This window comes from Aythya fuligula, chromosome Z (assembly GCF_009819795.1).
Source record: "Aythya fuligula isolate bAytFul2 chromosome Z, bAytFul2.pri, whole genome shotgun sequence".
Taxonomy (NCBI): domain Eukaryota; kingdom Metazoa; phylum Chordata; class Aves; order Anseriformes; family Anatidae; genus Aythya; species Aythya fuligula.
In genome coordinates, this window is record NC_045593.1 from 56016783 (window position 1) to 56077730 (window position 60948).

Below are 60948 nucleotides of genomic sequence, written 5' to 3' on the forward strand. Positions count from 1 at the left end.
GGGTCCTACTATTTAAAATAGATTAATTTTAATTAATCTATTAATTAAAGCAGTGGTGGGAGCGTTAGTATAAGTTATCAGCAAGGGGGGGAATCATTTACTGGAAGGAATATGATCTTGATGATTTATTTCTTATTCCTCAGGCTAGGATCCACTCAGGGTTCTTTTTGTATGTTTCTTATATGCTTTTACACCCTGCTTTTTCTTTATTGGTCTGCAGCTCTAGATTACTACTTAATTTACTATAAATGGTGCCTTTTACATACAGTAATTTTTGCTCTTTTAATTACTCTTGAAACAACCAGTTCTGTCCATGTCCAGGTCTTCATTTCAACTGCTGTCTGTTGTCAGCCCTGTACATCTCTTATCATTGCATGCCTGTGGTCCTCTACACAACAGCCTCTGTGCCCATTTCTCAAGACCTTTTTTGTCATAGTAAACCTGTTTTACTCTATGCTACATCAGTATGTCAAAGTGATAAAATCATATCAATGTAAACAAAAGTAAAACAAATTAGCCATAGACAATCGCTCAATTAGAAAAAATGCTGCTACTGATGAATCAAGTGAAACAAGTTGCAGGCATATCAAGATAATTCCAGGCAAAGCACTCCTGGTAGGTCTCAGGCTATTGCCTTTACAAACTTAGTAAAGGCAATGCTGAATTATAAGGCTTTATAGTAAAATATTGCCACTTAACACCAGTCGGTACAGCTCTTGATCCAAAGGTCATCTGGCCCAGGGTCTCATTCTGCAGATATGTGGATATCTGTAGAACACGGGAAGCCCAGAGCAATCCTTCCTCAGGATATTATTCCAGCCTCCAAAGGTCTGTACCTCAGGGCTTCCAGCAAAGCTGAATAAAATCTACACATTCTGCAGATAGTGGCATGGACGCTGAGCTTCCAGACTCTGCGGAAGGAAGAAGAAAGATAAGGATCAATCCTAAATTTGATTATCGTATCCTTTCTAGGGGAGAATAAGTGGAACTGTGAGGCAGTTGCCATCCATGTCAGGGAGGTCATCCAAAGGGGAGGTCTCTGGAAGTTCATTGACTGACGTTTTTACACTTAGGCAATGCCAGGAACTGCACACAGAGTTTTGGCTGAATTTAATCCATGTGTCCTTTGAGGACTGAGTACTCCCAAAAGGGAGAAACAGCCCAGCAGAGGAGACAGGCAGAAATATCCAGGGTGTTTATTTTGCTGCCCATGCGCAGATGTTTGCAGGAAGGATACTGAAATTATCAAGATACTGATTTGCTTCTTTAAACTGTGCCCTCGCCACCAATCCCTATTTTGATTTCCCTACTGAGATATATAGCAAGAGCATAGGATGTGCAGGTCCCAGGAAGCTGAGGTGATAATCTCCTGTTTTGTATTGTTTTAGACAAAGAACATAACTGTAAGAAGTAAGAAACTCAGTGTTTCAAAATCCACTTCCAGAAGAAGTCTCCTCCTGTGACTAAAACTCCAAATGGCCTTAGTTGTCTTGTATTTTGCATCTTTGTTCTGCGGCAAGAAACAGTGTAGTGTGAGAAAGGCAACTTTTAAGTGTTGCATGGGCAGCTTGATGCAGTCCATGAATGAGGTGGTTTGGATCCACAGGAATTTCACATATCAACCAAAGTATCAGAAATCACAACCATAGCAGGATTTTAATGCCCTGGATATAAAAATACAATAAGGTGTGATGGTTGTCATGGTGAATTTCCATCACACTGGGCACTTGCAGATACTTGAGAATAATGATTCAGAAGTTGAAATGCAAGATGCTTCTTCAGAGGGAGGTATTTTTAAAAGGCACTTTTTCCCTGTGTTATATAAATTCATTTTTTTTTCAGATTGTCTTTTCTGATTTACCATGGCAGCTTAAAAAATAGCCTGAATATACTTGAATCCCTTATTTGTAAAGAAGCAAATCTCCTCTTTATATTCCCGGCAACAGATCTCAGGTTTCTGAGCCTGTAAGCTTTCATGAAGGTAACCCCATGGAAAGACTTCAGATATCTCTAATATTCTTTGGTCATGACGTAAAACTTTAATGCATAGCTCACTTAAAGAATAATAAAGGATAACAAGTAAAGGTTCTTTTTGACAGCAGCATCAAGATTTTTTAACTTTGGAAAGAAGAGGGGCCCTGAGGACAAACCACTCTTTCTTTTCAGAGAAAAGATTGACTGGATTCATGTACAGAGATAACAGAGATCGTTTGTAGCAGTGGTAATTGTACTGTAAGACTGACCTTGTCACTCATCCAGACTTGAATGACGATTTTTCTTTGCCAAATTCCCAGAGTTGTTACACGCACTGCAGACATTTCCATCAAAGACAAGTATATCCTTTTGTGTTACCAGGACTTTCCAAGGTGTGACTTTGTTTCCTGACTGGGCACAGAAGGAGGACTAGAACTGCATATGAGAAGACCAAACGCAAACCCTCCATGACTAGAACCATAACAGATGCATGTTTCTCTGACATTTGCCAACACTGGTGAGGACATGATCCACCCACACAAGTAGACCACTGTTTTTACCCCATTCTGCAGCAGGGTGTTGTTATCAGGAACACAAAGATAGCATAGAAGTCTCTCACCAAACATAGGAACTAAGGTCACTGCAGTTGCATGGCAAGCTGGTACTTTATGTCCCAAGAGCTTCTGCATACATGGGTAACTCTTCTGCAGTGCTCCTCTGAGCAGTGCTTGCTTTCCTCTAGCAAACATCTGCAGCACAAGCAGACTTTGCACACCCCATCTGCCAAAGCTCCTATGTCAAAAATGTGACAAGCTGGAAAAGGAGAGCCTCATCACCCTGTCTTGCTCTTCCACCCAGAGCTGGGTGACCTGGGCAGAGGTGAAAGGAGAGAAGGGCTCAGTCCTGCACGGGGATATTATTCTGTTGCAGAAGTCATCTTTGGTACCCCTGGCCTTTCCTGGAAGAGATCTGCTCAGGGACATACAACAGGTTGCTGGCATGTGTGGGAGCAGCAGTTTCCCAAAATACCCCCAAAGTGAAGCATTCACTCTCGGGTTGCCTTGGCACTTGACTTGTCAATATGCATGCATTTCGAAAGATTTTTCAGGCTCCTTACAGGAACGCAGGATTAGCCCACCCCATTGTAAAGGGAAAATTTAGGGAATCGCCCTCACATAAACAAGCGTCTCACACCAGTGGCAGAGTCAGATTGAAGCAAATGAAATCACCCTACAGTTTCCACACTGGCAGCCAGTTTTGGGTACTAGCCCACAGCCCTGTCTATTTCACCAACAACTGAATCATGAGGAGGTGTCAGGATGCTGATTGCTCGAGGAGTGATTTGCCAGTTCTGTCACTTTGCTCTGGGTGGTGTCTGGAGAAGTCAGAGGCACTGGGGACAGAGAGTTGCCAGGAAGGTCTCAGTCAGAGATGTACAGGACTATCACTACAGAAACAGGAAGGGAAGGAGTTGTGTAGTACTTGAACTACCCATTTGGGACCATTTGGGAAATACGATATGGGACAACTGCCTACACAGCATAGCAAGACCTTCTGTCCAGCACCATGATATCTAATAGTGATGTTTCACTTGATCAAGAAAAACTGCCATGTAGGCCCCTTCTACACAGCCTTTAATTACCCAAAGCACCAAGGCAGAAAAGAAATCTGGGTCAGACTAAATGGGCCTGTGACCAATTTCCACTAAACTCAGCTGGAAATATCCTTGAGAAGAGAATTAAGACAAGGTCAGGAAGTAATGATTTTGAAACAGAAAGACTAAAAGCAAGAATGAGCCCAAGAGAATAAAATCCAAATGGGTGGGGCCCAAAAAAAAACTGAAAGCAGAAGACGGATATTCTTTGGGGAAGATACTGGAAAATACCTGGGAAATACTACGTGGAAAGGTGCTGCTACCCTTGGCAAGGCGTGTGTGTGTGAGAAGGAGAGGAATGACTTGAAACTATTTCTGATATGTAGACATCTTATCAAGAGCGATAATCAGGGACAAAGTAGAAGTCTCAGTAATAGATGGGTTTAAAAAAGGAATCAACCCACTCTGACAAATGCAAGTGCTAATTTCAGAAAAATCCTGGTTCAAAGCTATGTGATGAAGGAAATACCTGAACAAGGACATTGTAAAGACAGAGAATGTTCTCTAAACAGGGATTCAGATCTCAGCCTGAATTCCAGCTGTTCAACATTCAGGTTTTTCACACTCTGGCTTCACATGGAAAATGGGAGCAAAGGATCATGCAGCGACTGTTTTGACAAGCCGTTTTTCCAGTTGCCTGGGATCTCATGAGTTCTGATAACTGTTCAGTTTATGTGACCATGCAGCCAGGTTCCTCTAGATGAGTTACATTTACCACAAGTTAATTACATCACTTTTCTGTAGATTGCTTCCAAGTTTTACCAGATATTCTGTACTAGGAGAAGGAGACTTTGCCTCCCAAAATCCATTTTGACCTTGCCAATTTTCATCAATTTAATTCAGCTGCAGGGTCTCACTCCTGAGTATCCCTTTCTTGATGGGGATAATGTGTTTAATGAAGGGATGATGGGGTTAACGTGTTTAATGAAGGGAGCTCAACTGAGACGGTTGTTTCTTGATCCCCTGTAGGCTTAAAACATCCATGATTCTCTGGTCGCCTTACATGCTTAGCCAGGTGGGTTTGTAAGGAGGAAAAAGTATTTTTAATAAGACCACCCAGTAGCACAAGAAAAGCAAGGAAGTTTTGGGGAGCAGAAGTTCTCCACATTTAGGCAGTCATTTGGAGAGACAGAGACAGACAGACACACTCAGATACAGACACAGGCACTGACACAGACAGACAGACATGGGATAGAGAGGAAGGAGAGAAGGGAGAAGAAGACAGAGTGGAGAAGAAGGAGAGAGGAGGGACAAAGGGTGACAGAGCAGTCAGAAAAACACAAAGGTAGAAAGAGAAAGAAGAGGGAGAAAGAGAAAAAGTAAATAGAGAGAAGGAGAGAGAGAAAAAATAGAGGGAGAGACAGAGGTAGACTCTGAGAGTGACTGAGAGACAGGGACAAATATTTTGGTGTTCATTTTTTATTAAGTAATGTCATATATAAATTTTGTCCATGTGTTATTATAAATGCCTGAGAGTTTACATGTTATTCTAATTATTTCCTTACAGTCCTGCATTCTTCTACAATGAACTTGGTGTAAACCTATCAAAGTCCAATCTCTTTTTCCACAGATATTTCTTTTCAGCCTTCAGACTGTTTAAGGAGTTTAATCTTTACTTTTATATATAAAGATCCATTTTTAGCGCTTCTTAGTTTTCAGAAATTATAATATCATTTGAAATTCTCATAAACTCCGTTCATAATTTCAGTCACCCAAGGAAGTAACTCAATATTCCAGTGGGGCCTCCAGGACTGATCAAAGAGGGTTGTGAATTCTGTGAATCAGGGTTAGCTACAGTTCAAAAAAGGCTTGCCAAAAAAAATAAAAAATAAGATTTCATTATCCATTCACAAACAATTCATGAACTAGAAGGGTGGGCAGGGGGAGGTGTATTTTGTAATATAAATTTTTCCCTGTAAGTCATTATTTACTTATATCTGAAAGATACAAGTCTGGCAGGAAAAACCAACAGGCAGAGGTTAGAGAGCTTTAGCAGGAATATCAGCTCCCTCTATGGAGCTTAGCAAATAATTCAGAGTAAATATTATAGATGATGAATTTTATCTTTTTCTCTGTTTGCAAACTGCCTTGAACAGCTTACAGTAAATTAGAGTTAAGTCAGATTCTGCAGCCCAGTAATGGAGAGGGCTTTTTAGACTTGGAAATCTTATTTCTTCAACTTCCAAGAAAACAGACATACTTTTTTCTTTTTCTTTTTCTTTTTCAAAAATACCTATTTTTATGATACTTCTGAGAAATCGTTTAGGCTGCAGAACATACCAGGAAAAAATCCAAGGAAAAAATCATACTTCATAACTGTCTTCCGTCAAATCCCATAATGAAATGGTTATCATTTTCAAGCTAACACTATATTCTAAAAATCGTATCTTTGACTTTGGTGAAACTGTTCACAGAGGTATATTCAGTTCAGGCAGACTTTTCTGCTCAAGAGATCAAATGAGCTCATGTGGTAGTCCCACTTAAACCTAATGAGTATAAGCCCACAATTTGGTGCTTTTATATTCTAAAACTTACATGAGCTCTCAGTGTGAGAAGGGGGGCAGAAAGTCACTTCATAGCATTTGTATGCTGAATCTTTGGTATCTTGTAGCTATGAAGGTGCACAGGAAATAGAAGCAAGGGCACTTGCAACTTGAAAAAAAAGCAGAGTCAGGAATCATTCAGGTGGGCATGCAGTAAAATGAAAATTCTACAATTCTTTAAGAGGCTGAAGGAACTGGATCTGTTCAGCCTAAAATGAGAAGGTGAAGTGGCTTCATGGCTGTCAGCAACTAAAAGATCAGAGGGTACAGAAAAGACAGAGGCAGACTCTTCACGGAGTTGCATGGGGATAGTACAAAAGGCAATGTGTACAAGTTACAATGCAAGAAGTGCTCATCAGATATTATAAAAGCATAGAATCAGAACATCTGAGTTGGAAGGGAACCCACAAGGATCATCACATCCAACTTCTGGGTCCCTGACAGACCACACAAAAATCAGACCATGTGTCTGAGAGTGTTGTCCAAATACTTCTTGAACTCTGGCAGCTTGGTGCCATGACCACTGCCCTGCGGAGTCTGTCCCAGTGCCCGACCACCCTCTGGGTGCAGACCCTTTCCCTAACCCCCATCCTGATCCTCCCCTGTCCCAGCTCCATGCCGTTCCCTCGGGTCCTGTCGCTGTCCCCAGAGAGCAGAGCTCAGCGCCTGCCCCTCCGCTCCCCTCGTGACGAAGCTGCAGGCCGCCATGAGGCCTCCCCTCAGCCAACCTCCTGGCAGGATCATTGTCAGCCAGCACCATCAACTCAACACCAATGTGCAGCTACACCTCAGCAGAGCTGAATTTTATAAACGACATTAAAATACATTTCAGAAACAAGTGCTGAACTCCAGTTTCATCAGCAGTTCAGTGAGCACCAAACCAAATTAAATAATGCTTAGGGAGACCATACCTCATAAAAATGGCTAATACAAATGGGGCTGTTAGAGTTGGCCTAAATAAAATTATTTGCTAAAATTAACTTCTCATGAGCAGTGACCTTTCTCGGCAGCATTCATTAGCTGGATTTTGAATTGTTCCCTCCAGCCTTGCTGTTAATGCAGTTTTGCTGGAGTTGAGTGAGGTGAATTGGGTTCTGAGCTACAGAATAATTTATAGTCACTGGATTGGAGCATATGTCACTCAGGGTAGCAATGATCCCACTGGCTTTTTTAATGGGGTAGGGATATGTTCCCTGCAGAGGAAAAGAATCCAGCTGCTATAATGAAAGAAAAAATCTGGATATCCTAGGCACATCATAACTAGGTACAGCTACAGATAAGACAACTCTCTCCTAACTTTTCTGGCAAACATTACAGTAGTTTCTTTTTCTATCTGGAAAGTTGTCTTCCTTGGATACTTTTGGGTTATTTAATAGCAAAACCCTTGAGATCCTCTTAAGCGGTTACAGAGTTTGTCATCTAGCAGTTCTGGGGAAAAAAAAAAAAAAAAAGATCTAGTCTTTTTTCAAAGTCTGCATTTTCCTCCTTTGGAATTCCACCAGACCATCCCTACCTAAAGAATAGGAGAGAATTGTTCCTAGGAACACTTTTTGCCACAAGCATACTCCAGAATGTCAGCCCTTTCTGCTTACCTGCCTGCTATTCACTGTTCTTAAGATGACACTGTGGTTCTGTGGCAGAACTAAAGACAAACAAATACTGTTTTCCTTATGACTTAAGTGAAGACATGAACAAAGGAGCAAGTCTGCATATCATTTCTCTACATCAGTAAGAGAAAAAAATACTTAGTGTTACTTGTGTACCTCATACTACTTATTTTAGTATTATACTACTGTGACAACTCCTCCTTGACCTTGTTGTGGTAGATGTCATAAAAAAGCAGAAAAAAAATACTCATCCCAGTCCTCTAAAGTGTAGCATTCAAGCATGAGATAGGAAGAGGCCTGGGGGAAGCATTTTTAGGTAGTCAGTGTCAACAGCTGCAGTCTCAGCACACCACCAATTTCATCAGTGTTGAGTTTTGGGTTTATTCTAAGTGTAGAGAAAGCTCCTCTGTGAGGACACCTACGAACGGGAAGAGCTGTGGCTTAGGAGGTATATAGAGATGTTGTCTGATCATACAGGAATAGGATTACAAAAGCCAAAGACTATCTGGAGATAAACTTGACAAAGGACATGAAGAGCAATGAGAAGAGATTCTTCAGGCACATAAACAGCAAAAGGAAGGCTAGGAATAAGTGAATATGAACGATGATGACAATGGTCATAGAAAAGGCCAAGGTACTCGATGCCTTCTTTGCCTCAGTCTTAAATGTTAAGACTAGCACTCAAGAGTCCCAGGCCCCTGAAATTGAAAGAAAGCCTAGATCAAGACTTTCAGGGGAAAGTGACTTTCTGCATTTACTGGCCACTTGGTGTCACTGTTACACCACAAGATGTAATTGCCAGTCATGATAATAAGGGTTGGTAATTTCAGCCTGGAAATGTAGCTACGCTGTCAATGACAGATACAAAAGGAACCGGGTTGCTTGGGCACTACTGCACCTGCTCAGAGAAGATGTCTCTCTTTTTTTTTTTTTTTTTAAAAAAAAAAGAACTGGGACAGTTGAAGGGGGTGAAAGTGAGGTGGAAAGGAGTAAGGTCTTTGGAAGAACAGGTAATAATTACAAGGCAGGAATGGTGTAAGGGGAGAGCACTGGAGTTCAAGGTGGGGTAAATATTCAGCTTAGTTTTCTGAGTGGGTGTTTCAAGTGAGCCACCAGCAGACAAGCAGGCTGTCTTCTATGGAAAGAAGGGCAGACCTGGAGAAACACACATTAATAGGACTGTGGCTTTCCTGTGAGAATTACCCGGTATGGTGTGTGTGTTTGCACGTCCCGTGACAGGACAGACTGTGCAATATCTCACCCATGCACACTGCAGCTGTGCTATTGCTCAGGGTGGCCTCTTCATCAGCGGGAAGCGGCCTGGGCCCCCTCAGGCCTAGCTCTCTGTACCTGCCAGCCAAGCCATGGACCAAACAGTCCAACCTGCATCCCATGGTCTTGCCATCCCAAGTGACTACTGAGGTCTTCACAAGGCACTTCCTGGCATCATCACTTCCCCATTCCTCGCCTGTAATCTTCCACCCTCCTCCAATATGTTCTTCATCTGCAACACCTCCCCTACTCAGGCCTGGCTGCCCTGTTCCACAAAACATGGTACCATGGGTGCCCAGCACCCTGACATGTTATTGACAAAGCGTTGCCACAGTCACTAGCACAGCTCTCAAATGAGAGAACAGCACTCTGATGAATTAGGTGCAAGAGGATGCAGGACTGCCATCTGCAATTAAATTCTTTAGCTGTGCCAAAGCAAACCTTAGTTAGTGAGGGAGGGAAGAATTCACCCAGGTGGTGGATCAGCCCTGTGAAGCCCAAAGTGTGCTATTTATGTGCACTAATGCAAGAAATCCAAGGTGGCTGATGCTGGCATGTAGAATAGAAACTCTTTTCCTGACAAAAGTTTGGTTCCACAGCTGTAAAGCATTTTACAGAGGACTTAAGGCTAAGGGAAATCCTGGCATCAGAGATCATTTTTGAACTAAATAACACAGCATAAGGAGAGAGAAGAACACAAAATGTAGGACTGAAATTCATGGTGGAACACACACAGCCCCACTGTCACTCAGCAGGAACCTGCACAGATTCCGTTTCAGTAGTTTGGGGCAGCTCGGCGCCTCCTGATTTTCATTTATGTACAGCCTCTGGGTGTCTGCTTCCTATGACCAGAGTGACTAGCCAAAATCTAAGGCCTTGCAAAATAGTTGCATTAAGAAAATAAAGTAAGTGGGAAAAATGGTAAATCTGTGATCTCGTTTCCAAAGAAGGCATAACATATACCTATCCTAGAGCACAAGAGGAGGTAAGATATTTGTGTTAGCCTCCACACCCCCCAGTCATCACTTGAACCCTAATTTCTCCACTTCTTCTTGGCTTACCCTCAAACTAGGACTCTGTGCCCAGCTCTGCCTTTCCCACAAGTTGCTGTTTGTGCTATGGGTGGGAATGTGCCCCTGTCTGGGCGGGTGCCCCTTCTGTTCCAGCTTTCTGACAGCATCAGGGAGCGTGAGGCCATCAGACGAGGGTGGTGACCACAACTTTCCTGAGGCCCAGCCCAGCCGAGCCATGACGTGCTTAGCATGAAGCGTGGGCCAAGGGACTCTGCAGGATGAGTGGTGAGCTACCAAAATCTTGTGCCTCACTCTCACACACCTGATGGTTTCTCCCTGTGCCTCTGAGAGGGCAGGCTCTGCCAATCTTACAAGGTAAGGCCTAGTGTCCATGCTTTCCTCTCCCTCCACCTCCTTCTCCACAGCCAGCAGCCTAGGGAAGGAGGGGACTCTCCACCAGGCTGAGCTGTCTGGTCTCTGCTCCCACTTTGGCTTGCTGTACTGTCCCTTTGCTCTTCCTCAGGCCCAGTGTAAGCTGAAACTTCCTGCTCCTCCTGTCTGCAGCAATGAGGACAGTTTGCCAGCTCCTCACAGCAAGCTAAAGGAGCCATCTCCTGGCTCCATGTACAAAGGGAGGGCTCCATTTGGCAGCCACACACTGACTCTTGTTTTTCATTCCTCCTCCTGGTGAGGAAAATGTTCTGGAAAAGCATTCCAGTGTAAGTAGGGAGACCAGTTTGTTGGACTGTGGGAAGCATACTCAAGTTCTGCTTGGTCCTGTAACAAAACAACCTTCAGCTCTCTGCAACTGGTATTACAAATCTTGTGAATTTTTAAGAAAATCCCGTTCAGGTGAACAATTCTTCTTTTTTTTTTCAAAATAAAATAAAATAAAATAAAATAAAATAAAATAAAATAAAATAAAATAAAATAAAATAAAATAAAATAAAATAAAATAAAATAAATAAGCTTTCTCACACCAGTAATGGAAAACGAGTTTCTGAGGGTTCAGAAATGTGTGGGTTGAGTACCATTTTTGAGCACCATCATGGAGTTTTGAAAACCTGAGGTGGGAGGAATGGTATGTTTGCCAGCTAGGCAGGAAATCATTTTTGCCAAAACAAATAAAAGGCTTCAGCTTTATCAAGACCAAGAACTGTCTTGACTCCCAGCAGCAAACTGAAAAGGTCAAAAGCAGAATTGCATTCAGCTAAACTCTTTAATTTCATTAGTACTACACATTTTAAATTATTTTCGGTACAATTAATGGACTTTTAAACAATATCTTTAAAGAAGGGAGCTGAGAAATCTCTGAAAATATCTCTCTTCCACTAGCTTACAGCACAGAGGTTTGCTGCCTGTGTCTCCCCATCAGCATAGCATTTCTCAGATAAGGGCACAATGAATTGATGACTCCCCACAATTTTTGGAGTCTTTTGCACTGAACACAGCTGTTTTCAGCCCCCACAGAAGGGATTTGCTCACACCCCTATGATAGCAATGTGGACCCAATAAACTCCACTCCCTCTGTAGCACACCCCACCATCGGAAAATCAAAGTAGCATTCAGGAACCTGTGTAATTTCCCCATACTCACCTAACTGAGGTTAGATCCTGTTCCGCAGTCTCACCCCCTACAAAAACACTCCTCCATTGGCCTGAGTGTGTGGAAAAACATTTGTGCTGCCACGTGGGCAGTAGCAGCCATCCCTGTTCATCAATAAGTGAAATCAGCCCTGTGTGCTTTTCATACAGGTCTATCTGGATAAACCCTGAAGTCCTGCCTACAAAAGTTAGGTTTTTTTCCTGGCCCTGCTCCAGATGACTAACCATTAGTCCTTAGGAATTCTATTTTGATAAGACATAAGAGAAATATGATGCTTTTCCTTGAAAATAAACATGAGAAGGTGTGGGTTAGCTGTGTCAATTCACTGCTGGGCACCAAAGAGCACTAAGAGCAGTTTACCAGCCATTCCCCTTGCACAGCAGGAGGTCTCCTCCGCATGTTCTGATGTTATCTCTGCTGTGTTTGATTTAACCCTCCACCATTAGACTCTTGTAATCACCTGAAGACAACTGTGACCTCTAGCTTCAAAGCACAGGTGCCAAACACCAGAAAATAACTCTGCTATGATCATGGCTGAGATCCGCATCCCAGGACTCACGGTCCCAGGAGCACCCTAGGAGATGACCATCACACAGTGCTGTTCTCACTTGCAAAATACCACCCTGGCTGTAGTGGCACAACAGACCCAATATACCTGCACCATCACCTTCACTGTCTAGCCTGTCTGGTTTCAACGGAGCAGGATAACCAATGAAAGTCTCATTTTCTGCTTGACTAGTTCCTTGAAAAATTCTTGCTATGTGCTATTGCACCATATTGGCAATGGATTTTGGCAAGGAGGGAAATATTCTGTGATTCAATGCTACTTGGACAAAGCGCAGAATGCTGGGAGAAAAGGAGAAGCAAGCCTTGACTGAGGGTTTCCATCGTTGAATGAGGGACTTCAGCCTTTCAAGTCTCAAAACACAAATCTGCAATAAATATTTCTTGCAAACTTGTAACATTTATTGTTACAATATGCTGTTTCTGTTCTTGAAGTGATGCTCTACATGAAATGTTTTACTGGCTGACCATTCCTAGGAAGCAAAATGGATTTTCAGGGTACCCAGCTGTAGTGACTCAGACCTCCTACAATGGGGAGAAAAGCTATGGTAAACACTTGGCATTGTATAGGAAGAGTTTTTCATCCCAAATTGGGATAGAAAACACCATTTTGGAACCTAAACATTTTTCGTTTCTGTAGATTCTAAGCACCTTTCTACAACACCAATCTCCCTTTTCTGTTTTCTTCAAATGGACGTCGTCAAATAAAACTAATTCACATGAGAGATCACAGTTTTTAGGCTCAACTTTTTATCTGGATTTTTCCTTAAATTAAATATTGTTGAAACTGTAGCAATTTCATGGATCACTCCTTCAAAACTTTATTTCCCGGAAGGTATTACTCTGACAGAAATGTTCTATCCAGCTCTCAGTGACCTATCATTGAAAAAAGACAAAAAAAAAGAAAAAAAAAAAAAAAAGAGAGAGAGAGAGAGAAGAAAAGGAAAAAAAAAAGCCAAAAGCAAAGTTATTTCTCTTCCTGACTAGTCAATGCACAGTGACATTTAGCTCTCCCTCTAGAGACCTAAGCCTGACAGAAACCAAACATACTGCTTTAATTCATCAACAGAAGTGTTTCATAAGAGCGGGTATGATTCTAGTGGCTTCAGACACAACCTTAACACAAAACCATGAGGGAAGTGTAGTTCAGCAGAATGGTTGATGACTGAAGTCTAGAAATGCAGGCCATGCTCCTGGCATAGTCACTAACTTTTGAGGCAAATATTTTACTCTCCCTGTGGCTTTACATCCCTCCTGCCGTTCCCCGTTTTCTTTCTCTTTCAAAGGCAAGCATTTGATGAAAGGGCTAGCTGGGTGTATTCATAGCACTTAGTACAGCAATGACAGACTTCTGTTGGAGGCTTTCAGAGAAATGTACTGTACCACAGGACATGTTTGCACAACCTCGTCAATGCTTCACTGGACTTGGATGGATTGGTAGGTTCCTGGAGAAATTCCAACTCACTTGCTAATATGTTTTAGTGAAACAACAAAACATGGCTCAGTTCATTTTCAAGACAAACTTATTGGGTCACTATTTACTCCCTTGCAAATTCAAAGCCTTTACTGTTTTTCTTACTGCAGAAGCCAATCCCAAAGTGTTCTGGTAGACTGGATGCAATCACAACATGCTGTGACAATAAGGTTTCTTTGTCCCCTGTCACAGTGCCTGAATTGATTTTGCCGGATAAGTTTGCCTTTACAGGAGGGAAAGCTGTTCCCAGACATCTTCCATTTCCTATTGCTTGACTGCAGAAAGAAAGGGATAGAAGGGCAGTTATTCAGCTGGAGTTTGTTGCTTGTTAGGGAGACCTTTGCAACTCTTCTTCCCTCCCAAATATAGCTGTCTGAGAGACAGCCCACAGGCTCCAGCAGAGAGGTTCCACTGTGGCAGTAGAGATTCTCCCATCCACATTCCAGGTGTGTGACAATCATAGTGTTGGTCTTAACCTACAACAGAGATCTAATTTTTTATCACCCCACTGGGGAATATTTTGGAGTGAATCTCACTTAACTTGCTGAGAAAAGCCCTTCCCCTTCCCTTCTAGACTGAAAAAAGAATTGAGTTGCCAGTGAACAACAGAGAGGGGATAGAGGACAGGAGCAAAATTTCAGAGTCCAGTCCTTCTTTTGACACCCTCTAGCTGCTGTCAGCCTTCCCCAGGCTACAGCACCATCTGCAGAGAATCATAGGATCAAAGAATATCCCAAGTTGGAGGGAACCCACAAGGAGCATCGAGTCCAACTCCTGGCTCCTCCACACAGGACCACCCAAAAATCAGACCATGTGTCTGAGAGTGTTGTCCAAAATACTGCTTAACTCCAGCAGGCTCAATGCTGTGACCACTGCCCTGGGGAGCCTGTCCCACTGCCCAACCACCCTCTGGGTGCAGACCCTTTCCCTAATCCCCAGCCTGACCCTCCCCAGTCCCAGCTCCATGCCGTTCCCTTGGGTCCTGTCGCTGTCCCCAGAGAGCAGAGCTCAGCGCCTGCCCCTCCGCTCCCCTCGTGAGGGAGCTGCAGGCTGCCATGAGGCCTCTCCTCAGCCTGCTCTGCTCTGGGCTGAAGAGTGCCCAGGGGGTTGTCACAGTGCCATTACAGGAACAAGGGTCACCTTACAGTAATACATGTAGTTCCTGCCTCTGCTGATGTGAGAAAGTACAGGGGAAAGCTGACGCTGTGTTCCAGTTCTCCTGCAAAATGAGACCCTGCAAAATGAGACCCTGCTGGGGCAGGGTCACCCCAGCTTTCCATTCAGTTAACCCTGGGAAAGTGGCAGTGTTTGTTTGTTTGTTACCGCACTCAAAAAGGAATGCTTTGTGCAGAGGCAATTGCTTTGTGGTTTAAACAGCCATGGTCTTAGACACATTGTCCACTGAACAGACAATTCACACCATTCCAGGAGCCTGATATGGACCCTCAAATATTTACTGTGGTACTGTTTGAAGAGGGAAGAAGATTCTACTATATACACTGGATCCATTTTTTCCAAATGTCCCAGCTCCTTAAGTCACATCATCTGACTTGCTCCCTATTAACCAAAAATTAAGGTTCTAACCATCACATTTGCAGAGAAATCTTGAAGGAAAAAAAAAAAAAAAAAAAAAAAAAAAAAAAAAAAAAAGAGGGCAAGCAAATATTCAAAAACTCAAAGAAAGGAAGCTGAAGGAAAAATACATTGATCTGTCATTTTTAAGTAAGTACCAGTATTTTTTGAATGCAGAGGATTGAAAGTACTTTTCACAGCAGAAAAATCAAAATATGTTGCAAAGTAACTGAATGCTTGAGGTTCAGAGGTACCCAGTTTTGACCTATTTCTTCTTAGTAGGAGGAAACTTTGTAAACCAACTCACAGTATACAGGTAATGGCTTCTAAGCTGAATTTAGTGGTACTCTTTGAACAGAGTATGAGAATGATACACAGTTCAGAATGCAGTTCTCAGAGCTCATGAATATTTCTTCTCCAGTTCCTCTTTGAATGGCAGACTACAATGCATGCACAAGCTTTCTGCAGTACAGTATTTTGTGTCACAGTCTTTGGCTTAATTATTAGTAGTTAATGTTGGAGTGTCTGACAAACATACAGATCCTAACACTAAGGAGGTATAAACTAAACTTAAATTCATGAGCTGGCTTATTCCATGTCTCATCCAAAGGTAAAGAACTGCAAGACAGGCTTTCTGCTAGTCTTGGACATATCAGAACAGCATTCTGGTGTTACAGACATAACAATGTTCTACATTGCCAGCACTTGCAGGACAACAGTTGGCTTCTGACATTGCAGGAGGGCTGTGAACCTTTTTCAGGATTTCCACTACAAGAGCATGTAGTATTTATTAAAGGAGTGCCAGGGTGCCTGCTGCACCTTCTCCCAGACTCAGCAAAGAGAGTGGAGCTGGTGATAGCTTCTGTGTGACCATTGGCACTATCTCCCTTCCCATGTTACCAGCTCCTTTGATCCACCAGCACAGCTACTTTGGCTCAAAAGAGAGACAAGTTAACCTGTTTTGCCAGTAAAGATTTGCAATATTTTGTGCCAACAATCACGATAGTTCACACATCTGTATCTCATCAACAGTTCCTGGTTGCTAGATATGAAAGCACAGACAGTGTTTATGCAGGATTATGACAAAAGCAGGAGGAAGACCCATGCAGTACCCTGGCTGTATCCTAAATGCCTCTATCATTTTTGCGAACAGCCTCAGACACTGAAATTTTCTCTAGCCTTCCTGCCTCGATCTGTGGCTTCGTCTCCTGAGGACTGCAAATCCTACAAGACAATGACATAGTTTGGGTTGGTTTGTTACACATACATAGATCTTTACATTGTTGAAAGGGAGCTTTTTATATGACATCACCCTCCTTGAATTTGCAGAAAATAAAATATAGCTGGAGAAGCCAAATTTGCTGTGCCAGGCTGGGTGTTAGCAGCTGTTCCCAGAATGAGCTGGTAAATGTTTTCTTAAGCCCCTGCTGAAATGCAAAGTGGAACAAGAAAATTCAACTGAAATTGTATTTTCTGAAAAGGGAAAGATTTCAGTGAAACAAATCATTTACTGAAATGCAAATCTAGTCAGCAAGAAAGAAATATTTTGTTTTCCTCCATAATGTCAGATATTCACTGCATCAAAAATGTTTACATTTTCATTCTGAATCAAGTGTTCATTACTTTAGTTCAGCTGAATCTTAAACAAAAAATGAGATAAATGAAACTTTTTGTCCCAAAACAAAACTCTTAGGAGCTCTAGGTGGTCAACAAGATGGAAATTTTTACTTGGTGAGCTTTCAGCCACCTCAAATGAAAATAAATTTCAGCTTGGCCATAGTATTAAAATAAAAGTCCCTGTTGCTTCTTGTTGTATTTGTGTTTAATATCTTTATTGATGATTTGGGTGAGGGAACTGAGTGCACCCTCAGTAAGTCTGCAGATGACAGCAAGGTGGGGGAAGTGTCAATCTGCTGGAGGGTAGGAAGGCCCGTCAGAGGGCCCTGGACAGGATGGGTGGATGGGCAGAGGCCAGTGGGATGAGGTTCAACATGGCTGAGTGCTGCACTGGTCCTACACTTGGGCCACAACAACCCCATGCAGCACTATAGGCTCGGGGCAGAGTGGCTGGAAAGCTGTGCAGAGGAAAAGGGTCTGGGGATGTTGGTCAGTGCTTGCCTCAACATGAGCTGGCAGTGTGCCCAGGTGGCCAAGAAGGCCAACAGCATCCTGGCTTGTGTCAGGAACAGTGTGGCCAGCAGGAGCAGGGAGGTGATCGTCCCCCTGTGCTCTGCTCTGGTGAGGCTGCACCTTGAGTACTGAGTTCAGCTTCAGGCTCCTCACTACAAGGACATCAAGGCCCTGGAGCATGTCCAGAGAGGGGCTGTGAAGTTGGTGAAGGGCCTGGAGCACAAGTCCTGTGAGGAGCGGCTGAGGGAGCTGGGGGTGTTCAAGGCAAGGTTGGACGTGGTGCTTAGGGACAGGGTTTAGTGGTGACATTGGTGGTAGGGGGATGGTTGGAACAGGTGATTTCAGGGGTCTCTTCCAACCTTAATGATTCTATGATTCTCTGAATTTCATTGTGAAATAATCCATTTCTAGTAATGTTCACCAATCTCTTGCCCACTATGGTTGGTCCTATACAAGTATGCAAGCTAAAAATAAACTATTTGCTCCAGAATTAGGTCTCCAGACAGAAATATTATAGAAATACTAAAGAACTGAAAGGCATAGTGGGGATCCAAGTGTAAAATGAAGACAGTCCCAATAAAATAAACACTCATCAAATGGCAAAGCAGGTACACAGGATTAAATTAAAGAGGGAAAAAAACAGGACCTGGAGATAAAATGGGACTGAAGAGCCAGCCTCAGCCAGCTCTGAATACCTCACTAAGGTGCGATCCAACCAACAGGCAGCAAGCAATACTTCTGTCTGTGCCTGGTACATGCCAACGTGGGTGTTTCCTGGGCACAGGCAGCCTGCTGCTGCACATGGTCCTTACCTCTGCTCTGCTCCCCAGCTTGGGCAAGGAGCTGTCAGACTCCTGCCCACCACCCCAGAGCCAGCACGGGACAAGAGGAGGGACTGTGGTTCGCGGGCTGGCACAGGCACCTGACACCTGCAATTCTGGTGCCTGTCTTGCAGAGGCCTGAATGCCATCTCACCTCTCTGCGCAGCCAAGAAAAAGCTGAGAAGGAGCCAAAGAGACAGGTTCAGAACCGGAAATTACACGTACACTATTAAACAAACATTTGCACAGAAATAATGACCTTTAAAGACCAGTTAGAACTGGCTTGCTTTGAAAATTTGCCTGCGTGACTGACACTGACTAAGAAACACCATTTAGTTACCTTGCGTAAAACAGAAGGTGTCCTCGGAGCTACTGCATTGTGTTTATTTTTAACTCACAGAGTTCAATAATTGACTACTCAGAACTGGTGGTTGGAGAAGCGGAAAGATTGCCCTCACTGACAGTAGTAATCAGGACTATTTATTAAATGGTCCAGGACCTGGTGAACAGAGCAGTAGTGTAGCACCTTGCCTAGAGGTGGAAACAGACTATACAAAATGCCGCATTTGGGGACCTTTTTACACTATTTCTAGACAACTAAACATTGTCCTCATTGACTCCTGCGGATGAGCTAAGACCTTTCCTGCCAAGGTCCATATGTTATTTCATTCTCCTGCTCTCACCATCTGGCCTATCCACATGATGGGAGCTCTGGTATCAAGTCTGTTTGCTGTCTGAGGTAGGAGCTGTGATGTGAATTTGCTGTCTGTGTCTTGCATCATTGGACACCATTGTCACCTTCAGAAATACCATATCAATAAAACCTAGAGTGGAAAATGTAGCTTTACATTTACAGGTGGGGATAATCAATGCAGAAAAGATTGATGTAAGTAAACATCTGAAAAACGTCATGTAAAACAAATTTAATGGAGGAGAAGACCATTAATTGCCTTGATGTCTCAGAGTTTTTAGCAGATGCTCAATTCTATGCAAGCAAATGTCTCCAGAAGTTTCAAAAGCAGTTTTTTGTTTAGTTTTCTTTTCTGCTTTGCTAGAAGAGAAGGTGCAAAAAAATTCAGAGCTTTTAGGATAAAAAATCCCCCACAAAAAGATGCTTTCTTAGGATGTGTCATTTCCTGCATTTAATGAAACTGTGAAGGCTGGGGCAGAGAAACAGCACCAAGACCTTTCGTGAGCCTCCTCAGGTGGCCACAGGTTCCAAGGAATCTGTCTGTGTTGACTGACTTTAATTGAATGCACTACCTTACCCTCAAAGATATTTTTAAAAATACCCAGGAAGATGCTTTTGCAAAGTCAAACCCTGCCAAACGCTACCAGCCAGAGGCTCTTCAGAGCCCAGGAGGGCCTGGGCAGTTCGATTGTATGTCCCATCCTCAATCCTCAGGTGCCCAGAATGACCCGTCCCTGACAGGGTAGTTTAGGATAGCACCCAGTTAGTTGCATAAGCAGCAACGTGGTGGTCAATCCTCTTTTCCCCTTTGGATGAATTATACTAGAAAAAAATGCGGTTCCAGCTCCTAGATTTGGGTCTTGCAAGGTGTAATCAGCAGCGTCCCAACAGATAGATATATGTGACAGGTAAAGTGTGTCCTCAGTGCCTCAGGGCAGGCCCTGAAACAGACGTACCAGCATGCTACACACTGTCGATGAGAATGTTCTCCCTGGAGCAAGGACAACCTGATGCTTAGTGGCACCTTCTACCCCAAAACTCCATACAGCTGTGGGCTCTCCCATGAAAAATGCTGCAGCTGCATCTCGTCTTCTATAGCCAGCTCCTGTTTGCCAGTGAAGGTTGCTCAGGAGAGCTGAGGTCACGACACATCTCCACAATCTCATCGCTGCTTTGCTCACTAACTGTCCTGCAAACAATAAAATCTCGGCCTCACAGCTCTCACCAGCTCCATTGTTCCACAGTCAAAGAGAAGTGTCCTCTGAGCCCTGTATTCACCGGTAAGTATTACTGCTGCAGCTTTCCTGTTGTGCAGTGCTTGCTGCTGAAGCTGGAACAAAATCTTGGACCCGCAGATTAAAGGAGCAGTGCTATAAAAATGCTCGAGTCAGTCCACTGTCAAGAGGCATTGACTAGCCTACGGTGAGCACACTCGGCACTGAGCCTCACCATTTTGCCAGTGAATAGGGCTGTTGTTCCCCTGGACTGCATGATGTTCCTTCCATATCGGAATTATCTCTCAGAGGTCCAAAGGTCCAGTATGTGGGTTCTTATTTTATCTTGAAGGTTAACACTTGCTTCATTTGGCAGCACGTGGGCAGGAAATTAGGATTACTCACCCAGAGACATGAGGAGAATGGAATCGCAGAAATGCCAGCCACAGCCAGATTAATTTCATTTTATTTTATTTTTTCATAATTGTTTTGTGTCATTTTAGGTTACACCCTTCCTCTTACCTTCAGATAACACGTTCTTATACCCAACAGCTACAAATGCATTTTGCTGCTTGTTGAAAGTCAAAATTCTGACAGGGTCACAGGCAAAAGACCATTGTGAGAAACACTAGGTATCATGAGACTGGCACGTAGATTGTTAGCACTGCCTGTTAACACTGACTCTTTACTGTCAGGGTGGCAGAGCAATGAAACAGGTTGCCCAGAGACGCTGTGGAGTCTCTTCCTCTGGCAATATTCAAAACCCACCTCGATGCCATCTTGTGCGACGTGCTCTAGATGACCTTGCTTGAGTGGTGGATTGGACTAGGTGATCTCCAGAGGTCCCTTCCAACCCCAACCATTCTGGGATTCTGTGAAAACAATGTGCTTCTTGGTGATGATCCCTGGCCAAACCCAGCACGAACTTCCCAAACATGAAAGACTCATTTTAAGTGAACTTTTTCCCAACTCTCTTTGCTAGCTGGTCTTCTTCTCCATAAACTGTCCTGTGATCTTCATATTCACAGGAAAGTCCCCACCTTATCCCATTACACAGCATTTCTCAGAGGTCCATCACCCATCTTTCCCAGCAAAAGGCCATGGCAAGATGTTCATAATTGTCCCTAAATTTAATCCATTAGGGAATCACTGAAGGACCTTGTTCTTGCATCTGCAGGTATGAAGACTTTCAGGATACTGAACTGGTTTTCTCTGACAATCTTCTTAGATCATAGGGTCTTTGCAGTCTTAGGAAATGTAGTTGTGTTCCTCCTCCCAAAGAGAAACTGGATTCAAATGAACTCAAAGAAAGCATGGGGATGCAGAGAGAATCCCAGGTACTTCAATATTTTATTTTTCTATTCTCCAAATAGGCAATGGAAGATTTTGACACCATGCATTTTTTATTTGCTTCATTTCTAGAAAGAAGACCCTTCCTGATCTCTGTTAGAGAGTGTATTATTCTTCAGACCCCTTCTGAAAAACCCACTGGAAGAGACAAAAGTTAAAGGACAAACACAACACACCTTGGTTAATGTACCAATGGAATGACAACAAACATTTGGTACAGGCCAGCTGGGTCTCTGCTGAAAAGAAAAAGTGAGTCACTTTCTGTTGACATCTTTGGAACACGTAAAGTGGAGGTTCCTGGAGACCAGGTAAATAAAGAGAGAAATAAAATGAAGTTTCTATTGCCCATGGATTTAGGAGGTGGAAGGGAATGAAGTGCCTCCTGTCCTGAAGTAACATTCCTTTCTCTCTGACAAAAACCTCGTATATCCTGCTCACATACTCAAGATTAATCACCAAGCTAAGTTTGAGTTCAGGAGTGAATTATTTTCCATCTGAAATGAAAAGCGTCTATCAGGACTTTGGTGCAGAATGGGGTGGCAGGGGGAGTATGGCATCTCCTGTGGAAGTGTGGGAACAGTTCTTTGTTTTGGGTCCTCTGAGAGTGTTATTAGTCTGGGACTTTTATTCAACAGACCTCCTTCAACAACTGAGAATCTTGGACTTAGGTGCAAACTCTTCTATGCTTATATAAGTACAGTTATAAAACACTAGTGTTGATTCTGACGTGAATGACACCACCTGACAACACATTCTTCGCTATGAACACAGTAATAAAATTGCATGGATAAGGGAATGTTATGCACATACCTTATTGTCTCTAGGTTTCAAAAGCCACATAGCCATTGAATGGCTATGCTGGAGAGAGCTCCTAAGGACTGAGGAAGACACGCAGAATTGAAGTTGTAAGGCATTTGCATACAACGGCTTTTTAAAATCCTCAAAGAAGAGGAAAAAAAAATGCAGCTTATGGGTTTACCCCATACTGGTTTCAATACCACAGAATCACACAGAATCACAGAATCACAGAATTTCTAGGTTGGAAGAGACCTCAAGATCATTGAGTCCAACCTCTGACCTAACACTAACAGTCCCCACTAAACCATATCCCTAAGCTCTACATCTAAACGTCTTTTGAAGACTTCCAGGGATGGTGACTCCACCACTTCCCTGGGCAGCCTGTTCCAATGCCTCACAACCCTTTCGGTAAAGAAGTTCTTCCTAACATCTAACCTAAAACTCCCCTGGCTCAACTTAAGCCCATTCCCCCTCGTCCTGTCACCAGGCACGTGGGAGAACAGACCAACCCCCACCTCGCTACAGCCTCCTTTAAGGTACCTATAGAGAGCGATAAGGTCGCCCCTGAGCCTCCTCTTCTCCAGGCTGAACAAACCCAGCTCCCTCAGCTGCTCCTCGTAGGACTTGTTCTCCAGACCCCTCACCAGCTTTGTCGCCCTTCTCTGGACCTGTTCGAGCACCTCGATGTCCTTCTTGTAGCGAGGGGCCCAAAACTGAACACAGTACTCAAGGTGCGGCCTCACCAGAGCTGAGTACAGGGGGACGATCACCTCCCTAGCCCTGCTGGCCACACTGTTCCTGATACAAGCCAGGATGCTGTTGGCCTTAATTTCCAAAGACTTATTCTGTTTGGCCATCATAACTTGCAAGTGCATATGGATGGCTGCAATAGTCATCCAGCTTTGGTTAAATGTGTATCTCAGCTGTGTTGTATGGACTGGCTGTGTAAAAGAACAGCCGGCTGTGTGGTGGTGCTGGACATCACAGACCTGATGGAGCAGGTCACCCTGTCACCTGCAGCCACAGCAGCACATCTGGGGGCAACACAGCCCTGCCCTTAAACCTGTTTTCTCTGCAATGTCTGAAGCAGGTCTTGTGAGCTATTTGTGATTTCTTGTCACCTGGATTTGTCAAGAAGTGAAAGACTGGTCTGTGTCACATGTTACGTGCTGTAGATTTCAGCCAAAGACCCGCAGTCTTGAGCTGCTGAATGTTAGGCATGCCATTCTCACACAAATACTAAAGCTATCTCTCCCTGAATGCAGCAGTGTTTTGGCACAGAGCAAAGCTGTGCTTGCCCTTCATGGAGACAACTATGTGCCCTTGAGTTTTTCAGCTTAAACAGAGCCCTAAGAGCAGCCATCCATGAACACGGGGTCAAAGCTGCCCCCCATCTCTACCCCACCAGACTGGGCGCCCAACACAGCGCGGTGCTGCTGGGGGACTGCTTACACAGGAGGGAGGAGTTGGGGTTTGGTGTGAGACCTGTACCTCTTTGTTAACATAACTGTGTGACCTAAAGAAGGAAGCAAGAAGGGCTGCTCACCGTGCTCTGCCTCCTGCTGCGCCGTGACGTGTCCCTGCTGCAAGTCTTCTGGCACAGGGGAAAACAGCCCACATGGGTGGTGCCGGTCCCCTGGCAGGTTTAATACTTCCCCTGACTCCAGCCAAGGCTGCAGTCCAGAATGACTGTGCTGTTGGTTTTGTGACAGCCTAGAGCTCTCCAGAACAAAGCTGGGGGCCTCCCTATCACCTTCTCAAATACGTTGTGGCCCCAACAGCTGGGGGAAGGTCTTGGCTGGGCTAGACCCTAGTGGGCTAAGTGCTAGAGGGGAGAGGAGTCCTGAATTTCAGCAATTTCTCAGGTGTATTTGAAAGTCCCAGTGGTATCTTTTACATATTAAGTGCCAAAGTAGCTTTAAAAAGTTGCCCTCTCTCAGACAAAACTCAGCAAGACCTAACTGCTAAAAATGGCTCTCAGAACTAGGCTGGAAAGGATTGATGTACGTGTCTTAGCACCTCTGCCTTTCACTGCACCTAATTTGCTCAAACAAAATCCTTCAGTCTGAAATGTTCCAGTCTACTCCCTCAAAGGTTGTGTAATTTTCTCCTTTATGAAGCAGTTCAGTTTGGGTATTTTGAGGTAATTAAAATGTGAAGAACACAATATTCTCAAAAAACTTTTCAGATACCAGAAATCTCAAGCATAAGTAATTCTAAGACACATGAAGGAAAACAAATGATAAAATAAAGTAAAATAAAGTAAAATAAAATAAAATAAAATAAAATAAAATAAAATAAAATAAAATAAAATAAAATAAAATAAAATAAAATAAAATCTTTCACTAGGTTTAATGTTAGGAAAGCTTGAAACTGGTGCACTCCACACATGCTTTCTTATCCTTTCTAAAAGGATGCACATCTGTGACATTTAAGAATATGAACACCCTGGGGCACTGGGAACAGAGTCTCCTTTGAAGGCTTAGAAGGGATTTAGAGAGTCCTTGGGACTTTCTCTGTGCTTGGGTCTGCACAGCAGTGAATGTCAGGGAAGCCTGACGCAGTCAGTGGGGAGGCTTTCAGCGCAGGATTTTTGACGAGCTGTCACTTATACCTGTCACCTCCGCTGCCTAAAGCCTCCCTCTGCTCCAGGCTGCTGGCCTTACCTAAAGGCCTGCCTGGAGTCAGCTAGGGTCTCCACTTGCACTAAAAGCCCGGTAAGGACAGAACATGAATGAGAAGTTTCTCCAGAGCCTTCCAAACAGTTCCTCAGTGGCACGGAGTGTTAGGATGTCCCTCAGCTCAGCAGGGCATAGCCACAGAGCAGCTCAGCTGCAGGGCAAGGATTTCTTCAACTCTGCATCAAAAAAAAAGGTTTTAACAGATGTTGAGAAGAGGGGAGAAGCACGGTGAAAGCACCAGACTGAACCACAACAACGAGGAGCTGCACTATGAGTTTCTGACATAGGTCTGCAAGGAAAGGACCTAGAAGGAAGCTTCAGACCAACACCTCTACCAGCACAGCTCTGAGGGGCAGGACTGTGATAAAGAGTGGTATTAACAAAGCAGTGTTTGCAGACATCACTGGAGGTGTTAAGTTGCTTCTCAGGCCTCTGCTCTTCTTGGGATACCACATTTTGCTCTTGGAGCAAATATGATACAAGTGTATGATCTGCCTACTCGCAGAGCTTCACTACTGCCAAAGCACATGCTGGTACAGTAACCTGCAGTTCTGGGTAAGCAGGGTGCTGATGGAAATAGGGGCCTCGCTTGTTCTTCAGGTGAACTCAAAAAAATAGTCTCTACCTGTATGTAGGCTTCAACTTTCCTGGGTGCCATCCACACAGGTCCTTGCAAAGACTTTTGCCGAGAACAGAAAAGCTGCTCTTTCCTTTGTTTTATCTGAAATGTTAAGTGTCAGCTCACCTCCATGGCTGCTCTCACTCATCATTGTCAGTGTGAGAAAGAAGGAAAGAAGGAAAGACGGAAAGAAGGAAAGAAAGCAGGAAAGAAAGCAGGAAGGAAGGAAGGAAGGAAGGAAGGAAGGAAGGAAGGAAGGAAGGAAGGAAGGAAGGAAGGAAGGAAGGAAAGAAAGAAAGAAAGAAAGAAAGAAAGAAAGAAAGAAAGAAAGAAAGAAAGAAAGAAAGAAAGAAAGAAAGAAAGAAAGAGAGAGAGAGAAAGATAGACACTGTAAAAAGTTGAGGCTTAGAAAAGAACTGCAGCAATTTCTGCAGTGTGTCGTTTGACATACCACACCAGCCAACACCTCTAAGTCAAATATCTTCTTCCTTTTCAACAGGATCCACATCCTGAACCTGTTTTGTCATCTGCTCCATCCAGTGGTGCAATACTGAGTGGAACAAATGTAGAAATTACAGCCAAGACACACAGAGTAATTCAGGTGTTTAAACCTGGTGCTCAGTGTCATTGTAGAGACTGTTAGGCACCACTTAAGGCATTCAGCTGCCAGTACATGACCTATGGGGCCTTTTACAAGTTTTCAGTTCTTTACAACATTTATCACAGAATCACAGGATGTTTGAGGTTGCAGAGGACCTCTGAAGGTCACCTTGACACCTCTCTGCTCAGGCAGAGCCACTGACTGAAGGTTGCCCAGGACCACGTCCAGATGACTTGAATACCTTCGTGTCTCCCTGGTACTGCAGGACTGCACACGTGCTCCAGACGTGGCCTCACCAGTGCTGAGGAGAGAAGAGGTATCACCTGCCTCGACCTGCTGGATATAGTTTGCTTAATGCAGCCAACAATACCATTAACCTTCTTTGCCACAAGGGCACATTGCTACCATGTACTCAGCTTGATGTCCACCTTTTGGACCTTTGCTGCAAAGCTGCTTTGCAGCTGTTTGGCCTCCAGCATGTGGTGGTGTATGGAATTATTCTTCCCCATGTGCTGGAATTTGTGTATCCCTTTGCTGAAGTGCATAAGGTCAGGATCCCTCTGGATGGCAGCATGACATGCTGATGTATCTGCTACTCCTCACAGATCTGTGTCACCTACAAATTTGCCGAGGGCACACGCCATCATCCAGATCGCTAATAAAGATGTTGAAACAGACCTGGTCCCAGTATTGATCCCTGGGGTACACCTCTCGTTACTGGCCTCCAACCAGACTTTTCACCACTGATCACCACTCTGTACGCCTAAGTGTTCAGACAGTTTTCAGTGCACCTCACCGTCTGTTCATCTGGCCCATACTTCATCACCTTTCCTTTAAGACAGTGTCAAAAATCTTACTGAGGTCAAGGTAGACAATACCCACAGCTCTCCCCTCATCTACCAAGCCAGTCATTCCATCAGAGTAGGTCATCAGGTGGGTTAAGCAGGACTTCCTCTTCACAAATCCATGCTTACTAACACCAATCATTTTCTTTCCATGAATGAATAATTTCCAAAATTAGCTGCCCCATCACCTTCCCAGGGATCAAGGTGAGGCTGACCATCCTCTGCTTGCCTGGGGCCTCCTTCTCACCCTTGTTGAAGGTAGGAGTGACATTTGCTTTCCTCCAGTCCTCACAAACCTCTCCCAGTTGCCGTGATCATCACGAGGAGTTTCACAGTGACATCAGGCACTGATGGGTGCATCCCATCCTGGCCTATGGCCAGTGTCCTGGTCATTTAAGTATTCCATGACCTGATTGTTTTCTACCAAGAGTACATCTGCCTTGCTCCAGATTTCCGCCCCACTCCTGTGGACTTCTGAACAAAAACATTACTTCCAAGGAGCTCGATGAGCGAACGCCACGCTGTGCATTGCCAGCAAAGAGGCAGTCACTGTGAACTGACTGCAGCACAGCCCAGTGGGGTGTGAAGCTATGGGCCTGCTTTCTGACCACAGGCAGTGCAAAAAAGGCATTCTCAGTCTGCTGTGTCCAATTCTTGTCTCCTTGGTTTGTCATTTGGGACCAAAGTGAAGGCATTTTTGATTGTTCCCAAGAGCTGGAAGCTGCATAAATCCACCAGCATCAATAACTCAGACCCTCCTGTGTGTGCATGTAGCAGAAGTAGGAATTTACAGCTCAACAGCATGAACAGGAGAACAGTGGTGTCTGTTTCCCGTCTGCGCCCTTGTCTGCTCGGTACAACAATTTTCCAGACGGGGCTGGGAGCAGGTTCACTGCTAACTGCGGAATGACCACCGTTCTTCAAAGAAATGACCCGTGTACGTCTGGATCATTGCTGTTCTCTAACAGGAGCAGGTAGCTTCTCTTGTCTATCAGCTGTTAACTAAAGCACTACACGCCCCAATCCTCAGATGTTCTCTGCTGCTTGGGTACTTTCAGCTGTGGAAGAAAACCTCATACTAACCCTGCTCTGACCAAGGACAGGGAGTGACTGGATGCCATACCAGGGCAGCCTGCCAAATCTTTCAGGGACACTTTTTAACCTCAGACGCAGGTTGCCACAGGGGTGAGCCGCGGTCAGCATGCACCTCTCTGAGAGCTGCGATGGGAGTGCTCAGTGCTCCTCGCTGCTCTGCTGGATGAGACCTGCCCAGAGCTCTGAGACCATCAGCCAGGATGCTCGGATACCTGACCACATTGCTCCCTTCATAAGCAGCAAGCTCTGTGAAGAGCCAGGGCTTGCTGGAAAGCACAGGACTGTGGCCGGCCCCCTGCTGTACAGCAGTGATGTAGAGGGCAGGCTGAGGTATCTTCCCCAAGTTCAGATAAGGGCAGAGGTTGTCTGAGGAGCATCCCCTGACAGTGACGTTGTCTCCGTGACAACCAAGCACTCTTTTCTGCATGTTCTTTCTCTCCATCACATGAGCTTGCCTACCAGTCACATGGATCTCCTTCCTGAAGGATTAATTAGACCTCATGACTTCTGGTTATGGTCACTGGTCTCCTCAGAGAGCTTTAAAATCCACATGGCTTTCCTTGAGCTAATCACTAAACTCTCTGTTGTTTTCATTTGTCTTTTCTAGCAGCAGAGCAAGTGTCAATCTATAAGACACCAAGGTAGAAGGGAGTCTTCTGATGTAAAAAGCTGCAAGCAAATCTCTCTCTTTATTTTTTTTTAATTACTTTTTATTTTTAATACAGGACACTGATGCACCCTTCTTGATTTCTAAGTAAACACCCTATGCCATCCCCAGTGAATCCTTCCTCCAGGCTGCTTCCATGCATCTTTATGTATACAAAGCAAATGTTTCCAGAGTTCTGCTTCACATGGAAATCACAGAGATTGTAGTTCAATGCTATATAAACAGTCAGAAGATAATTGCTATTACATTACAGATACTTCCTTGAGCTCCACCTATGCAGGATTCTGCAGGTGTAGCCAAGCCTGAAGCTTTTGAAATTAGCAATGCATGAATAAGCATGCTTTCCTTTGGCATAGCGTAGCTTGTGCACTAAAATATTATTCCAAGAACCTTATTACGTAGGGTCGTGTTATTGGGATTACAACATAGGACTTTGCTAAAACCTGGCTCAGGGATAATATCTGATTTCACTGAGTGCTGGAACAGGCTGCAGACATGGAAATAAATTTGGTGGTTTGCTCCTGGTAGCAGAGAGATTTTCAGATGCTATTGATTCTACTTTTAATGAGTTGTGGCTAACTAGATACATTAAACATTGACCACGCTGTATGCCACTGGCGATGGAAACCTATGCACCTTTTCCATGTTAACACCCTTGGACATTAGGAAAGGGCTTTGACCTTTTTTTTTTTTTTTTTTTTTAAAAAAAAAAAAAAAAAAAAAAGAGCTAATATTCATCTTCTGTCTGAATCAGAACAAATTATTGTGTTTTATTAAGCCCGCAAGCCCAGAGATTTTCCACATGGAGCTCTCCCATTCCCCACCCTCTCAACCCAGAGTCCCCACTGCTGAAGGCTCAAGATCCCCTTTCCACTCTTGTCCAGACAAACCTGTCTGGACAGGCTCTATATATAGGGGATGAAAAGGGACTTATCCACTACTTCATCTACTTCATCTCTACTTCATCCACAAAAGCTGGCTGGCCCCAAGAGGGCTGCAGAATGCCAGTGCAGAGCCCCAATTGGCCTGAGGTGTCCACAGCTCTTCACTGCAGTGCTTGGCAGAAACCTCCTCTTCTTCTGTCACACTGGAAGTGCAGATCCTTCCCTTCTCCTCCACTAACTCTACTGTCCTAATTGTTGTACTGAATTCCTGCCTTGTTTTGAGTGGCATTTCTGTAAGTGAGACTGCATGAACTACATAGAAGTGTCTGCCCTGTTCTGAGAGCTCTCGTTCACATGCCTGCTTAGCAGGAACAGCCTAGGGGCAAGTACAAAGGACAGAGAGGAGGGTAGAACAAGAAGAGCTGGTATAGTGAGGTTAATTATTTAATCAGTGTTTTCTGGCCCTCCTTGCCTCAAAGCAAGGGGTCAGAGAAGTTGACATTTACTCTCAACTTCCTGCACTACCAGCTCAAGGTTCTCGATTCCCACGCAGGAGCAGAAGAAAGCCTACAAAACTCCCAGGTCCAGTTTCAGCTTTCTCCATACCCAATGCCTCCTCACTTGGGCAGGGCAGAGACTCCAGGCCATAGAAACTTCAAAGAGAGATCAAGCGAACCCATAAGATGTTGCTGAGGGCCCTGATGAAATTAGCAGGGAAAGGGAGGTGCTGCCTGCCTCCCAGTAGGAAATGACAGGGGAGAGGTGCGGAGAAGCACTGGTGGGCATGGATTTTTGAAGCCCTGGTGCTGTCAGTGCATACCATATATATACCACTTTACTATCCCTCATATTAATTTCCCACGCAACTGTGCAAAGGCAAAGCCTTTGTTTTTCCACTCCCTTGTTACCAGACAGCAGGAATGTGTTGAGCTGTGTGCCAGCTGCCTGACCAGGCCAGCAATGCAAGCAGAACCTCGTCAAAGGTTTGCTTTGTGCACGTCCCAGCCATGCCTCCTGCACGAGGCCTTGCACACGTGTGTTGTGGTGCCCACAGTCACAGGGATGACTGCAGAACCTGCATGAGAGCATTGGTGACCCCTCAGCTGGGGAAGGCAAGGCAAAGGCACACACACCGAGCTGCTCAGACTGCTTCAGTGCACAGCATCAGGCACTTAGAGGGTGTTTTAGTGCACCTCTAAACACGGGGGCTGTTTTCCTGCACATGGAGGAACGCAGCAGTACAACCTGCATGGCACAAGGGGCCAGGGCAAGAACCTCTGACCGTCCTTGCAAAGTTCATTTGTCTGCTGACAGACAGCTGGTTTGTTTTCAGAGCAGATTCAGGAATGCCTCAGCCTGATGCCCGGTGCTCTGGGACTCCTGCTTTGCTCCTGGAAACAGCAAAAAGACCCAGCCGACAGCCAGAGGCCTAATGCTGGGCGTAGGGCTTGTGGCAGTGACCCACCAGACACAGTTCCTGCCAGACTTGGTTTTTCCACAGTGCCGTACAATACAGTGCTAGAGGAACAACTGAGTTAGATGAATGAACGTGCATTACTGTCAGTCCAGAACAAAGGCCAGTTGTTCTGGAGGTGGATTAATCATCAGGAGAGTAGGAAGTAAAGGCCACATGTGAGGCAAGTGAGATTTGGAGAAGCAGGATGACCAATCTCTGCTGAGGTGGAAAAGTACAGTAAGAGGGGAATTTGGCTCCAGGAGGTGCGTGGGGATTTGGTTTTTGTATGTTTGCTTGTTTCTCTGCTTTGTAGTGCAGTCCCGGGGGAAAAACAGAGCCTCCAGCTCCAATTCTAATGGCCTTTGTCAATGGGGAAATTATAGCAGACAAGTATCTGGTACGGGGAAATTTAAACGCAGCTTGTTTTCTGAAATCTCCCTGGCAAATTTAAAAAACAAAAATAAAAAAAAAAAATCCACCTGCATATATACTGATCTACATGCAGAAACATATACACATGCATAATACAGCCCTAGGAGAAGAAAATCTATTAAGTGAATATTTCAGTGCCAAGAAACACTAAGAGCTGCAAGCACATGGGGGGAGAGGGAGGATGTGATTTCAGTAGAAGAGTGTTACACTGGCAGGGTTCAGATTAGACTGAAGAAAGAAAAAATTGGATATTTTTCTGAGGGAGAAAAAGCTAAGAGAGTAATAGAAAATATGCTCACAGTTAAAACGCGTAAGATATACGTGGGGAAAACGGGGAAAATAATGCAGCATACAGTTCACAGCAAACTAACCAAGTACCTCCTTTTTCTCTAGTTCTCCATGTACCCGCTCTTTTAAAGCTTTTTGTTGCTGCGTTATTGTTCTTCCATCTCTGATGCTTTATGCAGCAGCCTGCCTTGTAGGTATGTAATGGGATAAAATGAGCAGCTAGAAACACACTGCTAACAAAATGCAAAAAATGGTAAACTGCCATGGTTACAAAGGGATGAATTAAAACAGCTAGCTGCACAGCAGGTTGATCCCGAGCTAAGAAAATCTTTCAGCAACAGCCATGACCACTGCTGTTGATTTGTGCGTAGCCGTAAATCTGGATGTGGAGGAGCCACTTGACTGAATTTGCAGGTGCTGCACACTGATCTGCTTACTGGAGTGCTTTTTGCTGTAAACATGTTAGGCTGAACATGTTTGCTTCAGGAAAAAAAAAAAAAAAAACAGAGAGAGAGAGAGAAAAAAAAGGAATAAAAAACAGGAAAGGAGGGAATGGCTGTAGATGAGTCATTTCTCTGCACACAGCAAGGCCCACATACCAAAACCCAAAATGCAGTTTGCAAAGAAGTGCGGGTACCCCAAAATGACCCCAAATGATGCCAGGGCACCGCGGGCTCGCTTGGGATGGGGTGCCCAGTGTGCGGGCCCTGAAAGGAGGGCAGAAACGCGGCGCTGCAGGCAGGACGCAGCCGTGAAACGGGGCACACAGGAGCCAGAAGCACGGGGAAGCATCCACCCAAAGTTGTGCCTGCGGAGCGGTGCTTGGAGGAGCCTCTCGCTCAGCATCAGTGCCGTGACAGCTCTCCCAGCTCATCGCCCGCTGCCAGCCACGCGCCCCTATTGTTCCGAGCAGCCGCGGGCGGCACTAACAGCACCGGGAGAGGCAGCAATTAGCTGGGGACACCCGCTAATTGCACCCCCAGCCACCTGCACCCCCAGGAGGGGTGGATGCCAGCCGGGGACAGGCGCCGCCCGCCTTCCTCCACCCCAAGACCCGCAGCCTCCCCCTCGCCCACCCGCCGGCCGAGGGCGGCGCTTGCGGCTCGGGGCGGTCCCGGCGTGGCCCCGCCGCCGTTCCCCGGTCCCCTGGAGCCTCTCCTGTCCCTGTCCCCATCCCTGTCCCCGTCCTCGTCCCTGTCGCCGTCTCCCCGGGCCTGTCAGGGGCCGCCATGGGGACCAACGCGCCGCCGCGCAGGGAGCCGCCCGCCCGCGGCCCCCACGTAAGTCGGGGCCGGGTCCCGGGGGGCTGAGGGGGCTGAGAGGGGATGAGGGGGGCTGAGGGGGGCTGAGGGGGGCTGAGGGAAAGCCCCCTGCCCCGGTGGGGTCCCAGGGGGGGGTTGTGGTGTGAGGGGAGGGTACGGAGCCCCCTGAAGGTGGCCGTGGCCGCCTCGCCACCTGTGGAGCAGGCTGGCTGCCCTGACAGGGAGGCATGGTGTGTGGAGGAGGCACCAGTCCAGGGTATGGTGCCTTGGGAATGGCAGCCCACGCTGTGGGGAATAAATTAAGGAAGTGGGATGCCCACCGGTGCATGTGCTGCTCAGGGAAAGGGGATTTTTATGGGCAGTGTGACACTGAGGCGAGGGTAGAGCCGGGGACCCCACAGGCATTTTCTGTGAACCTGCGTGGTGTCCTGTGGTGGGAGCCACTCGTGGGGGTTTTCCCACAAAGTGCCTCCAAATACCCTTCCAAGTGCCCTAAATACCCCTTGGAAAATCCTGTTCAAATTGCAGGGGAAGTAAGAGGTAGCACCTCTCGCAGCGTGGAGCCTCAGCATCCCAATGGCAGGGACGTCTGGGCTGGTTTCTGACACACGCTGCCGGAAAGGTGTTCTCTAACCACACGATTTTGGGTGGTCTCCTGCATCCTGGCACGCACCCCGTCCCGGGAAAAATGGGCTGCTTGTCTCTGGGTGGTGTTTGAGGTGTGTGGACTTTCCCAGGGGGACTCGGCACAGCCGGTGGACGTGCCACGCTGAGGTGAGAGCATCTGTCAGGAGAGCTTTCCTGCAAAGTCAGGGAGCCTGGCAGCATTTGGTTTTACTTCTTTGTGATTCCGGACTGTCTGTCATTCAAACACCGCGTGTTAAATCAAAGCTCTCGTAAAACATAACACGGATAGCCAACCCAACTGAGAAATGAGACTATCCTGTAGGTTAAGTAAGAATAACCACTGAGCATTACTCAGATGCTTTTCATGTGAGTGTCTGTTTCAGATAACTATCGAAAGGAAGGAAGGAAAGAAGTAAATTACCATTTACCATGGTTGTTGTTGTGTTGTTTTTTTTTTCCAAACCATTATTTTTTCTTTCTTTCTAAATGTCATCCTGAGCTCTGAAGCTTTTCTCTTTGTCATTTACAAGGTTCTGGCTTCCTGTCCAAGTAAAACACATTTACAGAAGGTTTGTGGCAGGCTTTTCATACTGTCTTTAGATAGTACCTCCTTTAAAATTGTGTGCTTGCTTGTAATTTTCTTTGACTTTTGCTTGTTGCTTGGAAAAGAAAACCATTCCTGGAGATTGCTGGTAAGGAAAATAAGAGCTACAGATATTCCAAACAAAAAATGAGGACGCTTCATTCCTGACCCAGAATTAAAAACAAACATGTACTTTTATACAGTGCCTGATACAGAAAACAGTGTGCTTTCAGCTGGCATTTGATCCTTCCACGACATCCCAACAAGCATCTTCTAATGGAAAATATGAAATTGTTTCGGGAACTAGTAACAGCCATTAACAGCCATAGTGTCAGATTTAAGATTGCCCTAAAAGTCACACAGTTAAAGGTGATGTTTACCTAACTAAGGTGATGAAATCTGGTATGTTACAAGCTACCAAGACAGAAGGATGTGCTCTTTTCTTAGTGAACAGCTACAGGGGGAAAAAAAATAAATCATTTCTTTTCCCTTTTTATATTCTGTCTTTCAAAATTTCCTCCGCCATCTTTTAAATTGTAAACTGTATTGTGTAGCGTAACCATCTTTACAATCAAATATTCTTCTTCCATCACTTTTTTTGTTTTTTTTTTTTGGTCTTAGCGAAGCTAATAGCCAAAGTAGAAGTTCACAATGTACACACAAACCAAGTTTATTTTATATTGAAAAAGGGAGGAAATACGTGTTTACTAATATCATTCTTTATTCTTGACATTAGATCACTGCTTGATTAACAGTTTTTGGTGTTTTGTTGGTGTTTTGTTGGGTTGTATTTTTGTTTTTTGTTTTTTGTAACTATGTAGTAGCATTAATATCCCTTAAAATTAGAAATTAGGAATTACCAAATATTCGTGAGCAGATTGTCTGTTGTCTTTGACTAATATTTGAGAGTTGATAGTTTTCCCACATTGAAAACACAGCTGCAAGCAAGACAGATGCTGTAGCACCTTATGAAGGATAAGGAAGGTGTACGTGTATGCATAGATATAGATATATATATACATACATACATATATACACACACACTAGCTGGACAAGAAGAACCAGTAGGAACCTCTAGATCTGCTCACAATGCAGGAAGTATTCATGCTGACAGGAGGCGAGTTCGATGTTGTAGTCCTTACTACCAGCCGTTTACCATGCTTTTTAATGCCATATGTCAAATTTAAGTGGAAAAAATAGGCAGTGTTATCAGTAGATGAATATTTGTGGTTCCTGCCCCCTTCTCCTAGCTTCTGGCCTGTTGCACTTCGTGCTCCATGACACACAGCTCTCTGTGTGTTTGCCGGAGCTCACAGCCTCCACAGACCCACGTGTGGTGGACCCAGTCCACCCTGTGTCTCTCTGCACCCACACCACCGGGACAAACAGCCCTGCTCCATCGCTGAGAGGAAGGTTGGAGCGAGGGCAGAGGGCTGGCAGGTGGAGGGTGAAGGCAGGATTAGCACCATGACATGACTGGAACACAGAAACTTTGGTATCTCGCATCTTTAGGGTGATAATACAGCAGGCCCGAAGGAGAAACGACGTAGCTTTAGCTTCCGCTGAAAGCCAGATAGAGAATTAAACTCAGTCTTGTAAGCTTCCCTCTGTAAAGAGAAATACGTGACTTGCCATTGTGATAAAAGCCAAAAGTGACCAGAACTGAGAAGGTTTATGGGAAGAACTTGGTTTCACTCTCTAGTCTTTCACGTTTGAGAGCCATTTGCATCCAGCTGACGTGGCTGTTTCTGCAGTGTATTTGCCTCGACCCAAACTGCCTGACAAATTTGTCTCCTGCCTGAAAGTGATGGGGGATCTGGTACTTGACAGGCTTATCTGTTGTTCTCCCCTAGTGGTGGCATCTTGCAACCAAGTCGGTTCCTCCCCGGCTTTTGTCCAAATACACTTCAGTGTGTGCAGTGGCTGATTGAATACACCCCACCTAGTGTTAATCAGACTATCTTCTCTATTAATTAATCAATTTGGACACACAGCACAGGCTTCAGCAGAGTGCATAGAGCTGTCCTGAGTGAAAATCCCGCTACGAGCATCACCCCAGCTCGGCTGCCATCATTGTTCAGGACCAACTGCTTCGAGGCCAGCTTGGGTACGTTAAACTGTGCTACATTCCCCAGAGGATGCTTGACGTGTGTCAGCAAGCATGAATCAGCAACAGCAGTCGAGTTTATTCTAGCAGAAGCGGACAGGGGTGTAGCTTGAGACAGACAAGCCGTGTCTGTAAGAGCTTTTAACCCAAGCAGAGAAAGCAGGCCCCGTTGAAGAGTTGGACAGATCACACAAGCCGAGATCACGCAGCATCACATGACGGCAGCAGAAAGTGGGTCAGTCCCGCTATCTTATTTTTAGAGAGAAAGAGTGCCAAAGAAAAGTTTAGCATTTCTGTCAGCCGAAATGACGAGAACGGCTCGCGCTGTTAGAGATTGAACAACGTGATAAAAGTCACTTCGAGGGTGTCAGCACTTTTTCCACTGCTTTGCATTGGTTTTAGATGGTATCCTCCTGCTGTGCACGGAGTCCCCCAGCACAGAGGCGGCCTTTCATACCGCACATCTATTGCAGCCTACAGTCACTGGAAACTTGAGTCAAATTTCATAGATTATCAGAAGATATAAATCACACCATAAAGCACCAGGTATCAGCATATGCCATCTTTCTAATGAGAAAGATCTGTTACACATCACTGGCAACTCTGAAGAAAGTCTTGTGGTATTTTGTAGCCCATCTGTAGTAACCTTGACGAGAACCACAACTCTCCTTCCTACCTGGGGTTTTGATGGGCCTGGTTTTAAGGTAAGCTCCCCAGGACAGAACAGATTTTCACACAGTTTTGCATTTCCTCTCCCTTGGCAAAAAGCTCTTTGCCTGACCGCTGTACCCGTATGTCCTCTGTCTGTCTCGGTGCAAGATACTGAGCAAAGATGTGAGAGATCTGTGCTGTGATGAGGAGGGAACAAAGCCCCGCATCTCCCTTTGCGTACCATAAATGGCTTTTTCTCATCCTCCCTCTCTTCCCATTCTTCTGAAGCATCAGGTGGAAGCTGCAGGCCCCTGATGTGATGATGCTGACCTAGCTAATGCACCGCTGCGGTCACCTACAGTTACTGTTGACTGAGCACTGCCCACCTGGCAGTTTTAACGGGGAAGAACAAACAGAAAGAACAGGAAGGCAATAACTTGTTACGCTTTCCCTACTGTGTGGATCAGCTTGTATTGTCCTTACACCGTGTTGTAGGCACTGCCTGCTCTTTTCCTATACAGGATATTCGTAACAGCGTGCATTCACAGCAGCTGAGCACTGTGGCCACTTTCTTTGGAAATGATGACTGTGTCAGAAGGACCTGCTCTTCTGACACCCCGATGTCCTTACCTTTAAAATCCAAGCTGCTTGCCAGTGGTTTTGGCTGCACGGTGCAGAATGGACACGGGCAGCTGCTTCTAGGTAATTTTGGAAATTTTAGACTGAGTTTTCACTTCCTTATACTCAGCAAACTGGTTTTGATGTAAATAGAATCGATGTAAATGAAGAGTTAAGGAAAGAGTTAAGGAAAGCCCCACCTGATGTAGATGCTGATTTAAAAAGACATATTCCTTTGCTTTCAGGCATGAGGAAGTAACCCTGTGCTTAACCTCCGTGCAGAAGATGGCAGTGGCACTGACTCAGTCTGCCCACACTGCATGACAGTGCAGCTATGCACTGACAGGCCCCTTGGTGCAAGTCCAGACTGCGCTTTAGCACCTGTCACCTCATTCAGGATGGTTTCCCAGGCAGGGTGATCATGAAACCAGCTGCAAGATCTTGCTCCTTCTGTTAAAATCCTAAGCAGTGTGCCCTCTCTGGAAAGAAGCAAGCCCATCTTCTGCGTTTCCCAGCTCTTTGCGTATCAGTGTCCTGCAGGGCTGCCCCAATTTCTGCATAGCTTTTTAATGCAGAGGGTGGCAATGAATTAATGTGACTACAGAGGCCCTGCTCCCCTAATGAGCCCCAGAACTCCCTCAGGACTTGGTGGGAGCAGAGGCCCTCTTCTGAGCCCTGAGAGATTGCAGGTAGCAAAGGGGGCTGACAGGAGCAGGCAGATTATGGCTGAACCTTCTCCTCCCATCTGAGCTCTCTATCAAGTCTTTGTGTCTCTGCTGGAGAGACTGGGGCAGGGCTCACTCCACAGTGCAAGAGAAATTTTGTCCGAATTATGCAGTGTGAGGTCTGTGGGGGAGAAATAACTGACAGGAGCATAAACTTTGCCCGTTGTGCTGCAGTTTGTGCTGCAAGATGCTGAAACACTTCTGGAGAAAACATATCAAGAGATGCAATGATGCCGTGCTAAGAATAACCCTCAATGTGATTGCTTCTAGCTTCATAAGTACTTGCATAATTCAGAATTTATAAATGTCTACACTCAACCATACATTCATTTGTTTGATTCAGGCTCTTCCTCAGTATTCCCAGATAAATAAAACAGATAATCCACAGTTGAAATGAAAATTAAAGCTGAAGAAGAACAGAGAAGCTGCTCCAGAATGCCATAGAAAAGAGTGTGTTAAATGTCTAGAAGATTGAGTCGTGGTCTTGGAAAATCAGAACAAAACTCTAAATGAAGAACCAGAAACTTTGGAAGATCTTTACTTTCATAAAAATGTGTAAAAACAGAAGGTAAAACTTTCATGCACTGTAAATCTCAAAGGAGAATTTATCTAAATATATAAACACTGAAATTTTAAGCTAGATGAAAGGTGAAAACCAAAACTTTTCTACCTAGATTTCATAACTTAAATACTACAGAGATTTTAGTTAAAACACGTTGCCGGCAAAGTGCAAAAAGGAAGTGAGAAAACCTCACTGAAATTCTTGCTGGCACAACTGGACACTTTACAAAGTCACAACTGCATCTAGAATAAAAGGAGATTCACATTTTACCAGGTGAAAGTTAAATGCTTTTTTAAAAATCAGGACTATTTTGGGTGTGTATTCTCCATTCGTGGAGATCTTCAGAAGCTGCCTGGGCATGGTTCCCAGCTCTGGATGATCCTGATGGGGCAGGGGCTGGTCCATGTGGCCCGCAGATGTCACTGCCAGCCCCAGGCACTCTGTGGGCCCGTGGCTCTGATTCTGTTTCAGTGAAACCAGCTGGAGCCGCTCTGGTGAACTGATCACAACCCGAAAGCCCTTGCAGGAGACAATTCAGACCTGCATATAATGACATTTCCAGAGTGCACACGGGCTTTTGAGCAACGTGTACAAAGAAAATAGTGATGCACAGAAGAGTGAAACCAAGGGGGGTGTGAACTGAAGCTGTGGTGCGACCCAGCAGCTGCTGCTACCACTGGTCAGCACAAAAACCTCCCCGGAAACCTGAGACGTGGGTGTGCTGCCCTCTCCCTGTTCCCGAGACACTGAGGCTTGGAGGAGCTGTGACTCACTGCACCACAGCCCTCTGAGGATTTTCCCAACCTCCCTGTAGGACGCTTTTTATCACTTTCTTGGGAAGCAGGCACTTGGGGCAGAACTTGAAACACTCCCAAGGAGAAGTCTCGCCTCGTTTTGTTTCGATTGACAAACTGTATTGCCACAATGGACACTTGGGGTATTTTTAGTTGAGGATCTCGGTATTTGTTCCTCAGAGCCTTGTGAGACTTTTTCTCCCCCACTAACGTATGGGAGAAGAAAAGTCCCCGTTCTTTGCATCTATTTTAGCTGTGTTGAACACGGGAGCCACTGCTGCGGTGGGTCTTGTCTGTGTGTTCCTCCTGGTTTTGTGTTGTGTTTTTTTTTTTTTGACTAGGGCGACGTGTCACTAGGCGGCAACACTTTTTATTTCGGCGCCTCCGCGCGGGCTGAGGCACTGCCGGCCGCCACCACGTCTGCGCTAAGGCCCGCGAGGGGGGAGGAGGGGGGTTGTGCGCATGCGCGTGGTGCGGGCGTGGGGTGCTGCTGCTGCCGCAGGTGAGGGGGGCGGTTGGGGCGTGAGGGGGGAGCGCGCGTGTCCGCGGGGGTGCAGATACCCACATATACCCACATAAACCCACATATACCCCCACATACCCACATAAATCCACATTTACCTCTATATATATGATTATACGTGCCTGTATATGCATATACGTGTATATATGTGCGTATATCTGTGTAGGTGCTCGGGGAGTGGGTGCTGTGGGGGGGCGCAGCCCTTCGCCCCCTCAGTGCCAGCTGTCCCCCTTTGGATTTATTTAACGCGCGTCTGGCTTCCAGCTGCCCGTTCCGGCAGGAGAGATAAGCGGCAGCGGTACCAAAGCTGCCCCTGCACCAAGGCCTTCCGTGGCTTCCTCATAAAACTTCAGAGGCTGAGCCCTGGGAATGAGCCTGCTGAGGGGCTCCCCGAGCCCTGGCTGAAGGGGAAATGCACAAAAGGCACGGGTTGCTTTGGGTCCTGGCCTGCCGGCTCGTACGCCTTTGGTGCATCGCCCTGTCTGCCTCGGAAGTTGTTTCCAGAGGCTGCTGTCACCGCCGTAACTAGATTTGGGGCCATAAAGGTTAGGGCTGTAGGGGTTCGACCTGTAGTTGTTCGACCTGCAGTTATGGGGAGCCTTGACGTTTTTTGGGCAGCGTATAGACTCGTTGTTCCAAGCCCCTTTTGCCTTGGCTTCTCAGTTTGTATTGTGTGGGGTATGTACACGGCAGCGGACGGCTTGAGTGGTCTTGTGAGAGGTTTGCTTCTAATTATAGGAACCTTATTCATGATGGTTCAAAGGCAAGCTTACAGGGATGTCAGAAGTTTCCTTCACGTCTTCAGTGTGATTTCATTAGAATTAGTAGCTGTTCTCAGACATGCAAAGACAGGATGTCCTGCTTAGAAGCACCTCCGAAAAGCGGTCTGTGTAGAAAAAAAAGCAATGCAGTTAGATCTCCGTCTAGCTTAAGGTTTCAGTCAGTGATGCAGGGTAATGCCCTCTCTGATCTAACTTTATACGTCATTTAGAACTCTACAAATATCCTTTCTCTACGTTTTTGACATCAAGTACTGAGTTGCATATATACACTTAAAATACTTAAAGCCTGCTGGACAAAAAGAAAGAGACAACAGCGACCATATACACACATAACTGCAGAAGTTTTCAGCAGGAGAAAGTACTTTGTCTGAATGATTATTTTTTAACCCTTTGAAAATGTAAACTGGTAGTTAATTAACATACTATTTTTGAAGCAAAATGATAAAGAAAATACAATGAATCTCTGCTCATTGTAAAACAATATCTATTACTTTGTGGCAGAACCCACAGCTCAGCTTAATTTGTCATAATAATCAGTTGCTGAAATTCCAGGTTGTGTCTGTTCTGCTGAAGTTGGTTGGTGCTGCTTTGCTGGGGTGAATGAGAAATGGCATTTCTGGTGAGCTGAGTCATGCCAGACGTCACTGGTTTTTGCCACTTTATTTTCATTTTGAAAGGTAAACGACTCAGGAATCACTGTTGTTGGAGTTGTGCTAGGGAAAAAATAAATCACCATGCCAGTTAGAGTTTTGTAGAGCCCTTACAGCTTGCAAGTGGAGACTAGAAACATGTTTTACCCTTGTCAACTCAGGACAGATTCCTGATAGTCCTGACATGACTTATGCAAAATATTTTTTCATCGTGTATGATAAAACCTAATAAGCATTAAAAATAGGGAGATCTTTAAAAAGTTGCTGAAGTTTTATATATACATCATGGGAGTGGGATACCTAATAATAATAGCCTAACAGACCTTATTTTAAAAATTTACTGGAAAAATTACTGAAAATGTTTTTGTTTTAAATTATTTGTGTGGTGTACAGTATGCTACTCCAGACTATCATCTAACCTTGAGTCTTAACCAAAAGAATAAAATTTGGGCCTTCCATCATAGCTAATATCTTGTGGAAGTAATTCTCTGTTTTCCTCACCACAAACTTCTATTGCAGTGTAAAAAAAATAAATAAATAAATGTAAAAGAGCATGAAATTGGACAGTCAGTGTTGTTGTCATGCTTGCGTAGCAGCTGCGTAGTAAGAGCTTCCCTAGGTGTCAAAATGAGTAGAAAGATTGATACTGCTGTATCTCAGTCAGAAATGAGTGATCCATGTCCATTAAGCTGGAAAAAGTTAACTTGAGTTTACTTGCTACCAAAATGCAGTAAAAATCTGACATAGCATTAGATTTCATACCCAGAGGATGGTACTAATTTGAACTCCATTTTTTTTCAGTCCAGTTATTTTCAGAAGAAGTACAGAAAACTTATAAATATCTGATCTGATATTCTGTGCTACTAACTTGGTTACAGCTGGGAGAAGAAGGGGAGGTGGCAGTGCAATTTTAGTTCTTATGTCATTTTTTTAAGACATAAATATTTTTCTCTAGAGTTTTGTTGTTATTGTTGTTGTTTTTCCCAGTTCTTACGTTTCGGGCAGGGGTGGAGGGTTGTGAAAACAGCAGGGTGAAATGAGTAACATGGGACAGGTAAACATTAAACATAATGTAGTTTAATCAGCTACTTTACAAGCTGGAAAAGTTAATTAGAGGAAATGTCTTGTTACAGTAACTGTTGATGTTGCTAGTAAAAATAGTCAGTTAGTCACTTCCTGAGAAATTTTAATTCTCAGGAACCCTTTAAAATAATAATAAGGACAATGATAATCATGGTGATCTGGAGTTCTGATTATTATTAACTTATTATTATTATTATCCTTACTATCTCCCAAAGTTGTCTGTAATCTAATGTTGTATTATTTAATATCATGATGTACTTTGGTCTGCAAAATAGTATGGAAGGGATTAAAGGGATTATGAGTCAATATTTAACTCACTTTGCTTCACCAAAGTGTTTTTAACAGATACGTAAACTGACTTGACCAAAACCGTTTTTTTCTTTTTTTTTTTTTTTTTGTTAATGGAGTCTGTCAGTGGATGTAGCTCTTACTAGTTTGTTCCTTTGTGTGGTTTTGAATAGATTTTTTTTCCATAACTTACTAAGGCACCAATAATTTTTTTTACATAAAAATTTCCATTTGAACAGGGAAGGCCATTCTGCTACTTACAATCACAGAACCATCTGGGTTGGAAAAGACCTTCAGTTCTTTTTCTTGATGCACCACCAAGTCCAACCATCAACCTGACCTACTGAGCCCTTGCACTAAGCCATGTCCCTTAGTGCTTCATCCACGTGCCTGCTAAATACCTCCAGGGATGGGAGCTCCACCGCTTCCCTGGGCAGCCTGTTCCAGCACTTCACCACACTCTGCATGAAGAAATTCTTCCCAATGTCTAATATAAATCTCCGCTGGTGTAACTCAAGGCTGGTTCCTTGCATATCATAACTTCTCACCTGACAAAAGAGACCGACACTCCTCACTGTGGCCTCTTTTCAGATAGCTGTAGAAAGCAACGAGGTCTCCCCTGAGCTTCCTCGTCTCCAGACTAAACACCCCCAGCTCCCTCAGCCAGATGTAACCCCATTTACTACAACCCTGTGAGCCGGAGCAGTTTTGAATGTTGTGTGGTTGGACTTGGCCCATTGATCCAGCCTACCCAGATCCCCCTGGTTATAAATGAAGTCTCAACTCCATCTGAAATTAGTAATATTTATAAAAGGCAAGTAAACAGCACTGGGTGCGCGGGGAGCCTACGCTCTACCAACATGCACACACCAACATCGAACTTTCTAAACATACAGAACATGGCTTTTACACAGTAAACCCAAGCACGCCTATGCATATGTACAATCAGAAAAGGTATCAATTGAAACATAAACATGGCAAAGCTTTAAAAGGCAAGTGTTTAACAAACAATCCTTTAAGTCTATTACTATTAATGACCACGACTGGGGGAGCATAGTTGGAGTTGGCAACTCTGGTTGAAGTGCTCCCATATCTCCCATGATTTGGCCGATGGCGCAGCAGTCGGATCAGTAAAGGAGCCCGCAGCTCCCTCACTGTCTGGCAAAGCACACGTGTCTGACTGTGGTCCCACATGGCTCTTGAAGGCCTCAGAGGCTGCTCGCCAGGTGCCGAGCAATCCCACTGCAACCTTGTCGTTTTTAGTTGCAGAGTCCCACGCCTTGACCTCAATTTGGTCCCATATTTCAGGATCGTAAACTGTCTGATTGTTAAGAAGGAGAATAAGCCGTAAGGTTACCAGGACAGTCTTTGTTTCTAAGGACGTATGATTCCCCATAATGCGCAACTGCTTACCAGCGAGGGACAGTTGTGTGCACGGCTCCGCTTCTCTCAGCTCAAGCTTCTCTCCAGCTGTAAGCTATTAGTTGTCTGTTATCAATGGGTGAGATTATGCGCCTACAGTTCTGGGCTGTAATTATTTATGCTTTTCACTAAGCACACCATATACTTGCTATAAAGATTATTATTAATATGTTGTGTATTTTTTTTTTTCAGGAACTGTATTTCAAGAATCTTTCAAAACAGAAACAAAAAGAAGTCATGGAGAAGAATGGAAACAACCACAAACTACGTGTCTGTGTTGCTACTTGCAACCGTGCTGATTATTCAAAATTAGCTCCCATTATGTTTGGCATTAAGGCAGAACCACAGTTCTTTGAGCTTGACGTTGTAGTGCTTGGTTCCCACCTGATTGATGATTATGGGTAAGGTGGATTTTTGTACCTCTCCCAATCTGTTTCTGCTGTGTTGGCAATAACATCATAAATGCTGGGTCACAAACTACTTGTCATCATGAATGCACATAACAACAACATTTTTAAATATAAATTTTCAGACATTTCAAGTACTTTTTATTTCATTTCCCAGCTCCTTTTGAGATTGCATATTTTTTTCAAACCAGCTTAGTAAATGCTGTAGCTGAAGTTTTCATCCAAATCGTAGAATTTCTCATGAAGTGAGAAATTCATTCAAATTTCCCTCAGAATCTGATGATTATCAAACAACAGTGTGTTACAGTTTTGAACTTTCACAGCGAAAAGATAGTCTGCAGTCATTCGAAGCTGAAGCTCTTCCAATTTGCTTATTTACTGATTAAAGTCTTTATATATTTGGTATCACAGTTGAATACTGTTAAGTTTTCGCATCCAGGATTGCAGGGAAAGAAAGGGAGAGGTCATTTTACTCTGACGAAATGAGTAGCTAATAGGTATATTACGTATGGTTTGGCAAGGGAGATTAGGGTCCCCTCCATAACACCCTGTATGTAAGCAGTCAGATCACCTTCATGAGAAAATGGAATGTCTTGTTCTGGATCCCTTCCTTTGGAAGGACTTCCTGTATCCCAGGTGAGTATACGCTTTGCTGAGGGAATGGAGAAAAGCAGAAAGAAAAGCATGTTTATTGCTGAGGTTGGTTTCTGCTTTTCTCTGGGTGCATTTATCGGATTGAGCTCAGTTAAATGAAATTGATAGGAAAACACTTTGCAAGACAAAGTTAGATGTTAGCATAAGGGCCTCAGCATGCCAGCATTGCTAAACTTTTAGAAATGCTATGCATATCTTCAAGTAAAGACACATTTTGCACTTGCTAACTAGATGTTTTGGCACTTCATAAATTAAAGTGTGATTTTCTGTGAGGTTGTGGGAAGTTCTGTTACCTGAAGCTACTAAGGAGTGAAGTTCCACCACTGTACATTCTCAGCCTTATGCTCTCTGCTTTATACTGGCCATTGTTTTCATGCAGTAACATGGCAAGGTGTACATGTATTCAACACTGTAAAACTAACCTGATTTAAAAAAAATAATTAAAAAAAAACCTTTTTTCTGTTAGATGATAGCAGCAAGGTATTTTACTTGAACATAGAGACCTCAGCTTTGCATTGTCTCTTCTATTTATACATTTGTCCATTTTGTATTTATACATTTGTTGTTTGCTTAGCAAAGGATACACAGGCCTTTGTTCAAGCATAGCACTGTTACAGTTTTCTAGTATGCAATTATTCTGTCAAGCTGTGTTGCTGTAAAACCAAGTTGCGTTTCCTCTAACTCTTTTTCTCTTACCTTCAGGAACACCTATCGCATGATTGAACAGGATGACTTCGATATTCATACAAGACTGCACACTATTGTGAGAGGGGAGGATGAGGCAGCCATGGTGGAGTCAGTGGGCCTGGCGTTAGTGAAGTTACCAGATGTCCTGAATCGCCTGAAACCTGACATAATGATCGTTCACGGTGACAGATTTGATGCTTTGGCACTAGCCACATCTGCAGCCCTGATGAATATCCGCATTCTTCACATTGAAGGCGGGGAAGTCAGTGGGACCATTGACGACTCTATCAGGCACGCTATCACCAAACTGGCCCACTACCATGTGTGCTGCACCAGGAGTGCGGAGCAGCATTTGATAGCCATGTGTGAGGACCACGACCGCATCCTTTTAGCGGGCTGTCCCTCGTATGACAAGCTCCTCTCTGCCAAAAATAAAGACTACATGAGTGTTATACGTGTGTGGCTAGGTAAGCAGTCCACTTCTTAATGTTATTCCTGTGACTTCAGACAAACTCTGACTGGGTTATTAATCTGTGGTCCACAGGGACCGGGGGATCTGTTGACCAATGGCTTTGAGTAGAGTACAGGAAGCAACAGACAGGCTTGTTGCTAGCAGGTTTTAGTTTATTTAATTGGGTATTATTATGAACGTGTTTCCACACAAACAAAACAAAAAACACAGACAACAACAACAAAAAACCAGTATGTTTGCTCCCAGTATCAAGTATTGCTACAAATCTGTCTTAGCAAATACATCTGATCCTTTTACAAGGTCAAAAAAAAAAAAAAACCTTCCTTAAATTGATAACTTCTTTGATATGAACAATTTAAAAATAGACTTTTTCCTATATGAACAGTTATGATGGTATAAAGGATGTATCAAAAGAGAATCGGAGCTATTTAGGACTACTTACAGAAAAAAAAAATCAAAGGGATTTTATATTTTGAATATTCTTTTGAGGAATTCACTGTAACAGGGCCATTCGTGTTAATTTGCTTAAAAGTAATTTTGGTAAATAGTGGAGTTTGGTGTTTGCTTTTTGTGTTTGACAAAGCAATGTCCTATCTGGCACAATAACTTGTGTACTTAGAAGGTAGAATCTTACTAGATCAGTAGGTGAATATTTAGCAGATAAATTGTTTAACAAACGTACTAAAACAAGTACGGCTTTCACGTTTTTAAAGCAATGGGAATAAAGTCTTTGCCTGATGATGGAGAACTGGCAGAAAACTTGAGTAATGAGTGATAATGAGAATTCTGTACTGCTGTAAGAATGATCATACCTGTCCACCTGCTATTGTGAAACCGCACTGCAGGACATGATTTTCTCAAAGCCATTAGTGAAAGTTCAGAGCTGCTCCAGGGCTTTCATGTTATTCCAGATTTAGAGTGATGTCAGAACAGGTTCTCCACTCTGTCGCGGTCTTTTGCAATGCTTTAGATCTAGGCCTGCATGTTAACAGCGTATTGGGTTTTAGAGAAGGGTGAAAATTATGAGTTTTACTTAGAGAAGCAAGTAACAAGCTAAACCTTCCTGTTATCCCTCAAGTTTTATTGTAGCACTGAAATTTACATGTAAGATATCCCATTCAGTGCCTTGACTGTGGAGGCTTTTACGTCAGTAGTTTCAGAATTGTTGTTGTGTCTTCTTCATACTATTCTTTACCAATTAAAAAAAAAACAAAAAAACAACCAAACAAACAAAAAAACAATCAAAAAACAAAATACAACAAAAAAGAACAATCAAACATAACCTTTTCTTCTTTTTCCATTTGAACAGGTGAAGATGTCAAACCCAGAGATTATATAGTTGCTTTGCAACATCCTGTAACCACGGACATTAAACATTCCATAAAGATGTTTGAGCTGACTCTAGATGCACTCATCTCCTTCAACAAGAGAACACTTGTTCTGTTCCCCAACGTGGATGCAGGTGAGTAAAATGCCTGCGTGACAGAAGGACAGATAACAGATAGTATGTAAAGCATATATTGGTTCTTACAGAGTGTTTTTATCCCAGAACCTCCAGCAGGATGGAGCTGGACGATTTCAGCATCAGGCTTGCATCCACTGCAACTCCATGTCCACATTGCTGGAGAACATCTTCTCCACATTCAGGAAGAAGATGAAGGGAAACCATGTGACATACAGAAACAACATTCAATGCCTCCTTCACTAATTAAAATATTACAGGAAGGCTTTTTACAGTGGATTTTGGGATCACACTTAGGCTTCTATGCCTGAAAGGGAACAAAAACAGCTCTGAGGTGACAATTAAACTGACTGCTTTCAGCTCCTTTGCGTGTTGAGGCTTTCAGCAGAGCAATAGAACTTGAATCATTTATTTGTGCCTTTTGTTTTTCTGTAGGAAGCAAAGAGATGGTTCGGGTGATGAGGAAGAAGGGCATTGAACATCATCCCAATTTTCGGGCAGTGAAGCATGTCCCGTTTGACCAGTTCATTCAGCTAGTCGCTCATGCTGGCTGTATGATTGGCAACAGCAGTTGTGGTGTCAGAGAGGTGGGAGCATTTGGTACACCTGTTATCAACCTGGGGACGCGTCAGACAGGAAGAGAAACAGGTTTGTGTTTTATAACCACAGGTTTGCGTTTTATAGTTATGTAACTACTTTAATTTCTTTATATTTCTGTTTTGTTTTGATTTTTTTGTTGTTGTTCCATGGAATAAAGTAAAACAAGTGTCATACAGAGACCATCCTGCAGTATTGGAGCAAAATAATTTTTGACCTATTTTAAAAATTTGCTTGCTATTCCTGTACCATGTTAGTGATGTTTGTGTGTTTTGCTTAAAATAATGAGGCTTTTGACTGTGGACAAGTTAAAATATATCTCCATTTGGAGTGTAGCAGAATAGGCAACTTTGTTTTTTTCTTTAGTTCAGTGTTCCGTGTGCATCCAATTTTCACTTTAAAAACAGGAACTCATCACTACTTCAGGAATTAACTGTATTGTGGTATTTCAGTGACACAGATATGGCACAAACAGCCACTTGCCTCCCTCTTTTCATCAGTGCTCTTTTAATTTAATACTAGTACTTTGTTGAAAGGTACTTTACTCTCCAGTGTTTTGTAAGGCATGACAGCATCCTGTAGGAGTCAGTGTTGCTTCACTGGGAGCAAGGGCAGGCACAGAAAGGTTGAAGAGTAATGTTCATTTGGCTGGAGTCTTTCCTGCTCATAGTAAACAAAAATAATTATACGTACTCATTTCTAAAGCAATTTCTAAATTGATCTCTTCTTATGCCTCATCTTATAAGTAGCTGACCTGTCCTATTTTGTTAACTCTCACTGTCTAGGTGAAAACGTTCTTCATGTTCGTGATGCTGACACACAGGATAAGATTCTGCATGCTCTGAAGCTTCAGTTTGGTAAACAGTACCCATGGTAAGTACCTTTGTCTTCCTTTGAGATGCTAAAGCAGTAGAGAAATAGGCATTTAGTTCTGACGTGGTCATACTTGATCACTCTTTCTAGTGCACTAATCTGAGGTTGCAAATTATTTTTCATTTTACATGGCTCATTCAGAATCATAGTGCAATCTCTGGTGTGGGGATTTGTGTCTGGAGAGCAAAATGTTGCTAGGATTATTTTGGTATAACTAGAAATTTAACATTCAACAGAAGGTTGAGAAATTCATATGTGAGGCTTAGATTAACATGATAGCTTGCTCCATGGTAGCAGCACGAGGGAGAACTTCCTGACTGTCTGCCCCTAACTCCTGAAGGACATGTTACTTCATAGCTGGATTGACTTCAGGCATGATACACAGAGAGCCCTGAGTGCAAGCTCCCAGGGGAGCTGCTGGATGAATTCATTCCTCTTCAGCCATACAGTACTGACTCACAGTTCTAAAATAACTGAGTTCTTAAAAGCTTCAGGAGATTACATGTGTTTAATTAAGGACAAAATTCAAGAGTATATTTTTCAAGAACCTCAGTAAAGTAAGAAAAATAAATTCTGGAATAACAAATGTGTGCTTTAGGTATGGCAATATTTTAAAATGAGACTTCTCTGTAGCAAACTGGCATGAATGTACCATTAATTGTTACTTAGTTGTCATCTTTCTGATAAGCACATCTTGTCTGGGCATGCAGTATATACAGAAATCAAATTTTTAATTTATGTAACTTTATAACTTTATTGTCCTTTCATTAGACACTTAATTTTTCTTTTTTTTTTTTTTTTGGCATGATTAACCTTCCATCCTTCTACATTCTGTGTTCCGCATTCCTAAATGGAGCCAATGCCAACTTGCATAATCTGTTGTGTATGATATTTAAACTACTGTATTCTACCATATCCCATGACTCACTTGAGTAGTCTGAGGTGCAGCATTGTCAGAATAGTCATACCATAATTTCGTAATGTTACAGTATTACAGCCTCCTGTCATGTAAAAAAAATAAATAAATAAATAAAAAAAAAAAAACTTCATAGATTGCAGTGTTAGTTACATTTAAATTGATCTCTTTTCTCATATTACAGCTCAAAAATATATGGAGATGGTAATGCTGTTCCAAGGATTTTGAAGTTCCTCAAATCCATCAATCTCAAAGAGCCATTGCAAAAGAAATTCTGTTTTCCTCCTGTCAAAGATAATATCTCTCAAGATATAGACCATATTCTAGAGACACAGAGTGCTTTGTCTGTGGATCTAGGTGGAACAAATCTCCGAGTAGCAATCGTCAGTATGAAGGTAAATACTCTGTTATTCTTTTAGCTATTCTGCAAACTCCACTGGGCTTTGTGCATCTGCTCCTGCGGTGGGGATATGTGTATAACACAAAAGACCTTCAAAAACAAGCAGTCCTACTGGATTTTGCTGTTGAGGGATAAAGTAGATTTTCCCCAACTGGGTGGACTTCTCATCCAGCCTTGATGCAACTTGCCTTGCTGGTTTGCTTTTCTAACGCTGCTGTTAAAACTAGCAAAGCCCATTTGCTAGCACTTGTTCCTAGCTACTTCTTTTCTGTGGGAAGTCCTAGAACTACAGGACAACTTTCTGATGTGTCTTCTGGATTTTCCTGTCCTAATCCTGCAATATTAACATTACACTAAGGTTCCTTAGTACCCACAGATTCGGGTGTGTATAGTTCTTTTCATTGCCACTGCATGACTGGTAGGCTTTAAAAACAGTCCCTTTCTCTTGGGACCTCCTTCCCACATATGTCAGACGTCACAGTAGACAGTGCTCCAGAAATATTTCAAGTGACTCAGAATCATAACTGCTTACAAAAATGATACTTCTGAAAGGATGGTAAGTTGTACATAGAAATTTCAGGTATTTCTCTCTATCTAACTCGCCTCTAGTTGGTAAAGTAGCAGTGTCTATGAAACCATTCAAACTTCCAGGCAGTCAAATTGGAAACATTTTATTCTTAAAGTCCTGGGATTTTATGGACTTATATAAAGTCCGTGGATTTTATGTCCTTTTACTATTTGTTATTCTCTTGATCTTTTTAACACTTCAAAAATGAGCTTAACAACACTGCTGTATCACAGTTTACTCCTAACAACGGTTCCAGCAAGCCCTGTAATATTTCCTTGCACAACCCACATGTTCATTATATATTTTATTTCAGACAGGTGGTTGAAGCATAATGTAAGACCTAATCTTGCGAGCTTGTCCCCCATAGTCACCAGGAATCTTACTACACAGAACAGTTTGTAGGACCAAGACCTAAGATATACTTCCTTTTTTTTTTTTTTTTTTTTTTATGAAAAGAGAAAAGTTGTGACTTCCCATTTTTAGGTTGACTTGTGTTGAAATTCAAGAGAAATTTCATCATAAAGTACATTTCCATGCATCATGTTTGTGATTTTTATTTTCTAGGGTGAAATAGTTAAGAAGTATACCCAGCTCAACCCTAAAACTTACGAAGACAGACTAGGTTTAATTCTAAAGATGTGTACAGAAGCTGCATCAGAGGCAGTAAAACTGAACTGCAGAATTTTGGGAGTAGGTAAGTTAATAAATATTACCTTCTTTTGTATTTTCATCTGAGGATTGTAACATGTAATTAAATCACTATCAATTAATTTAAAACATTTCTCTAAAACAGATCCTGTGTATTTGAAACACTTAAATTACATTCCTAACACACACACCCAGAAAATAAATTTAAAGTGACTATGAATATGAGAAGCTGGCTATAAAAACTGAAGTTGCCCTAGTCTGTAGCAGCCAGGAATGCAATCTGCTAAGCTTTAACAGCGCCTAAGTCCTAACCTCCAACACGATTAATCTTAGAGGAGAGGCTCCCGCTTTACTGAAAAGGTTGCTATTTGTGTTGTGTCTGAGCTTCATGGTTGTGGTTTTGAATGACGCATTCTACAGGTTCTCTAAATGAAGCCTGTGTAAAGTCTGTGGTATATAGCAGAAGTGGGCTTTTAAGTTAACTGCAGTCTCAGAATTGTGACCCAGATGCTGTGTGTATATTGAAACTGCTCTTGAAACGTAACTGCAGCTGAGTCCAATTTCCACTGTTGCCTATAAGCCTTTCTTTATGGCTAGGATCAACTGTGCAGCAGAATCCTCAGTTACACTACAGCAGAATAAACAGGCTAAAAGGTTAGATCAGTTTTGCAGCTCACAGAGACAAAGGCAACCTTTTCTTTCATTTCCGTCTTACTTATTACATAGCAGAATCATAGAATGGTTTGGGTTAGAAGGGACCTTGCAGATCATCTCATCCAACCCCCCTCCCATCCCTGAACACAGTCAGGGATGGGGCATCCACAGCTTCTCTGGGGAACCTGTTCCTGTGCCTCACCACCTGCATCATTTAAACTTCTTCCTTATATCCAATTTAAATCTACCCTCTCTCAGTTTAAAACCATTGCCATTCATCTTGCCACTATAGGACCTGGTAAAAAGGTCCTGTCTTTCTTATAAGTCCCCTATAATATGTCCTGAAAGGCCACAGTAAGGTGGCCTTCAGAGACTTCTCTTCTCCAGGCTAAACAATCCCAGCTCCCTCAGCCTATCTTCATAGGAGAGGTGCTCCAGACCTCTCTGATCATTTTTGTGGCCCTCCTCTGAATCTGCTCTAACGAGTCCATGTCCTTCTTGTCATAAGATATATACACACACAACAAATGTTTCAGGCTACGTGTCTGGTAACACACGTGACTTAACCAGCCAGACTATTTTACTGTGCCCAGGTGCTGAATCTTGCAAGCCTCAAACTTCCTGTAGAAAATGTAGCAAACTCTGCATTACTCTGTGTTCAAAATATCAAAGAACAGCTTATAATCAGGTAGGTGTATTATGTGTTACAGAAGCCAATTTACAGAGTTTTTATGTGGGGAAAAAGCTTTCCTTTTGTTTGTCATTCTACCAGGATAACATCCCTATTTATTCTTCAGCCCACTTAGTTCCGTGACTGTTTACTGTTCAATTCCTCGTGAATGAGGAGGTGTGCTACAGAATACAATAAATTTCTTACCTGATTACTTTATTTTTGTTAGCTGCTCCTTGCCTCATTCAGCCTTACAGTTTGAATCAGAATGCTAGTTGAGATTAAGATTTCTCTTTAGAGAAAGACATAAAATTCCTATGGGAATAATTAATTTGCTAGATGATAGTTATTTCCTTAAGGTTCATAATCATAAGTTGGAGTGTTCCTATAAGTTTGGAGGAATTTTTGCAAGGCAGAAGAGAAAGGGTCAGACTTAATCCTGGAGCCATTATCAGTAACTCTGGCTAGCTGTCATAGGCAAGGATAAAAGCAATAATAATTGGAAATAAATGAGAAGAAAGCTTTCTGTTAATAGCTCTATGAGAAAAGCTTTTTCTTTCTTTGGGTCATCACTCGAAAAAATAGCTACATGAGCATAACTTGTATTGAAGAACTCCCATTAATACAAAACATGTTTAAAGAGCAACTAAAAAGCAGAACACTGAAAAAAATAGTTTTTAACATCTTTGTGTCTTGATGTCCATGTTAAGTCTAGATTGTAACAGCTATGTAGTTAGTTTCTATGCTTTTGTTTTTGTTTTGTCGTGGTGGTTTTTCTCACTCAAAGAATTTGTATTAGAAACAGCTTTATGAAAATGAGGAAAAAGATTAACATTTCCAGAGAACACCAGCAGCTATTACTGATTTTTATTTTTTTTTTTTTACCAAACACAAATTTTAAGCCAAAGCAGATACAGTTGTATGCACAAATCCTGCTTTGAGATACTTATGAGAGCTATCCACTCACTGCTCTTGGACAGTAAATTTACCAAAAATGCATTACCTAGCTTGCACTCTGTAATACAGAAGTAAATTCCTGTCGGTATCCCAGTCTGCTTGAGAATCACTTACGTAACTACAGCAGAGATGCCTGCAGCAGTATTTAACTTACCTTTCTGGAGCTGATAGTAGAGAAAAGAGGATGAAGAGACGGCTTCTGCTATTTCCGTGTTTGTCTACGTTGATTACATACTTAGGACAAAAAGTAGGTATGTTTTAACGAGCTTTGGCTGACTTAACAACTATTAAGTAAGGTTTTGTTGCAATAAACTTTTTTTTTTTTTTAATTCTAGGGAGAATTTGAGCACTTTTACAGTTTGCTCTTGTATTGTCTTTCATACATTGCTAAAAATAAACATAGATATTAAAATTCTTTGCAATCTTGCCTGACGTAGGAAGACTAACGTCAACCATTGCCCATTTAGTTAGTCCTAAGATACTAGGTGTGTCGTGACTAGAGCAAGGGAGTTCTATAACTTCGCTGTACATGTCAGAAATGGCACTGCCAGAAATACATGGAATTTTTTATTTTCGCACTCTGATTCAAGCCCTGTATTATAAATATAAATACTTGTCAATGCACAGAGGAAAAAAATATTTTTACTCAAAGTTTTATGTAGACTTAATTTTGTTTTTTCTCTCCTGTATTTCTGGGACTTAGGCATTTCCACAGGTGGACGGGTAAACCCCCGAGAAGGAATTGTGCTTCACTCCACAAAACTCATTCAGGAGTGGAGCTCCGTGGATCTCAGAACCCCAATATCTGATGCTCTGCACCTGCCAGTCTGGGTGGACAACGATGGAAACTGTGCAGCTCTAGCTGAAAGGAAATTTGGTCATGGAAAGGGAATAGAAAATTTTGTAACGCTCATCACTGGTACAGGTGGGTATGTTACAGCTCAGTGAAACCCAGGGTCAAAATATCACTACCATCACCCATAGTCTCATCTGATCTTAAAAGCATAAACAACACTATTGTGCCTGTAAAACTTTTATACATTAATTTCTTAAACCAAAAATCCTTTTGCCACTGTATCTATTTGTTCTTTTGGGGGTACTTTTACTTTTATTCAGGCAAATTAAACCTTTTGCACAGTACAGGCTTCTCAATAAAAGAATTTCTGCTGATACAGTTATGCAGGCAAGCAGTTTTTTCAAAATAAGCAAAATCTGACCAACTTTAGCTGGAATATTTTTGCTTTATTCAGCTTTATAGATCAGTTAATTCTCTTTCATCTGCAGAAATAGAAGTCAGATCAGGACATACATGTAGAACAGCTAGATAAGCACCTGAATAAGACACACAAAAGCAGATGTGTGCAACTTTTTTTTTTTTAAAGTCCTTTAGAATGGTGGCAGTAGTAACTGGCTGATAAATCCCCACCTGGGGTTTGTGAAGGGGCAGCAGGGGCCTGGGTTTAAATGCCCTGGGTCTTCAGCACAGAGTTCACAGTCATTCTACAGCTGTCAAACTGTGCTGCTAAAACATATGAAGCATCTGAAATGCAAAATTTTAAGGCCACTTGGAAGGTTAGTTTTGTGCATAAAGGGCATGACCCACAAGCTCTTAAAGATCTGTCATGGTAGTTCAGTACTATCCATAGGCCTTTAATATAAGCTTGGAAGAAAGAACAAGCATTGCTTACTGGTTTGTTTTATATGAATAGGAGGGAGCTTTGAGCTTGCTTAGTAGGTGTATTGAACAGAGAAGAGCTCTTCAGTAACCAGTCATTTTTGGGGATTCAGTATAGAGGATCATGGATGCACATATTTTATCTTGTCTGTATTAGAATATGTAAATTTCAATGTCCTACAGAATCGGGGCCTTTAAAAACTGTATTTTGTCTTTTTTACTCATGGCTGGTTTTGTATCTTTGCAGGAATTGGAGGTGGAATCGTTCACCAGCATGAATTGATCCATGGCAGTTCATTCTGTGCCGCTGAGCTTGGGCACATTGTTGTATCTCTGGATGGACCAGAGTGCCTGTGTGGTAGCCAAGGATGTATAGAAGCATATGCCTCTGGCATAGCATTGCAGAGAGAAGCTAAGAAGCTGCATGATGGTATCTGTGTACTTCATTTTTTTTTAATATTTAGATAGATTCCTAAGCTGTAGTGTATTTTAAAAAAAATGCAAAGAAGACATAAAAAGAAAGAACAGACCTGCCATCTTTTCTGAGGAGAAGACAACAGGTATACAGGCAGTGAGCTTAGACTTCTTGTGTGTGGCCAGGGTGAGCTGCCACAGCCTGTACAGTACAATACAATTATATTTCAGTGATGGCAATATGCAGGAAAGCCATACTTGGAACCTCTGACTTCAGAAGTGCAATAATCATGTAGTACAGTTCAGTTTCTTCTTTTTAAGTGTGCTGTAAGGTAGCCAACTGGACAGGGAGCCTGTGAGAGATTTAGTTTCACAGGGATCCTCTTTCAGCAACAGCTTCTCAGTCTCAGACTGAAGCTGAGAACATTTTTTCTTATTTGGTGAAGTTTTGGGGCAGATGATAGGACTGATGAATTACCGTGCTACAAGTGTTTGAATTTGATGTCCTGCTTCTACAAAGAGTTTCCTGAATATGCATATAACTGCTAAACTCAAGACTGGCCAGTTTGCTCAGGTTTCAGTATGAAAGTGAAAGAGATGGAAAAATCTTAACTGCCTGTTTACTCTCCATTTCTTGACTTACCACGTCACCATGTTTTTCTCTTGTCTTTCTCTCCTCTTCAAACAGCGGATCTGCTTTTAGTGGAAGGAATGTCAATGAAGAAGGAGGAAGTTGTTAGTGCTGCACATCTCATTCAGGCAGCTAAACTTGGGAACACAAAGGCAGAAAGCATTCTCAGAACAGGTAAGAAGACAGCCGCAGGCAGAAAACCCTTACATGGTTAGATTTTGGGGGATACACTATACTACTGCAAACAACAGTCCTGCATTAGACTCAAGGAACTCTCTGTGTATAATTACTAACTTTAATGAAAAGTTAAATACAGTGTTATAGGAAACTTGAGCAAAAGATGTCCTGAAGAGTCTCTATGTTATGTTCCTGCAAAGATCAGGTTTGGGTTTAAATTAAAAAAAGAAGTGAGGTCTCAAGATTTTCATATTGGAAATTTTGGGGATGTTCCGTTGTAGTCAAGGGAATGTCTTGTCTGAGCAAGCAAAGGCAATTCACATTACTTTACATTGGATAATTCACTATTTTACTAGCTTCAGACATAGTCCCCTTCCTCATACATAGCTGATAGCACTGAGAAAGTAGAATAATGCTTTGCTATTTTCTCTTACATTACAAGTGTGGTAATGCATTGCTTGGTCTTTCACATCCATATCGTTGAATAATGCACTGTTGTGCAATAAAATTGCCTTTTTTTTCTCCTTGAAGGAAAGAGTAATGTCAAACTTACACTTGTGATAACAAATTAAAAATGTTCTGCCATATGGAATAAAACAATTTCCTAACTACTGTGTTACTAGCTGCTAACAGACCTATTGCAAAAAATGATGTTTGGACTGCTTTGAGTGTTCTACTTAATTTTGTTTTATTTTATTTTTTCAGCTGGTACAGCATTAGGCCTCGGAGTTGTGAACATTCTACACACCATGAACCCCTCTCTGGTGATCCTTTCTGGAGTCCTAGCCAGCCACTACGTCAATACTGTCAAAGATGTGATACAGCGACAGGCTCTGTCCTCTGTTAAAACTGTGGATGTGGTGGTCTCAAATCTAGCAGATCCTGCTCTTCTTGGAGCTGCTAGCCTGGTACTAGATTATACTACACGTAGAATATACTAGGTACCTGGAAGAATAGCAGAAACGGACTGTTTAAAGTAATAATGGGTGGAGGGAATACTTTGCCCAAAATTTTTTCTTTGACCAGAGCAGCTACAGAATCAGAGTAATGTTCTGAATAGTTAGTGACTACTTCAACATTTCCTAATTAGGTATTATCTTTTTGTATTTTTTCTAAATTTCATCTGACTTCAGAGGAATCAACGTGCAATTCTGTTGTTTTTAATCACTTCTCTTGGCAAGCCCAGATGTTGCTTTTAAGTGTAGCTGAATTATTTATGAGCATATATTGACGTACGGTAGGGAGTATACGTGTTGTGTCAAATTATTAGCTAATACTTGGGGATACACATCTCATTTCCCACCTCTGCGGAATGAGAAGTCTACAGTGTGACCATCTTTTTTATTTCTAGGCTTCCGCCCACAAAGTAAATGCAAGATAATCACCAACAGCAGGTGGTAGTTTCAGTGGGTGGAAACAAGGGAAGGTGCCTCCACGAACAAACAAACAAAAAAGCTGCATTTGGAAACTGTGGCTTTTGAAGGACTTGGAGGAAGTAGTTATTTATTACATCATCTTTAAAGGGCAGAGTCCCATTTTAGAAGCTTTGCAAATGAAGGAAAAAGACCACAGTCTAGTGAGCTTACGGACTGCCAAAGCAGTCCAAACAAACTGACAAGCGTAACAGTGAGCATCTTTGTGCTCTGGCTTTAGCCAGCAGTAAATTATTTGAATTTTATTGTTGGGGTTAATTTTATTTTATGGGGTTTCCTCAAGGGACTTAGTCCACCACTTTGTCTCCCAGATTAGCAGAGAGGGGACTTTCTTCTGTAGCGGCCAGTTAGCTAAAATTCAGTAATGGATTTTAAATTGCATCTGAGTGTAAAGACTACCTTTTGAGAAATCTCATCCACTGCAGAGTGACACGGTGCGTCTCCTCGGCGGTGCTGGTGGCTGCAGGTACGGTATCACTGTCCTGCATTCACCATCATCTCACGGGATGGAAAGTCAAATCTGAGCCTCATTCTCGTGTTCAAGGCATCCACTGGCCTTGGAGCAGAGTATATAACTACCAGTAAAGGCTTGCTGGCCTAGTTAGAGGCTTAAGATGACACAGCGTAGTTGTGTTCCACATTTAAGGGAGGTGGTTTCTTTAGCTAGTTCTTGATTCATAATTCTGCCTTTATCTATCTGCTTTTTTAGCACACTGTAAAGTTATTCTAGTAATGACAATTACTTCACAGAAGCAGAAACTGAGAAGCAGAACAATCTAGCTGATCAGCTATCCCAGAAAGAAGACACCTGCCAGAGAAACAATCCTGGGTCCTTCACGTAGTGACCTAAACCTTCTGTGCCACATTCTTTCACAGAATCAGCAAGTAAGGATGCACTGGCTCTTAGAGCCTACTACAACGTAGCTAAGTTATGTCACCAAGGTCTCTTAGTATTCCTTTTCCTTTATTTACTCAGTGAATCCCAGTAACTTCAATACCAGAGCAGTAGCTCCATGAGCAAGTCGAGGAGAAATGTGCTTTGCTCCACAGTGATAGCATCTCATGGCAGGGGTAACAGTGCTGAGGCTCTAACAGAGAGGATCCCTGTTGTTTGCCCTTTCCATCCTCCTCCCATCACAGGGAATGTCTGATTAAAAGTGGGACCAGGCTTTTGCTTTTCAGACCTCCTGATGCAAATAGCATTTTGATAGCTCAGACTCCAGACATGTTTTTTCCCTAGCAGGTGAAGGGATGTTTGAGGCAGTGAGAAAACATGAAAGGTATTTCAACATTTTTAAAATACTTGAAAAAAAAATAACATTAAACATCTTTAAAGTCTATTCTCTTCAAGAAAATTGTTCTTCAAATGCTTTTGAATTTTTTTTTTTTCTGGCAACTGAGCAAGAACTTGCTGCACTGGGGCAAGTGGTGTAGAAGTCCTTGGTTTTCCCTGCGACATCTGTGGGTTTGTAAAATTAAAAAAAAAGTTCATATTTAAGAGTGCAGTGGTGATTTTTTTCTCTGCTTTTTTTATTACTTCTTCATTCCATGTTCAGAAACACCCCCCATGCTTCAGACACATCATTGTGTACCAAAGGTTTTCTGGACATTGACTCGCAGTTGTACACACTCCCAGGGGGAGAACATCGGCAGTGTTGTGGTGTCTGGTTCATTGCTGCTGACCCTGTGCACTTCAAGGCACCCCACACCTTGAAAGTCAAAGAGGGCAAACCAGCCTTTGTCTCCACTGCCAGGAGGGCAGAAGGGGAGTAAAAGCAGATGCGAGCAGCTGACATTCTGTCCCCAGCTGTTACCAGACACTACAGACGTGTAAGACATCCTGCAATGCCTTCTCATTACCTTATGGGCATCATCTGTTACAACCACCTGCTGCAGAAGACCTCTAGCAGTGCATATGCTGCATTGCTCCTCATCCTCGCACCTGGGGGAAAAAGACTGCTTTGTCCACCACAGTCCTGGCAAAGCACAAGGGCACTGAGAGCCAGGACTTGGGTCTGTGAGCAGGCCAGCTGAGTTTTGCCAGCTGTCCTGCACATCTGTGCTGATACACTGCAAGCTACAGAGCTAAGTTGGTTTGTTTTTGTTTGGTCTCCTGAGCAGCAAAT

General features: G+C 43.2%; 1 protein-coding gene across 1 annotated transcript; it reads left to right on the plus strand.

The window, feature by feature from the left end:
* Nucleotides 1–33038: 33038 nt before the first annotated feature.
* On the plus strand, nucleotides 33039–60320 carry GNE (glucosamine (UDP-N-acetyl)-2-epimerase/N-acetylmannosamine kinase). Its single transcript, XM_032206371.1, has 12 exons — nucleotides 33039–33130; nucleotides 44720–44928; nucleotides 46291–46742; nucleotides 48057–48209; nucleotides 48645–48857; nucleotides 49592–49679; nucleotides 50780–50990; nucleotides 52128–52257; nucleotides 55196–55417; nucleotides 56415–56597; nucleotides 57270–57386; nucleotides 58095–60320. Exons 1-12 carry the CDS (start codon nucleotides 33080–33082, stop codon nucleotides 58328–58330), a joined length of 2265 nt encoding a protein of 754 aa, XP_032062262.1. The 5' UTR covers nucleotides 33039–33079; the 3' UTR covers nucleotides 58331–60320.
* The last annotated feature ends 628 nt before the right edge of the window (nucleotides 60321–60948 follow it).

What these genes read in the sequence shown, in the direction of transcription:
- GNE (XM_032206371.1), top strand. Translation starts at nt 33,080, where the DNA reads ATGGGGACCAACGCGCCGCCGCGCAGGGAGCCGCCCGCCCGCGGCCCC. An exon ending in CGCCCGCCCGCGGCCCCCAC is followed by an intron (nt 33,131 to 44,719) that starts GTAAGTCGGGGC and finishes TTTTTTTTTCAG; the next exon opens with GAACTGTATTTCAAGAATCT. An exon ending in AGAAAGCATTCTCAGAACAG is followed by an intron (nt 57,387 to 58,094) that starts GTAAGAAGACAG and finishes TTATTTTTTCAG; the next exon opens with CTGGTACAGCATTAGGCCTC.